Raw genomic sequence first — 72,089 nt, forward strand, 5'->3', positions numbered from 1 at the left:
AGGATTTGGTTATACTGAAGGATACTTTTTTGTGGATAAGAATAACACGTCACTGGCTTTTCAAATTATATGAAAGCATAATAGTTGCATTCTTCTCAGTCTCTTCTGAGTATCAGTTTCTCATTTTCTTCCAAATGAGTTCCTTGTAAAAATGTCACATCTCAAAGGCTACTTAATATTCTTCTTTTCTTAACAGAGCTATGGATTCCCGACATCTGAGGTTTCTTTAATCAGCTCTGATGATAGCCTGTCTCCCATACTGTTTTCCTTACTACATTAAAAGAAAATACACCAAAAGTGTATTGTCCAGCTATACCGAAAGAACAGGAGACATTTGATATGGTTTTAATCAGGCCACAACTTTATTATTAGATGTCTGGGACTACCCAGCAGATAAAACTGTACAGTACAGGAAACCCCATGTTTATTCCATAATTACCTGGGGGGCTTCCACCAGCTCCACCTCTTTTTCCATCCAGGTCCTTCCAGCAAATCCATTGTTGGGACCTTACCATCCACACACACCAATAGGAGGGTTAAGGTGAGCTATAATAATGGGAGGTTGGCTCCCTGGTGGACCAATGATAGAAGTCCCCAACTTTCCCCCGACCCCTTCGTTCCTTTAACCAACACCCTTTTAAGTCCTTTTCCAAGCTGTTTATCCAGTCACTGTATACCTTTCCTATGCAGTACCTGCACTGGACATCCACCCCACACTTATATGATAAGTTGCGACATATAGCCTGCCACCCTTCCTGCCACACATGAACAGAGCCCTTCCTGAACCCACTATGGGGAAGGAGAGAGAACCCCAACTGCACCAAGGCCAATGTGGTGGTAAAGGAAAAATTCCTTCCCAGCACCGCTAAAAATGGGGCAGCCAGTGCAATGCCCCCAGCTAGTCTTGAGCAAACCTGGTATTTCACCACCTAAAGGGGAGGGATCATGGGTGCTGCCTCAGCCTGCTCTGTGTAAAAGGGGGGCTTCACGCACAGGGCTGCCCCTTTTAAACCTTTCCTCCCATCCGGTTCCCAGGGGATAAGTCAGTGTCGCCATGCTGACCCCTTGTTCCCTTTTGCAACAGTATGACCGCTCCCCCACCAGCACCCCCAGCCATAAAGCACTGTTCTTTTATTCTGCTAGCCAGCCAAATTCCCACCTGGTTAAAGGTGCATTGCGGTCAATCTGTACATTTCTTATCTAAGTGAAACAACAAGGTTTAGTATGTAAAGTTTTTTTTCTGGAGTTTCTAAATACACACGCACACACAAGTTTCAGAGTGGTAGCCATGTTAGTCTGTATCAGCAAAAACAACGAAGAGTCCTTGTGGCACTTTAGAGACTAACAAATTTATTTGGGCATAAGCTTTCGTGGGCTAGAACCCACTTCATCAGATTCATGGAGTGGAAAATACAGGAGCAGGTATAAATACATGAAAAGATGTGAGTTGCCTTACCAAGTGTGAGGTCAGTCTAACGAGACAATTCAATTGACAGCAGGATACCAAGGGAGGAAAAATAACTTTTGAAGTGGTAATGAGAGTGGACCATTTCAGACAGTTGCTACTTACATGTGTAAACAATATTCACAGAACTAAGGGTTTTGCAGAATCAGGCCTGATGATGATAAAAACAGAGGTAAAAGAATGAGGATTGTCCAGATATCTTAAACAGTAATGCATTTTCTTACTTTGTCTCTCTTGTGACACTTCATAGTTTTGAGAGGAAAATAAAAGATAATGATTGTGATATTATTATTATTATTTAAACTAATTCAATATAGTGGAGCTAACAGAACAATAAGCAATTGATTATGGACTGTCTATTAGTCCTTCATCCCCCCGGCTTGAAATTAAATGTTAGTGATAGTCCCCAAAAAAGAAATAGAGCTGGTCAGAAAACTGGAATTTTATTTTTGAAAATTGTATTCATTCCAAACAGGAACAAAAATATCCAAATTTTTTAAACTTCCTGTGAATCAAAAATTCCTAAACATCTTGATTCAGAGCTGTTGAAACATTTTGCTAATTCAGAACTGTTAACTCAGGGTTGTTGAATCATGTTTTGATAATGTTGAACCAATATAAAAAATTGTTAATAAATATAATGTATGTTATATAACATATATTAAAGTTAATATTTTAATCTGATATAAACATTGAATCAAAATGCTAAATTAAATCAAAATATTTTGACATTGAAACAAGAAAGCAGAAATGGCTCATTTTGACATTTTTCTGCCTATATTTTGTCAAAATCAAAATGTTTAATCAAAATGTGATTTCGACAAAACTGCATTTTCAGAGAGAAAACTTCAGTCTAAACATTTTTGACCAGCTGTAAAGTAAAATGATCACTCATATATCAGCTCATCTATAAGTTTCAAAGTGCTAAGCTTGAAATCATGAATGGAAATGTCCATCATAAATTAATCTTCAATGGAATGGCCTTCATCCCTCTGAATGCATGTCTCAGGTTTATGAAAGGCAAAGTACTGCAATTTACAACATATCTGATATTCATTAGCACAGGGGTGGCCAGCCTGAGAAGGAGCCAGAATTTACCAATGTACATTTCCAAAGAGCCACAGTAATACAGCAGCCCCCACACCAGAACCCCCACTCCACTCCCAGAGCCTCCTACCTCTCCCAGCCCTGCTGATCAGCGCCTCTCCCTCCCTCCCTGCACCTCCCGCTCAGCTGTTTCATGGCATGCAGGAGGCCCCTGGGGGGGGAAGGAGCGAGGGCACGGCAGGCTCAGGGGAGGGGGTGGGAAGGGGTGGAGTGGGGGCAGGGCCTGTGGCAGAGTCAGGGGTTGAGCAGTGAGCACCCCAGAGCACATTGGAAAGTTGGCGCCTATAGCTCCAGCCCTGGAGTCGGTGCCTATACAAGGAGCCGCATATTAACTTTGGAGCCACAGATTGGCCACCCCTGCATTAGCAAAGGGAAAGGCAAGGGTACAGACTATATTTGACCCTGTTTTATGAAGCAATGTGAGCATTGCTGGAGCTGTCCTTTCTTCTAAGGATTTGTAGAGACAAGTCTAACCAAACAGTGCCAAGCTTTCTCTCTGTTCCACACAACTCACACACCTTCCATGGTTGTAAACAGCCTGGACTAGGACAATGAGTGATTGCTGGGCCTTCATACAGGATGCTTACATCCTCTAAGCATTGGGAGTTTGCTTTCAAGGGCAGCAGGATGAGTTCCTTTCTAATTGTTGAGTGAGATGGTTATTCTGAGGGAGGTTTTTAAAGGCATTTTCACATTACATAATATACCAAAAGTCATTTGAAGTCAGAGAGCGTGCTAGATTATTGTAACCCTTCTGCCATGGGCGGTCAGCATCAACAAGAGCCAGGTTCAATACCTAGGGGTTCCTCTTCACAATACAAAACAGAACTGGTCAATCCCCCACCAAGTAACTGGGGCAAACTAAACACCACCCCAGGCACCTCTATGAGGCAATACTTCCCCACTCACAAGCACTGAGTCTATTTATAACAAAAGAAAACTTTTTTATTAAAAAGTAAAGGAAACCCAGCATTAATTTGGGAAAACACTACAACCACATTCAAAAGCATGTAACCATAAAGGAAATGCCCACCCCACAGTAGGTTGGCAGTGTCCTGTGCCTCAGTTTCCCACCTTGCGGTGTGAAAGTCCGATGAAAGAATGTCTCTTTAACATACTACTCCCTTTTCCATCCATTATACCCCACTCACAGTTGCTTGTCCTTATCAAAGACCTAGAGTTCAAAGATGCATTCACATGGCCCCACCTCCCACACCTGAAAGGGGGCAGTGCCAAGCAATACCTCCACTGCTGCTGCCACCTCTGCAACCGGCTCATTGTTATCTCTGCCACTGCTCACCACTCCTGCCGTTATCTCTGCCTCTGCCCAATGCCACTTCTACAATACTACATTCTGAGATTTCCCTATGTAGCACACCTCTTAGTGATTTCACTGGGTAGCAGGGAACCTCCATATGGTTACCTCTTTGTTGTGTTTCACTACCATGCTGTCCCACTACCAGCTCTAAGGAGTAGGCCCCTAGACCTGCTCATCAGTGATTTCAGCTCTGGTAGTCACTGAACAGAAACAAGGATGCTCAAATGAATGCAATCAGCTCTGTCTTCAAACACTGAAGAGAGAAAAAGGTCAAATGGCCTCCAACGCCCTCTAAACAAATCCACACCAACAGGTAGGAACACCTGCCTCATCTTCAGTAGACATGGGCATCTTTACCCTCTGCTTAGCAAGTGAGGTTCAGTTTAGAATGACATCCTCATTCAGGGCGTGTTAAGTATAGTTCTGCTGCCCTTTACACATACAATAAGAATAACATCATTTCAATACCCCTGCAATCAAATTTAAAAATATTAAAGCTAATGTTAAAAAATTATATAGCACACGGGTTAAGAAAAGAGTGTCTGTACATCTGGGTATCGTGCTTAGATTATCCACAAATACAAAGTTTGTTTTTAAAGTCATAAGCGACATATAGTGCCTAATCAGCAATAACCCAAATTTAGGTGAATAAATTTAAAAATACAGTTTAGGTATTAGCATCCAAGTACATCACTCATGAAAAATTATAGAGAGAGTTGGTTGTGGAAAGCAAATATAGCAATGAGTGAAGAGCGTCCCTCAGTAATTGAGAATTTAGGGTAGGTTGTCCATTTAGAAAATACAATCCATGAGGAAAGTATTTCAGTTACTTTCCCGACTTCAGCTCATCCCTCCTGGTATTGCCGATGTCTGGTGATGTGATCTATGTAGATGTCCCTTGACCACCCGATGGCATCCGACAACATGAGTTGCCGCATCAGCCAAGCGTAGCGCTGACCGATTCCGCATTCTCTCAGTACTCGCTCATTACTGGGGTCCCATGCGCCCAGGGCTCCAATGATCAGCACGTGTGTCTGAACCTGGTAACTCTTAGCTCTCAAGGCTTTGGCCAGAGGGGTGTATTTCTCCACCTTTCGATCTCGGGCATTGTGGAAGGCCGGGGTCCTGTTCTTGAAGGGAATTGTAATCCAAAACCAGCCAAATTGATCACCTTGGCAAAGCAGGTCCGTCTGCCACACACCTAGGCAAAGTAGGTGTGTTTATGTAAATACAGTCTGCTCCTGAAGTCTTTTCCCCCCAGTGTGTCATTAAATGTCAGGGGAGAGCTCATTGAGACTCTGCTTACATCATATAGAAATAGATTATAGAACTAAACATAAACAGACTTCTTCCTTTTGTTGAAGAATCAAATCACATTGGGCTGAATTCTGGTTTATACTAAGGCTCCTTTACACCTCTCTGGCAATATAAAGGGCCTTAGTGTTATTTAAAATATGCCCACTACCTGTTTAAATGTGGCATGGTCAAAACAGTAACTGTAAAACATGGCAGTTACCTCATTTTCTACTCCTTACACCCTGTTTAATTATACAAACCAACTTATTCTTTTATCAGCACGGCAGAGACATTATAGCAATAAGACATAGTCTGCTTTATGTATGATCAGAATAATTGGAAAGCAAATTCTGGATTTAAGAGATTTTTATACAGTTTGATGGTAGTTGTTGATAGTACCTGATGAAGATGAGCTCATCTTGATTTTCAGATCCAAAGTTATGCTTGCAATGCTAGAATTAGACAACTCTTGTTTCGTTGTTTTGTCCTATAAAGTGAAAAAAATTGACACACAAATTCTGAAGGTTAAATATGAAACAGTAAGATGTCATTTTTACTGAGCAACTTTTGTAATTATAAACATACTTTGTCTGATTTTCATCAAATGTTGCATCCATATCGAATTTTTCATGGATGGGGAAAAGGCTCTTTGTTTTGAGCCTGGTATCTAAAATATTTAATTATCTTTTCTGTGCCAGTGCCAAACATTTGTAGTGTATTCATGTGACTCCATCTGGTGGCTAATTTAACAATTCCAAATATGGTGTCAGCATTTTTTTGTAATACTCTGTGTAGCTCAGTGGCTAGGCTACTAGACTATGTTCTGGCATGTTAGAGCTTGCTGAGGTGGTTGTTTGAGGTGGTTGTTTTCATTTTTTAAAATCTCATTTTCCTCTTTGATACCAAAGACTACATTTTGATAAACTACTTTACCTGAGTCAAATGAAACATAAGTGCTATCTAATCTGTTTTTCATTCAAAAGAACCCAACCGTGTCAGAAAATAATTCACTAAAGGTTCATTATCTACACAAAACCAAAGCCCTCTTATGTATCTATTTATGTGGACCTTAACACAGTCCTATATAAATGCCTCACAAACATTCCTAAATTAATCCTCCTAACACCCCTGTGAGGTAGCAAAGTGTTATTCCCATTTTAATGGTAGGGAACTGAAGCTTAGAGCTAGAACTGAGGGCTTGATTCTAATTTACCCTAAGCCCATTTTATACCATCTTGGTCATGTAAGGAGGTTAACTGAGTGAATTGAGACGAGTGCTTATGATTTTGCTTTACCTTCTAAGGACAGATTAACACATTTTTACCTCTTTTTTATAAATACAAGTACTATTTCATAAAGGAAGAACTGTCATTTTTTCAAAATATTGTACAGCTATGCTCATTATGCAGTTTCAAGGCCTTATTCATTTATAATAAGGTATATAATAAAGCATATACAAGTAGGACACCTTGGTTTCGATTTTTTTATACATGAATCATACCTATTGTCGATCCTATTAAATGCAGACATGCACACCCTGACTGGAATGGAGTCACAACAATGACGCAAATTGAACATAAGCATATTGTATACCCTGCTGTCTGGTATAGACAGTTCCAACTATATGTGCCCATAACACGCTCTGCTTTGTTGTTGTCTGACCTGTATTGGACCTGCTGTGTCTTCACATTGGAGGCCAGACTGAAAATGAAAGCTGCAAGCACAAAGAACAAGGATGCCTGTGTAGCTTCGCATACAGGATCGGAGTATTGAAACACCTTTCCACCCAACAGTGTTCCACGTAAGACTTGATCTATAGCAAAGAAAGTGTGCATGAAGTGTTGCCCTTAGACACAACCGAGTCATGTTGTGCCCATTCACAACTTCAAGCCAGGAACACCTGCACAGCTTTGGGGATGCACCTGATAGCCTGGTTTTCAAAAGCTGTGTGCCAACAATTTTAGGCTTAGTAACATCCACTCAAGGCTCACTGGCAGGTGACAACAGCTAGCAGGTCTTTGGGGGGAAGGTGGGGGGGGGGGGTGACCAGCTAATAATATTATTTGGCTAGATTCTTAGCAGGTGTAAATTGGTGTAGCTCCGTCAAAGCAGTAAATTCACAGATATACAACAGCTGAGAATCTTGCCCATTGGCTCCCACGATTCTGTGGAAAAATCCTGTGACTATAAATCCTAATGTAATAAGTGTATGGTAACAATGGGTACATCTACGCTGGAACTGGAGATGTAATTTCCAGCTCAGGTAGACATACCTGTGCTAGTGTTGATTGAGCAAGCATGCTAAAAATATAGTGTAGCTTTAGCAGCACGTATGAGGGGATGGGCTAGCTACCTGAGTACATACCTTGGGTCCTGAGGAGGATTGTACCTGAGTGGCTAGTCCATCTCACTGTTGGCACTGCCATAGCTGCACTTCTATTTTTCGCTCACTACTTTGATCAGCGTTAGCAGGGTATTACACATTCCAACTCCAGTGTGGACATGCCAAATAACTATGGGAGTGATAAGAACATAAGAATGGCCATGCTGGGTTAGTCCAATGGTCTATCTAGCCAGTATACTGTCTTCCAGCAGTGGCCAGTGCCTGATGCTTCGGGGGAATTAACAGAGCAATTATTGAGTGATCCATCCCCTGTCATCCAGTCCCAACACCTGGCAGTCAGAGGTTTAGGAATACCCAGAGCATGGGATTGCATCCTGACCATCTTGGCTAATAGCCTTTGATGGACCTATCCTCCATTTACTTATCTAATTCTTTTTTTGAATCCCGTTATATTTTTGGCCTTCATAACATCCCCTGGCAATGAATTCCACAGGTTGTATGTTGTGTGAAGAAGAACTTCCTTATGTTTGTTTGAAATCTGCTGACAATTCATTTCATTGGGTGACCCCTGGTTCTTGTGCTATGTGAATAGCTAAATAACACTTCCCTATTCACTTTCTCCATGCTATTCATGATTGAATAGACCTCTATTATATCTTCCCTTAGTCGTCTCTTTTCTAAGCTAAAGAGTTCCTGGCTTTTTAATCTCTCCTTGTATGGAACCTGTGCCATATGCCTCATCATTTTTGCTGCCACTCACTGTACTTTTTCCTAATTCTAATAGATATTTTTTGCAATAGGGTGACCAGAACAGCATGCAATCATAGAATGATAGAATCATAGAACTGGAAGGGATCTCGAGAGATCATCTACTCCAGTCCCCTGCACTCATGGCAGGACTAAGTATCTAGACCATCCCTGACAGGTGTTTGTCCAACCTGCTCTTAAAAATCTCCAATGATGGAGATTCCACAACCTCTAAAGGCAATTTATTCCAGTACTTAACCACCCTGACAGCTCAGAAGTTTTTCCTAATGTCCAACCTAAATTTCCCTTGCTGCAATTTAAGCCCATTGCTTCTTGTCCTAGCCTCAGAATATTAAAGGTTTGGGCATACCATGGATTTATATAGTGGGATTTATGATATTTTCTGTCTTATAGGGCCCTACCAAATTCATGGTCCATTTTGGTCAATTTCACAGTCCTAGGATTTTAAAAATAGCAAATTTCATGATTTCAGCTATTTAAATCTGAAATTTCATGGTGTTGTAATTGTAGGGGGCCTGACCCCAAAAGGAGTTGGGGGGGGGTCGCAAGGTTATTGTAGGGGGAGTTGCAATACTGCTACCCTTCTACAGACGGCGGCACTGCCTTCAGAGCTGGGCAGCTGGAGAGCGGCAGCTGCTGGCCAGGAGCCCATCTCTGAAGACAGAACCACTGCCAGCAGCAGCACAGAAGTAAGGATGGCAGGGTATGGTATTGCCACCCTGACTTCTGCACTGCTGCTGGCAGGGCATTGCCTTCAAAGTTGGGCGCATCCTGAGCAGATGTTTACAGAGAACTGTAGATTGGGTAGATACCGGTGCATGTCATGTATTGCTTCACGGATATTTGCCTTTGGAGGCTTGACTCAGTTCATGTGATTGGATTTACAAATAAAGCTTTTATTTCCTGATAGCGCTCCTATGTGTCAGATATTAGAGCAGTGACCTTACCCACTAGTAATACTGCATTAGAACCACTGCATCTGACTCCCAAGTCCCTTTCAGTTCTTCACAGGGGTGATGGAATGTTTGTTTGTTTTTCAAACCTATGCCTCTGGTTCACTTGTTCCTTAGTTATTTCTAGAAATCTGGTGTGTTGCCTAAATTGTGTAAAGGCACAATTCTCTCCAAGAGTGGTTAGAACATAGTTCATGCACATTCCCTTTGCAGGGTACCAGCATCTCATCGATCTCACCTTCACTCTATAGGTATATCTATTGACCAGAGGTGCCATTTCAGATTTTGGTAGGGAGAGCGGAAACTTTAACTGTGATTCCAAAGGCTACATGGGCACCTGAAAACTTGTTTTTTTGCAGATAATAACTTAGATACAGTGCTCCTGTCAGATAATAATTTATAATTCCTATATAAAGAAAGAAAATTAAATAAATATTAGACCCACTCCGCTCTAATACTTGTTCTGACAGCTTGTGTCAATTCACTTAAAGGATACTGATTAGGTTTAAAAAAATAATGTATATTCTTACTTTGTTACTAAGACTTGACTATAACAATTGAAACAATTGTGGAAAAACCTAGATTGCTTTCTATCACTTTTTTGCAGTTCATCAAGCTTGGAATAGATCATTTAACTTTTGGACACATCCTATTAGGGCAAGGCCCCGTGAGTTTATACTGCACCTGCCTGGAGCTCTAGGGGTGCTACAAATACTAGAGTAGAAAATGACTTTAAACAGGAGTGAAACTGACACTATCATGTCACTTTCATAGTATTGCCAACCCCAAATGTTCAAAAATCAAGAATCAGGCTCACCAAAAATCATGAGATTTGGTTTAAAATAATGAGATTATGTAAAAATATTATATTTCTTTTGTTTGTTTGTTTACATTCTGCTTTTTGAGCCTTTAAGGTGCACTGGGGTCACATTTTGAAGCTTTATCCACAGACACAAGGGATAGAAACTTCTTTTTTATTTTTTAAGAATGAAGAGTGAAATCATCACATATCACTTGACTCCAGGAGCTGGGACTTTAAGGAAAACAATCATTATCATGAGACTCATAACAAAATCATGAGAGTTGGCAACACTGCTTACACTTCAGTTTAATGGCTAGTTACTTTCCAGAAGGCTCTTAAATACAACACTACAGTGATTGAATTGCAGTTTTCACAGGAAAATATTTTTAAATCAAACACCAAGAACATTTTAAAGTTGGGGGGAAAATTGAGGTTTCTGAGGTATATCAGGGCCACTGCAGGCAGGAAAGGAAAATAAACAGGTACAGTTGCTCTGGGCAGCTCTTCCTCTTGAAAGAAAGTTGGAGGGTCAAATCTCCTAGTCCTTAATCAAGTAAAACTTCTATTGCTATCAGTTCCTCCACTCATAGATATAAGCATCACAGTGAACATGTGTTAACAGGTATAGTTATTGACCAGACACTTCATACTTAAATATCTAAGCCATTTTATCCAGAGTTACACATCTTATATGCACTGGCTCAGGGAATGGATCTTCTGGCATATTCTAAACAGTGCGAAGCACAAAGATCATGCCCAGTGAATAATACAAATCATGACAATAATGGTCGACTTTATGGACTCTGTGGATGCAATTTCTGTTCTTTGTTCTGGAATTGGTCTCAATACAGCTGAAACCCTAAGAATTTGATGTATAATCACATCTGGTACTGATATGACACTTTCTCATTCCTTCCTTTTCTCAAGCTCAGGACAAAAATGACAAAACAAAATGGTTTTCAGTTAAAATCTAAAATTACACAGCAGGCATTGCTGGACAACGCAGCCTGGGGCAGAACCTGCCACCACTGGCAGCTAAGTGCTCTCATCTCATCTGACTCTCATTCTCTTTCTTCATCTGCCTGACTTCTGTGCTGCTTTTCATACTGTCAGCCATGACATCGTTCCCAGTCATCTGGGACCAATTGCTGGAGTCTCAGCAAACCGGCCTTCTTGCTTTTGCTCCCATCCATCAGAAGCCTCTTTTTTGCAGCATGCAGCAGAGAGAAAGGCTGGTCCAGTGGATAGGGAGCTATCCCTGAGAGACCTGGGTTCTACTCCCTTCACTCCCCCGCCCCCCCCCCAGGGACTTCACCTCTCTTAGGGTGATCAGATGTCCCAATTTTTATAGGGACAGTCCCAATTTTTGAGTCTTTTTCTTATATAGGCTCCTATTACCCCTCACCCCCTCTCCCGATTTTTCACACTTGCTGTCTGGTCACCCTAACCTCTCTGCAGAACTCACACTCATGCTGAGCAGTTAAGAGCTCTGCCTGGGAGCACACCTCCTGTATGAAACTGGGGGGAGGGGCAGCAGGCTTCCCCCCCCCCCCCCCCCCCCCCCCCCCCCCCCCTAATTGGTGCCCTTGCTAGTGACCAGTTCAGCATTTATCCTTGTGGGTGAGGATACTAACTCCGATCCGTTGAATTCTCTGTGTGTTCTGTCTCAGGTCAATTTTTTTCTCACAGTCAACTGAAGGTGAACTGCACACCAATTGCAGCTAATCTGTATACTGTCCAATGATGACTAGCAGTGCACCACTAACTAGGGTACTCTGTATGCTGTACATTTTTGGTGCATTGCTATCTACTTAGCTGTGACCAGAATGCCCAGACTTAGGCACACTGAACCAGACATATATGGATCTGATGCGTGAACCTAGGTTTAATTTGGACGGGTGCACAACTGGATTTTATGTACACAATCCTCTGAAACTCTAGCCCTCTACATTCTTTTGGGTACAGACTTATTTGTTTGGTAAATTGCTCCACTTGTACACCATCATGTACATAAATAATAATAAGGGCACATAGCATATTGCTTGTATGGAATGGACACACTTTCATTTACCGGCATGGAATCGATATCATTAACAATAATTTATCCATCCATGTTCTTAGAGAACCCATGCCACATTTTAGCTTACAGATTATACAGAAGAAGGAGCCACAACAGCATGTCGAATCTAACTGACCAGAGCATCCTGAAAGAGAAGAATACCAGATACTCTGTTGCTGGAGAGCCTACTGCTGTACCTAAATAATATTGTAGGAACATAAGCCAAAAAAATGGCAGTGCGAAATATTCTTTGCTTTTACTGAAGTGAAACAAAATGCTGCATCAAATAAAAATAAACAGACAAATCAATAATTTAAAGACTAATTTAAATGAGCAAAGGATAAAAGAACCAGAGGGTGAAATAGAGCCTGTGTTATATTGTGCAGCTGTGCTGGTTATTGTGTGCTGTAGGGACTCAGCCCTGCAAAATGTGCAGTACTCTCATTTCCCTGGCAATGGAGGGTGCTTAGCAACCTACAGAATCAGCCCCTTGACTTGTGCACTGTGTTTTCATGAAGCCTTCTCCTCTTGGTCATGCAGAAAGCTAGTAACATCATGAGGGTTTAATTTTCTTTGTTTTTTGTACTGGTTTTCAACCCATCATTTCTAATCTTTTAAGTCAGATTCAGTCCTCATACATGCAGTTGCATTGGTGAAGGATGGGTACATACGTACACCCAAGAACAGAATCTGGCCTTTTCTCATTAATGACCATCTTTTCATGGGCACTTTTGTGGATGACAATTTATTCACACAGGTTTAGCTGTCATAAGGTTTGCAATTGTAGCAAAGAATTATAGCTACAGGCAATGTTTTCTTTGTTATGTGTTTGCTAATACAGGGATTCTCAACCTGGGGAGAGTATAGGGTTGCATTCACCCTTGCTTTCTTTATGGCTACTTAGGAAAGTGATTCACAACACTTTTTTTCTATCGTCACATGGAGTCATGGTGTGGGAAAGGTTAAAATTACTGTATTCCTATACTGGTGAATTCTGTGAATGGGCGTGGCTTGCAATCATGGTCAAGGAGGGACTTTAAAAAAAGGACGTTAAAGTGTTGTTGTTTTTAAATGCTTGGTTTAATAATGAAACCCCGTTCTTGTAGTATTACACAATGCAGTTATGCCTGGTAAAATCCTTAGCAATCAAACAGATTATGCAAAGGGAAGGTCAGGTGGTAACAACAACCCCCATTATATATATTTTTTTTATATAGCCAGTATGTTCCTGCGGCCTGCGCCACTTCCCGCAGCTCCCATTGGCTGGGAATGGAGAACCACAGCCACTGGGAGCTGTGGGTGGCTGTGCAAATGTAAACAAACTGTCTGGCAGCCTGCCAGCAGATTACCCTGATGGGCCACATGTGGTCCACAGGCCGCAAGTTGTCCACCACTGGTCTAGAAAGCCCCAGACTTGTACTGGGGGACTCTTATATGTGCTGGTGTAATGTCTTCCAGACAGAATTGCCAACCTGTAGGTTCATTCTGGGGAAACAGTCTCCAAATTGAACAGTACGGTTGTGATGCTGGTAAAGTAAAAACTGTGTATACCAGTAATAACAAGTATTGTGTGGCGGCTGAAGATGCCCACTTCTGGTATGGACCCAGGAAACTTTATTTTAATTGGCCTATGTTCTGTTTCACACCTAAATTTCCCATGGTAATAAATGAAAAGATTTTTATATTTTGTATCATTTTTTATAATGTAATAAAAACAAATTTAAAATAGCAGAAGGATGCTTTAAAGGCATAGCAGGCTTATAATGTGAAATTACACCCTGGTGGGCTATACAATAAGAGATCAGCTTATACGCCCTGGTTCATACTTTGAGTCTAGTATTAATGGTGGTTCAAATGATTACAGCTACTGTGGTCTTGGGAATGTATTGCTGGGTAGTGAATTTAAAAAAAGAAAGCACAGAAAAACAGGAATATAATGCAAATATAAAAAAGAAAAACAAAAGCAGTGGAATGTAGGCCTGTCTTGACATGAGTAAAATTGACATGGGTGAGGCCTCATTTCCTGGGAGACAGGATTAGGGAGGTAAATGGAGCTACAGGCTGGAAACAGAATGTTTGTACTAGCTAAGATAAGAGGGAACATCCAGGGAACCATTTACAATGGACAAGATAAAAATGGATAAAATAAGCCTGGAATGTAAAATGAGGTAAAGAGTAAATTGTGCACGGACAGTGCATGCTGTACAGGTATTGTTTCCTACAAAGTGACCAAGCCAATCCCAAAACATGTGATGCAAAGTATAGTGAATGCAATGTAATGTGTAAATGTATATCAAAGAAGAGGTTTGCTGTGTAACTTTGGTTGTGTGGTATGCCCTATTCCCACCCCATATGCTTGAGTCTGATCAACTCAGGGTAGCTTTGCTGAGTGATGAGAGTGGAGTCAAACTGAGCTCCTGGGGACCCAAGTAGAAGGAGTCTCGGGGAGCACCAACAATTCTGAACTGTTGGTCAGAGTAACATATAATTACGATGCCACATATGTGGGGGAAGATCCTGTTATTTCAGGTTGGAATCAGTCATACTGATCTAATTCCTAAACAGGAGTAGTTAATTCTGTTTGAAATATGATTTAATATTTGGAGAAATCACATTTGGACATAAAAACTAACATACACGTCATAAGATGTTTATAAGATGTGCTTTTCATTATCTCTCAGTGAAGAGAAACTGACAAACATTGTTTTGATGTGTTAAGCAGGGTGACATTAAAGGTGACTAATAGAGTATGGTGCCATTACAAAGTTTCTTACTGAAAGCAACAGACTATCCTTTTAAGAATACCCATCTGAAGAACACCCACCTACAGCAAAACTTCAAAGGAAGGGTAGAAAATATGTTTCAGGCCAGGATTTTGGAAATGAATCAAAGAAATATGGATTGCATGAAACCACTAAGAAGCTTAAGGAAAAACAAACAAGCAAACAAAATGGATTCAATATGTGCAAAAAAAAACATTGCAATGGATATAGATTAAAAACAAGCCATACTATCTGGGGAAAACAGTGAAACAAAGAAGGTTTTTGAAACACCCTAAGGAAAAAATTACATACAAGGGCAGAAAAAAATATATGGATGTACAACCGAACCATGAAACACTTTAACGTCCTCTTTAGCATTTTATCACTCCCACTATCCCTAGCTATCTAGGTCTTTCCGAGCTCTGAAGTGTTAATTTGTGCAAAAGTTCCTTTTAACTACACATACCTTTTATTTAAATTACTTCGATTCAGTTTTTAATTGTTTAAGACACTTCACAAGACCTCACTAGCTACTAAATTCTGAGACTGGAACTCTTCTATTTTATCTTCCAGAGTAACACATTTCTTTGTCTCCAAAGCTCTAATCTTATCTTTTATGGTTTTTGCACTTATTTCTGAACTTAGTATACTTGGACTGCAAAGCTGTACTCACTAAATACCATCCTTGAAGAATGGCTGCTTTTTACTTTGAATTTATGCAAATAGGTAATAGACACTCTGTTCTCCCCTGACCTTTCAGTATTTTTTTTTACTGACTTTGTTTTTTTTTTACAATTTTGATTTGCTCTTTATGCTGTTTTCCTTCTTCTCTCAAGGTGGCACATTTTATTTGTAAAGTTTTAGCCATGAGAAATAATTCTTGTAAACCTGCTGCTTTGATTTGGGCTTTCTTTCCCTTAGAATAAAAGACCCTAAATACTATTTTTTCTGGCTGCCAATGCATCCAATTTTTGATATTTCAATGACATTCAATAGGCCTTTGCTGTGCTGTGCCAATAATCTATTTATTTATATCATTCAACAGACCTTTGCCATGGTCTGACAAGTATTTTTTTTTCCACAGTGATATTTAATATCACTGTCTGAAGGGGGGGGAGGGTTCCACCCGGTCCCAGTCGTCCTCTGATACTTCTCAGGGGAGTCTAAGGTCCACCCTTAGATTTAACCCACTTTTCCAGCAGGGTACTAACTTCCTCATATTTAAACCCTTAAACTCTTTCAGTGCCCCTTCCCTTAATGCTAGGTTGTGGCTCTCACACTAAGGAGTGTATATGTTACCTGCCTGAGACATGGCACCACTATGTTGCAGTTCCCCTGAGACATCTTCCACTTGCTTCCCCAAGAACTCAGTTCAACTCCAGTCTTATCACTCAGGTTCCTTTATTTGGCATACAGCAAAGTTACCAAGTTGAACAGACTCAAGCATAGTGGGTGGACATAGGGCATACCACATAGCCAAAGTTACACAGCAAACCTCTTCCTTTATATGCATTTACACATCACATTCCATTTAGTGTACAATGCATCATTTTGGGATTGGCTTGGTCACTTTATAGGAACCAATTTCTGTACAGCATGCTCTGTCCACGCACTGTCCACATATGACTTACTCTTTACCTCAGTTTATGGTCCATGTTTATTTTACCCATTTTTATGTTGTCCGTTGTAGAGGTTCCCTGGGTGTTTCCCCTTATTTTAATTTATACAGACTGTGATGGGTTGGATCACAGAAACCCCCTTGGGAGCTGCCACCTGACGTACCAAGACTACCCCTGCTTCTGTTTTCCCTGCCAGCTCAGGACTCCAGCACCCTGTCTTGCTGAGCCAGACACTCCCGTCTGCTCCAACACAGACCAGGGTCTGAATAACTTGCCCCAAAGCTGCAAGTTTACCTGAAAACAGCTCACAGAAGTGTGCTTGTCTTTAGCACTCAGATGCCCAACTCCCAATGGGGTCTAAACCCAGATAAATCCGTTTTACCCTGCATAAAGCTTATGCAGGGCAAACTCATAAATTGTTCGCCCTCTATAACACTGATAGAGAGATATGCACAGTTGTTTGCTCCCCCAGGTATTAATACATACTCTGAGTAAATTACTAAATAAAAAGTGTTTATTAAATACAGAAAATAGGATTTAAGTGGTTCCGAGCAGTAACAGACAGAACAAAGTAAGTCACCAAGTAAAATAAAATAAAATGTGCAAATCTATGTCTAATCAAACTAAATACAGATAAGTTCCCCACCAGTTCCAGAATGCTCCCTTTTACAGGCTAATCCCCTTTTAGCCTGGGTCCAGCAATCACTCACACCCCCTGTAGCTACTGTCCTTTGTTCCAGTTCCCTTCAAGTATCCCGGGGGGGGGGAGTGAAGAGGCTCCTTCCTTAGCCAGCTGAAGACAAAATGGAGGGGTCTCCCACGGGTTTAAATAGACTCTCTCTTGTGGGTGGAGACCCCCCACATCCCTCCTATGCAAAGTCCAGCTCCAAGACGGAGTTCTGGAGTCACCTGGGCAAGTCACATGTCCCTGCATGACTCAGTCTTTACAGGCCGAAGCCATTGTCCACATGGTATCTTGCATGTCTCCAGGAAGACTTCTTATGTGGATTGGAGCATTCCAAGATGCATTGTTCCCCAAGTGTTTCCTGATCAGGTACTTAACCTGGAGAATTCCTTCCTAAAGAAGCTGACCAAATGCCTCACAAAGCTTACTTAGAAACCAAGCAAGCATACAGCCCATATTCTTAACCTCAAGTAGAAAATGATATATATGTACAAATAGGATGAATAGATATAGTAGACCATAACCTTTACGGAGATATATTACATGGCACAGGCAGCACAAAACATGTTCCAGTTATGTCATACATACATTTATAAGCACACACCCCCATAAAGCCTTATGGGGTACACTGTCACACAGACATTCTGTTTCCAGCCTGCTAATCCATTTACCTTTCTAATGCTGTATCCCAAGAATGAGGCTCCACTCACATCTAATTACTTGAATCAAACCAGGCCTACAATAGCATGCCATGGAAAGTGATCTTTCTGGTTCCTTGTTTGGTAATAACTTCATCTGGTGGTAATTTAGCTCTTCACTAGCCTAACATATGTTGGGTCCCAGTAGAGAAGAGCTGTCTTAATCAACATGGTTAGTAAAATTTACCTTTACAAGCACAATTCAAGCAGGTCTTTCTACTAATCATCATGTTGGGGTGGAGGTTTCCCTGAGTAGTCAGGACTCACTGATTTTAAAAAACAACGACGAGTCTTTGTGGCACCTTAGAGTCTAACATGGCTACCACTCTGAAACTGATTTTAAAGTATTTAAAATTATAATTTCACCAGGATGAGTAGGTGTCTTCATAGCATATGCAGTTCTCATTAGTCCAGAATCACTGTTACATTGTATCACAGTTCAGAGCAACTACACCATACTTCCCCTCAGTGATCCAGCAATGGCACCCACTCTGAGGTTACCAGATCCCCAGTCATTGCCTTTCTTGGGTGGAGAGCAACATGTCTCTCTCCCTCCTGACTGAAATATATCCAGGCTGCACAGTTCCCTGCCTTCACTCTGTTATTCCCAGCAGAGACAGGTGACCTAAGCACACCTGCTTGCTTTCTCTTCAGAGACTGATAACAGAGTGATTCTCAACAGTTATAAGTTATCACACAGCTCTTTTTACACAAGCCTATTTTATTTTTAAGGTAAAAGCTTTAAGGAAAACATATTAAAAACAATAAATCAACCTGCATGCATGCTAATAAGTTTATCAGAGTTAACCTGAATCCAGAATGCGGTCTCTGGCTGAAGCACTCCTTCCAATCCGTCACCTCCACCCCCAAGAGTTTTCCTTGTGGTTTCAAGTTCATCACAGCTTCAGCTCAGAACAAGCACACTCAGAAAATGGTTAGTCTCCCCTTTATACAGTTCAGGGGTCTTTGAACTGGGATTTCCAGGAGGAGATAATTAGCACACAATGAGTTTTCCTCCCCAGGGCATAGCTTCAAAAGGGTCAATTCAAAGTGGGTGATTTGCATTCCTCTTACCCTGAGGAACTTCTTAGGAATTCCACTTCACAGGTTTTGTTCCAAAAATCCCTTTGAATTTCCTAATACCTTCCAGACATTGCATTAGTCACGGTATGTCTACATTACAGTGACACTGCTGCAGCACTTACTACAGCAACAGATGGGGCTTTTCCATCACTGAGGGCTTGTCTACATTTAAAATGCTGCAGTGGTATCACTGCACCGGCACCATTGTAGTACTTCAGTGATGACACAACCTATGCCAATAGGAAGGGCTCTCCCATTGTCATAGGTATTCCACCTCCCTGAGAAGCAGTAGCTAGGTCAACGGAAAAATTCTCCTGTCGACCTAGCACTGTCAACATCAGGGATTAGGTTGGTTTAACTTTGTTGCTCAGGAGTGTGGATTTTTCACACCCCAGAGTGACGTAGTTATACCAATCTAATTTCCTAGTGAAGACCAGGCAGTAAATTCTCCTCTCATATTCAGAGGCTGTAGCCAAGTTGATGGAAGAACTCTTCTGTCAACCTAGCAGTGTCTACATCAGGGCTTAAATTGGCTTAATTGCATAGCCCAGAGTGTGAAATTTTTCACAGCTCTGAGCATGTAGTTAAGCCAATCTAACTTTGTTGTCTAGATACCCTCAGTGGCCTAGAGAAGTTAATGTACATACAATTCCACAGTAACACATACACAATGGCATTTTTAATACAATGGTCCCCAGAAGTATTACACCTAATTCAATAAACTTTAACTGAATTCAATAATGTTCATTCAGGATATTGCAGGAAATTGTCAGTCAGTCACACATTAGTCATGCTATTTCAGACCTGAAGTAGAATAATCTTTCCCACAGGCAAATATCTCCCAAGTGGAATAGTTCAACGTCCAGAGCCCACAGAAAAGGGCAGTGGTCAGAATGCTCCTTAAGGCTAATTTGTTGGACATTGTTTTGTCTGGCTCTATGCTGCAATGCAAATATCTTGTGAAATCAATATATACAACCATTTGCCAGAGTGTATGGTACAACTAAGACCAGTAAGAGATTTAGGAATTGATCCTGAATCATTTGGTGCACCAAAACGCTTACTGACTTAACGTAAGTATGGGGGAACGCAAGAAACGCAGGTCTTGGTCTCAGTTTGGTAGTCTGGACTTTTTTCTGTAAATGTACATTGAAATGGTAGCTCATGCAGCATTGCACATAACTGTCTGACATTTTCTGAGATGGTAGTGTATATTTTTTCTACATGCATTGCTTGGAATATGTTTATAGATAGTGATCATTTTAGAGCTGTTTGTAGTATTAGGTTTCATAAATGTGCACTGTTATAACTCAGATGTGCATTTCAAAATCCTAAAAGGGAAAGCAACAATATTTCTGTCTCTAATTTTAGCATGATCTGCTTTTCCTCTGGTTGCCTTTCCAAACACCTGAGGCCAGACACATGAGTAAATTAGATTATGCTAAAATGCATATTAATGAAGCTCAAGCAATGGTTCCCCAAAGGGACAGTAAAACTATATATAGCTCTTTTTTTTCCCTCTTGGTTAATATGCCTTTCAACACATTTAGATCTTGCTAAAATCCTTCAGTTCTAGAACAGTAAAGAAAATACTGGGAAATGATCAAATAAATGAGCTTCTGATTTTTTTAAAGCCTATAAATGATCCCCTTGTATGGTATTCTTATTTAATGTTGTGCTATTTCAAAAGAAATATGCTAAAAATGACCTCTTTTTCACCTGTGTCCTACATGAGAAACTCAATATCAATGCTCTAGGAGTGGGGGGAAAAGGACATGTTCTCCACTAGTTCCTTACCCTCATCTCTGTATTTCCACCAGTAAAAAATAATAGCTATTATTGTAATTAATAGGAGGGCAACAACCACCTAGCATACAGTACTCTGCACAACAGAGTGGAGAGAGAAAGTTCTGGTGAAGGGACACTGGGATAAAGCCCCATTCTTAAGAAAAGAAACGTGGAATCTTAAATATCCATGCAGTGCACACAGAACCTCCGATTTTTTAAGGTCTCATGTAAAAGACTCATATGCACTAAACAGGGAACTCAGTTTATCAACCACATATGAATAGGGAAGAGTCAGCCCTGCCAGTATTCAAACCAGCAGTATAGGAAACCAAGTTGTTTCAAACCTAATACACGGGCCACTAATTTTGTCGTTGATTGTGCCAGTTGGTCTAAGTAGCTATAGTAAATCAGATTATAAATGGTTGTGGGGTTGATCACCTTTTATTGGCACATACGTCTAACATCTGGCTTTGGGCTGAAACTTTTCATACTTGGCATTAGGGGAAGTAATGTGGCCTAGTTGATGGACCACTGGACTGGGACTTTGTGATCCAGTTTCTATTTCTGAAAAGCACTATATAAGAGCTAGGTTTTATTATTAGACAAAATATAAATGGGTTAGGCCATTTTTGAAGTGAATTTTTTAAAAAAGTATGTGTAGGTTCCAGTCTATGACTAGGGCTCCTAGGCTTATAGTAAAAATAATAATAATAATAATTAATAATAGACCTTCTCACTGTAAAAAAACAAAAACCGTGTACCTTTTTAGAATGAGGACTAGTGTCACTGGTAGGGCTGAAAAAGAATGGTTTGGAAATGTTGAAAGGAATGCTTATGTGAAAACAGCACACTGCATGTATACAGTAGAAATGTCCACTGTCCGTGGGGGCACTTGTAAATATGCAAACAGATTTCCAACCATGGCTACTGATTTGGGTGCCCAATTTAAGGCATCTCAAGATCAGCACACAATAACAGTGACATCCAAAATCAGGGTCTGCTCTTGAAATTGTTCGCTGAAGGGTGCTGGTGTGCACAGCTCAGAGCGGGGTGATAAGAATTCAATAAACAGCCACAACAGTATAAATACAAAATGTAAGATCTATCTCTATTTAATTAAATTGTTCCTTTCTCTGCTCTCCATTTCTTTCCCAACAGCTCATTGACACTGAACTCCTTAGCATTCCAAATTCTTGCGCCTCCCAGAATGCTTTGCAAATGACAGTTAATTGTGATTGTTTTTAAAGTTTCATTCTCAGTGTTTTGTTCTGTTATTTTTAATTATTTTCCCCCAATTAAACATGCTAAATTCCTTTCCCTGTCCTCCAGCCACTGTTCTTAGGTGTTATAATAATTCAACCAATAACTGTAGTCATGGACCAGGACCTAGGGTGACCAGATGTCCCGATTTTATAGGGACAGTCCCGATTTTTGGGTTTTTTCTTATATAGGCTCCTATTACCCCTCACCCCCGTCCCAATTTTTCACATTTGCTGTCTGGTCACCCAACCAGGACTCCATTGTGCTAGCGCTGCCTTCTCCACCCACACTGAGCCCAGCCCCCGTTCCGGAATCACTGTGCTCTCCTCCCCCACAAAACACATCCCCTTCCCAGGCACAAGTTTGCAGCCTGATGTTCTAGATTAGCACCAAGAGTTCATGGGTTGAGAAAGTGTGCTGAAGAGGATCTCCTGCTGTTTGCTTCAGGGATGTGGGAGGTTCAGTCCAACCTTCTTCCTCCCCCCAGTCCTTCCTTTCTCTCCTATTGCTACTGCATGTCTAAGAGCAACCAGAGTCTGTCTGTCTCTTGCAGGGGCTCAGGCTCCAATTCCTGGGGTGGGGAGGGAGAGACATAGAACTGTGGGGCTCCTGTCTAAGGCCTGGTCTACACTACGGGATTAATTCGGATTTAGCAGCGTTAATTCGAATTAACCCTTCACCCGTCCACACAACAGAGCCATTTAGTTCGAATTAAAGGGCGCTTTAAATCGATTTCTGTACTCCACCTCGACGAACGGAGTAGCGTCAAAATCGATTTTGTTAATTCGAATTAGGGTTAGTTTGGCCACAAATCGATGGTATTGGCCTCCGGGAGCTATCCCACAGTGCACCACTGACCGCTCTGGACAGCAATCTGACCTCGGATGCACTGCCCAGGTAGACAGGAAAAGACCCAGGAAAATTTGAATTTCATTTCCTGTTTGCTCAGCGTGGAGAGCACAGGTGACCACAGATACCTCAGCTCATCAGCACAGGTAACCATGCAGGCTGATAATCGAAAAAGAGCACCAGCATGGACCGCACGGGAGGTACTGGATCTGATCGCTGTATGGGGTGAGGATTCAGTGCTAGCAGAACTTCGTTCAAAGAGACGAAATGCCAAAACTTTTGAAAAAATCTCCAAGGGCATGATGGAGAGAGGCCACAATAGGGACTCAGATCAGTGCCGCGTGAAAGTGAAGGAGCTCAGACAAGCCTATCAAAAAACAAAGGAGGCAAACGGTCACTCCGGGTCAGAGCCGCGGACATGCCGCTTCTACGCAGAGCTGAATGCAATTCTGGGGGGGCCGCCACCACTACCCCACCTGTGATCGTGCAAACCGGGTCTGGGATAGTCTCTACACCTGAGGATTCTGAGGATGGGGAAGAGGAGGAGGAGGAGGAGGAGGATCTTGCAGAGAGCACCCAGCACTCCGTTCTCCCCAACAGCCAGGAGCTTTTTCTCAGCCTGACTGAAGTACCCTCCCAAGCCAGTAGCCAAGACCATGACCCTATGGAAGGGACCTCAGGTGAGTTTACCTTTTAAAATATAAAACATGGTTTAAAAGCAAGGTTTTTTAATGATTATTTTGCCCTGAGGACTTGGGATGCATTCGCAGCCAGTACAGCTACTGGAAAAGTCTGTTAACGTGTCTGGGGATGGAGCAGAAATCCTCCAGGGATATCTCCATGAAGCTCTCCTGGAGGTACTCCAAAAGCCTTGCCACACGGTTTCTGGGCAGTGCCGCTTTATTCTGTCCTCCATGGTAGGACACTTGTCCACGCCATGCTTGCAGCAAGTAATCTGGTATCATTGCCTGACAAAGCCTGGCAGCGTATGGTCCCGGTGTTTGCTGGCATTCAAGCAACATCCGTTCTTTATCTCGCTGTGTAATCCTCAGGAGAGTGATATCACTCATGGTAACCTGCTTGAAATACGGGAACTTAATTAAGGGGACAGAGGTGGCCGTTCCTACTGGGCTGTTTGCCTGTGGCTGATAAGAAATCCTTCCCTGCAGTTAGCCAAGCGCAGGGGCGGGGGGGGGGGAAATTGGCCCAGAGCTTTTCGCGTTTGGCTAGCAGGGATCTTCCCTGATACCAGCTGTGGGGGGAAGGGTAAAGCGATCATTCCAGGGAATTCATGGCGGGGGGGGGGCGGGGGGGTTAGTTTGGTTTCTGCAGGGATTTTCCCTGTTACCAGCCACGCGGTCGGGGAGGGGTACATTGATCATTCCAGGGAATTCATGGCGGGAGGGGGGGGGCGGGGGGGTTAGTTTGTTTTCTGCTGCTGAAGGTTAACAGGAAAACCTCAGCAGTCAACAGGCTTTGATTGGTATGTTGGAAAGGAGGGCGCAGAAGCCGAAAGACAATGGCTTACCATGGCTGCCTGCAAGCTGAATTCTGTTGCCCGGACCTGCGTCTGTGATCTCTAACACCAAAGCCACAGGCACTCAATATTAAGATGGAAAATGCGACCTTGTACTGAAATCACATGTGCTATGTAATGTGAATAGTGTTCACCATGAAAGAGTACAAGCATTGTTCTGTAAAATGTATCATTTTAAAAACTTCTCTACTTTTTTTCAACCCTCCCTCTAGCAGCTGCAAATGTTTCAAGCCTCCCTCCTGCGTCCAGAAGGCTATCTCAGATAAGGCGTCATAGAAAGATGACGCGAGACGACATGTTCAAAGAAATAATGAAATCCACCCACAATGAAAGAGCTCATTTGAATGAGTGGAAGGACACTGTATCTAAATTTAGGAAAGATGCCAGTGAACGTGAGGTCTTGAGGGATGCTCGAGATGAGAGGTGGCAGGCTGCAACGCTGGGGCTGCTGCGTGAGCAAACGGACATGCTCCGGCGTCTGGTGGAGCTTCAGGAACGGCAGCAGGATGACAGAGTGCCGCTGCAGCCGCTGTATAACCTACCTCCCCCCTCACCATGTTCCATATCCTCCTCACCCAGACGTGTAAGAACGCGGGGGGGGAGGCTCCGTGCACCCTCTCACTCCACCCCAGGGGACAGCCCAACCAAAAGGCTGTCATTATATTGAATTTGATCAGTGGCCTTAGACTTCCCTCTTATCCTCCTCCCAAACCTCACATAGATTACCTTCTTGGTTCTCTCCCTATGTTTATAATCACTTAATAAAGAATACATGATTTTTAAACGATAGTGACTTTATTACCTTTGAAAGAAAGCTGGGGGGAGGGTGGGTTGCTTACAGAGAATGAATGAGAATGAAGGGGGCTGGTTTTCATGAAGGGAGAAACAAACAGAAATTTCACACTGTAGCCTGGCCAGTCATGAAACTGGTTTTCAGAGCTTCTCTGATGCACAGCGCTTCCTGGTGTGTTCTTCTAATCACCCTGGTGTCTGGCTGCGCGTAATCAGCAGCCAGGCGATTTGCCTCAGCCTCCCACCCTGCCATAAAGGTCTCCCCTTTACTTTCACAGAGATTGTGGAGCACACAGCAAGCAGAAATAACAATGGGGAGATTTCTTTGGCTGAGGTCAGAGCGAGTTAGTAGCAATCGCCAGCGACCTTTTAAACGGCCAAATGCACATTCTACCACCATTCTGCACTTGCTCAGCCTGTAGTTAAACAGCTCCTGACTCCTGTCCAGGCTGCCTGTGTATGGCTTCATGAGCCATGGCATTAAGGGGTAGGCTGGGTCCCCAAGGATAACTATAGGCATTTCAACATCCCCAACGGTTATTTTCTGGTCCGGGAAGTAAGTCCCTTGCTGCAGCCGTTTAAACAGATTAGTGTTCCTGAAGACGCGTGCATCATGAACCCTTCCCGGCCACCCCACGTTGATGTCGGTGAAACGTCCCTTGTGATCCACCAGTGCTTGCAGCACCATTGAAAAGTACCCCTTGCGGTTTACATACTGGGTACCCTGGTGCTCCGGTGCCAAGATAGGGATGTGGGTTCCATCTATCGCCCCACCACAGTTAGGGAATCCCATTGCAGCAAAGCCATCCACTATGACCTGCACATCCCCCAGAGTCACTAGCTTGTGTAGCAGCACCTCAGTGATTGCTTTGGCTACTTGTATCACAGCAGCCCCCACAGTAGATTTGCCCACTCCAAATTGATTCCCCACTGACCAGTAGCTGTCTGGCGTTGCAAGCTTCCACAGGGCTATTGCCACTCGCTTCTCAACTGTGAGGGCTGCTCTCATCCTGGTATTCTGGCGCTTCAGGGCAGGGGAAAGCAAGTCACAAAGTTCCATGAAAGTGCCCTTACGCATGCGAAAGTTCCGCAGCCACTGGGAATCGTCCCACACCTGCAACACTATGCGGTCCCACCAGTCTGTGCTTGTTTCCCGGGCCCAGAATCGGCGTTCCATGCCTATAACCTGCCCCATTAACAGCATGATCTCCAAAGCACCGGGTCCCGCGGTTCGATAGAATTCCATGTCTATATCCTCATCACTGTCGTCACCGCGCGGCTGTTGCCTGCTCCTCTCCGCCTGGTTTTCCCAGTTCTTGTTCAGCATAAACTGCACGATAAGGCGCGAGGTATTTACAATGTTCATGACTGCTGTCTTGAGCTGAGCGGGCTCCATGCTTGCCGTGGTATGGAGTCTGCTGCGTTCACCCAGGAAAAAAGGCGCGAAATGGTTGTCTGCCGTCCGTTGCTTTCATGCAGGGAGGGGGGGAGGGAGGGAGGGGTGAGGCTGTACCCAGAACCACCTGGGACAATGTTTTGGTCCCATCAGGCACTGGGATCTCAACCCAGAATTCCAATGGGCAGGGGAGACTGCGGGAACTATGGGATAGCTATGGGATAGCTACCCACAGTGCAACGCTCCAGAAATCGACGCTAGCCCCGGTACATGGACGCACACCACCGAATTAATGTGCTTAGTGTGGCCGCGCACAATCGAATTTATACAATCTGTTTCCCAAATTCGAATTATCTAAATTCGGATTAATCTCGTAGTGTAGACGTACCCTAAGTAGCTCCAGGATGGGGATGGCTACTTGAGTTAAGTCACTCCCACTACTCACTCTGGGAGCCAAGGAGATTGGGAAAGCTTAACCCAGCCCCATAACTTCCATCTTCCAGCATTAACTCTGGCTCTATGCCGGCACACACACCCCAGGGAGTAAAGGCTTTGTACAGATATAGGCGACACTGGCAGCAAGCTATGCTGATAGTGAGGGATGAGGAGAGGCCAGTTGGCAGCCTGCCCATGGGGGTGGAGTTTCCATTCCATGAATCTATGGGGGTTGGAGGCTACAAAAGGAGGTTCTATGACTCAAACTCATTCCCACAAGAGGAATATTAGTTCATGGCTCTCACTTTAGTTGCCTGGGACCTCTGACCCTGTTCGCTATGATTTACTATGAGATGGTTCAATATGGCCCTGAAAAGTTAAAACGCCAAAAATTAAGTTGACACATCATCAAAGGTAAAAAGATAAACTAATGAATTAAGAGGTGAGAAAGTGAAAGATTCATAGAGCCATGTTATGTTGACTGCACTACACAAATAGTATTTTTGTTTCCATTTTCCTTATTAAATGTAATCCTTAAATAATACTCTACATTTTAAATGTTTAGCACAAAAAATACAAGATATCTAAGTGAAGGTTATTTGTAAAGCCTTTAAATTTTCATCTTTTTATATTTTAATTGTGTAGCATTTAATTGTGCAGTGTTACCATACTGATGTAATTTTTGTGGGTTTAATTTTATAACAGTTTCCAAAAGTCAAACATGATTTTAAAACCACACACCTTGCATAGCAAGCAATATTTCCAATAACACAGCAGAGGAAGTTGCCACCAAAAAAAAAACCCCTTATTAATTCTATTCTAAATTACTGATCTATAAGTATAGTTGTGATAACAAGTTATTGCAATGGCAAATGTAAAACTTGAGTTGTATGTTTACTTGCTAATCATATATAACATGCACCTCAGCTAACACATCTACCACAATGGGGTTGCTTAGGTTTAGTCAGATTTTCCCATTAATCATACCATGTTCAAATTAAGAGGAAAAAATCAATTTTGAACACTTTGGGGAATAAAAAAATGACTTTTGAAATAAACATATTCGTTATTAAGGTCTTCCCTACATAGCTGTCCAATGGAAAAATAAAATAAAGTGTCAAACCTGCACTTTCATTTAAGCCACATCACTTGCAGTATCTAGTTGTTTAAGATTTCCATTGTGGGAATAACCGAGTGCCCTCTCAGAGTATGTGTTTGACTGTGAGCTGAGCAGCACTCTTTTCCTAAAGCATGAAGGTGTAGAAAATCACCACGACTTGTGAGTTTTTGCTTCTCAGTCTATCTATTGGTGACAGCATGGTAATTGGTTTTTGAATGACATACGGCTCTGGCAGTTTGAGCCATTACACTATGGAGACCATTCACTCAGTAGCTCAGCCTGAGCATTTCCAATAGTAAGAAATATCTTACTTAACAGTATATCACTACTCATCTCAGGCTGGGCGAATTTAAAGTAGATGAACTACTGTGGCAAGTGTTAATAATTGAAAAGCCTCCATTTTGTTTCTTACGAAGACCTGCTCTGTTTTTGAGATCAACTTATCCCCTCTCTCTCAAGACTCTAGTTTTAAAAGTAAGCATATTTATTTGTCTTTTGTTTTGATCACTGTGGCTTATTATGGAATAACTTAGTTGTTCAACATCGCACCTTCAGCTAAACAGCAGAAAATATGTAAAAAGGTTATTGATTCCTTGGATTTCGTGTTGCATTGGGAATGACAGTAAAAAATGAAAAGGGATTTTTACAGTGAAAAAAAATCTGCAGTGATGGAAGGATTCAGTTTACGTATGGTAAAAGCTCACGTCTGCCGTGTCACTATGAAAAGGTGAGTTAACACAACTAGCTTAAGCAGAACCATCAAGATGTTACATATCTTGAGGTTAACACATGGTAACTGCATAGGTGCTGGAACTAGGGGTGCTGGTGGTGCTGCCGCACCTTCTGGCTTAAAGTGCTTTCCGTCATATACAGGATTTACAGTTTGGTTCAATGGCTCTCAGCACCCCTCATTATACAACTTGTTCCAGCACCCCAGGGAACTGTTCCCATTCTACTCAGCACTGGTAAGGCCTCAGATGGAGTAGTATATCCAGTTCTGTGCAACACACTATAAGAAAGATTTGGACAAATTGGAGAGAATCCAGAGGAGAACAACAAAAATGATAAAAGATTTCCTATGAAGAAAGGTTTACAAAACTGGGCATGTTTAGTCTTGAGAAAAGAATCATAGAATATCAGGGTTGGAAGGGACCTCAGGAGGTCATCTAGTCCAACCCCCTGCTCAAAGCAGGACCAATTCCCAACTAAGTCATCCCAGCCAGGGCTTTGTCAAGCCTGACCTTAAAACCTCTAAGGAAGGAGATTCCACCACCTCCCTAGGTAATCCATTCCAGTGCTTCACCACCCTCCTAGTGAAAAAGGTTTTTCCTAATATCCAACCTAAACCTCCCCCACTGCAACTTGAGACCAATACTCCTTGTTCTGTCATTACATACCACTGAGAACAGTCTAGATCCATCCTCTTTGGAACCCCCTTTCAGGTAGTTGAAAGCAGCTATCAAATCCCCCCTCATGCTTCTCTTCTGCAGACTAAACAATCCCAGTTCCCTCAGCCTCTCCTCATAAGTCATGTGCTCCAGCCCCCTAATCAGTTTTGTTGCCCTCCGCTGGACTCTTTCCAATTTTTCCACATCTTTCTTGTAGTGTGGGGCCCAAAACTGGACACAGTACTCCAGATGAGGCCTCACCAATGTCGAATAGAGGGGAACGATCACGTCCCTCGATCTGCTGGCAATGCCCCTACTTATACAGCCCAAAATGCCGTTAGCCTTCTTGGCAACAAGGGCACACTGTTGACTCATATCCAGCTTCTCGTTCACTGTAACCCCTAGGTCCTTTTCTGCAGAACTGCTTCCTAGCCATTCGGTCCCTAGTCTGTAACAGTGCATGGGATTCTTCTGTCCTAAGTGCAGGACTCTGCACTTGTCCTTGTTGAACCTCATCAGGTTTCTTTTGGCCCAATCCTCTAATTTGTCTAGGTCCCTCTGTATCCTGTCCCTACCCTCCAGCATATCTACCACTCCTCCCAGTTTAGTGTCATCTGCAAAAATTAATTACATACATAGAGATACACCTATCTCATAGAACTAGAAGGGATCCTGAAAGGTTGTTGAGTCCAGCCCCTGCCTTCACTAGCAGGACCAAGTAATGATTTTTGCCCCAGATCCCTACATGGCCCCCTCAAGGATTGAACTTATAACACTGGGTTTAGCAGGCCAATGCTCAAACCACTGAGCTATCCCTCCCCCAAGAAGAGTGAAGAGGGACCTGATAACAGTCTTCAAATATGTTTAACCTACATAAGTGATGAGTTAAGGCATAAAGTTAGTGGATATATTTTTGTAACTTTTAGCATAGATAAGTAAGGATGAGCAAGTTAGACCTTTGGCATAGATAGATGGCTACCTAAGTTCATGCCCTCTTTAAACTTAACAGGTACACCACAAAGAACATGGAAATAACTGGTTAGACCAGAAATAACAGATGTGAGAATCCATTAATCATAGAATCGTAGGACTGGAAGGAACCTCAAGAGGTCATCTAGTCCAGTCCCCTGCATTCAAGGCAAGACTAAGTATTATCTAGACCATCCCTGACAGGTGTTTGTCCAACCTGCTCTTAAAAATCCCCAATGATGGAGATTCCACCACGTTCCTAGGCAATTTATTTCAGTGCTTAACCACTCTGACAGGAAGTTTTTCCTAATGTCCAACTTAAACCGCCCTTGCTGCAATTTAAGACCATTGCTTCTTGTCCTTTCCTCTAGGTTAAGAACAACAATTTCTCTCCCTCCTCCTTGTAACAGCCTTTTATGTACTTGAAAACAGTTATGTCCCCTCTCAGTCGTCTCTTCTCCAGACTAAACAAACCCAGTTTTTTCAATCTTCCCCCATAGGTCGTATGAATACATACGAACATGCCAGCCTATAGAGTAAGCGTACCCTGATATTTTGTGGGTGAGGAAATTAAGTTTGGACATGGAAGGTGGGCACATCGCACAGAGGTTCAATAAGAGGGGCAACACACCATGTTAGTTAGTTTTAGTCAGGCTTTAAGTTAGCTTCTATAGCCTTTCTATAGTTTAGCTCTCTAGCTTCTCCTAAGTTCTGCACCTCCCACTTGCTCGAGTATTGAGAAACCTGGACCATCAGACTCTTTTGGCATGCCAGAGGCAAGGCTGGTCTGTTGTCTCTTACCACCAAGGAAGGGTGTATGTTAATCTAGAAAGTTTTATCATATATAATACCACATGTACCTCTAGAACAATATTATTTCCTTTGTAATTCTGATTGATTACTTTCCCATTTGATTATTATTCCATTTATCTCAATGAAAGTCTTTAAGGCTGTATTTTTGTTCTCAGTGTGAGTATCCTTGTCATACATCCTGAGAATCCTTGCAAACCTCTGTGAAGCCTGATTCTGAGACAAGAATATTATCTTCTGATCAGATTAATTCGTGAGTCTATAACCCATATTATGTAAACAATAATATTAATCCCCTAAAATCAGGCAACAGAGGGTTAAAAGAAAAGTTGTGGAATTCCCGTCATTGGAGGTTTTTAAGAACCAGTTAAACAAACATTTGTCTCAAAGTGGACACCCAGAGGTGCTCAAAACTGGCTGACACTTTGGAAAGTTTATCTCTAAGCTGTTTGGGGGAGGGACTGTGTCAGTTTCTGTGTAGCATCTAGTACACTTTTGGTGTTCAAAAATGGATCCTTGGCACCACTTGCAACAGCTTTGTGCTGACACAGCAGTGCAAAGAAGTCATAACTTTGTCCTAAGGGACAGTCAAGGATTCTCCCAGGAGAGGGGGATCTTTGGGTGGCTTACAGCCAGCATAGCTAGTTTCTATCCTATCCACTTAGCAAAATACTCTAGTTGGTGCTCAGATGTTCTGAAGATGGGCACTAGTATAAAACCTTAACATAAATAATTGCTGGCACATTCTGGTTTTGTAACAGGTTGTTTCCAAGAGGTTGCTGTAAATAAGGACTGGAAATATGGCATACTTTTTAACAGTGAGGGTAATTAAGCACTGGAACAACTTACCAAGGGTCATGGTGGACTCTCCATCACTGACCATTTTAAAATCATGACTGGATGTTTTTCTAAAAGATATACTCTAGGAATTAATTTGGGGAAGTGTATGACCTGTGTTATAAAGGAGGTCAGACTAAATAATCACAGTGGTCCTTTCTGGCCTTGAAATCTATACATCTAATGCAGATTTGATACATGGAAAGTAATGGATTCCCCACACACACCCCTCAGATCAATTATTCCATCTTTCCAGTTACTGCACTGGGAGTTTGTTTTTTGTTTAATAAGCTTATTCCTTTTTTTGTTTGTTTTTGAAAGGAATCCCTGTATTTCTACATATGCTTGAGCTTGAAGAACTAAAGATGTGTGCTTTAATACATTTAATTCAGCAGCTTCTAGTCTGTCCTTGTTTCGTCTAGTTTTAGGTGGGGAGTACAGGGGGGGAGGAAGGAAGTCAGTTAAGGAAAGACTTGGCTCCAGGAGATCAAAGAAGAGGATCTGTCAAGACTCCATGTTTTCCACATCTGATATTTTATTGCAAGCCACTCAGGGCTGGAGCAAAACCTTTAGTTTCAGAGCTCAGCCTTAAAAAGTTCCAGAATACTCAAAAATGGATGGGAACCAAGGAAGGAGTCTGTAAGCTGGAGATTCACAGGAATAATAGGAGAATTAGGAAATGCAACATATTACCCACAGCTGCACTCACTGGCATGGGAAAGTGGAAGATAATAAAATGATGTGTGGGGATAATTAGCTAACACTGTGTTGTAATCTTCAATAGAAAAATAGATCCTTTACAAAGAACTCCCACCAGAAATCATCCTGCAGTATTTATCACTACATGTTGTATTTTGACATTCCTTTATGTGTTCAGATACTTTATATACACTTAAGATGCAACTGATATTTAAATGTGCGAAAGAATCATCTTTTTTTCTTCAGCACTGTAAGAAGCTCTGAGGACAAAAGCAATTTAATCAGAAATATGGGATGATGAGAAGAGGCAGCAAGGGAGTGCCTCTTCATTGCTGCATGAAGAAATAATTAATACCCACAGAATGTCTATTAAATGAAACAGAATTTTTTATTGCTGAACAGTGCAGCCATATATACCGATTTCTGTACCATGCTGGTATTATTACTGTACCTTGTTAAGAAAGATGACACACAAGCTGAAATTCACTGACAGCGAGTAGGGGAGCAAGAGTTGCAAACACCTTTTTGCTCTGTTAGATCCCACACCAAACTGCTGTAAGTCAATACTTCACTCACATCAATGCTTTCTGATTTCTTTTTAATTTCTGAAAGTGTTTATGTCAACAAGGCAATTTATACAGCACTGGAGAGGGGATCCTCTTTCAGACCTGAAAAATAAAGAACAATTGTTAAGCGGTTATTATTAGTCAGGTGCAGAGTTCTTAGAAACTTAGTTTTTCTGATGGAATGAAATACACATTTTATCACAAAAGACCAAATAGTTAAATAACCGACACAGACACAAGCGCACTGCACTAAATACCATAGAGAGGGCAGTGACAGGATGAAAGAGGGACAAGCAAAGTGCAAAGTGACAGATTAGATACACATAGTAACAGAGACTTTATGGAAAGGAAGGTTTTCAAAAACTGGATATTCAATTACTTCCGGGTCGGCCTTAGGGAAAATGGTGCCCTGGGACAACTTGTATTTTGGTGCCCCAAGCCCCTGCTGCCCCCCTTCCCCCCGTATCTATCTCCCCATCACTGCTGGCCCCGGCTGCCTCCCCAGGCTTCCCACCCACCCTCCTGCCCCTGCTACCTCCCTGGGCTTCCCACCCATTCCTCCTGACCCCTGCTGCCTCCCCTGGCTCCCACTGCCTCTGCGGGCTCCCCACCCATCCTCCCTGGCCCCCGATGACTCTGCAGGCTTCCCACCCACCCACCCCACCCCTGCTACCTCCCCAGGCTTCCCACCCACCTCCTACCCCCTCTACCTCCCCAGTTCCCCACCCATTCCCCTGGCCCCTGCTGTCTCTCTGGGCTCTCCACCCCCCATGACCCCTGGACCCTGTTGCCTCCCTGGGTTCCCCCACCCATCCCCCCATCATTTCTGGCCCCCACTGCCTCCCCGGGCTACCCCTATTCCCCCTGGACCCTGCTGCCTCCCCAGGCTCCCCACTCATCCCCCCATCACTCCCAGGCCCCACTACCGCCCCCCTCCATTGCCTCAAGCTCCCTTCTGCAGCCTCACACCCCAGGCCCACCCCACTCCTTGCTTCTTAACCACAGCACCCCCTGAACACAGCACCCTGGGCAGTCGCCCATGTCACCCATCTGTAAGGCTGGTCCTGGAGGTCTGTGATACTTTATAGAGTTTTCTGTTTCTCTCCCTTTCCCGGAGCTGTGTGTGAGCTATGTGCATAATGTTTTTAAATCATTCTGGTTATGATGGTGAACCTTTATCAAAGATGTATTACTATCCAAAACAACAGAAATCCACAGCTGAAGGGGAATGGACTGTCAACGTTGTGGAATAATACAACCTCCAATTCATTTATAGTAAAAGATACTGCAACGGGAATCAAAAGATACATGGCATGAACTATGTAGTACAAAACCAAAGACAGTTCTAACACTGCAAGCAAAGGCACTAGTTTAACCTGAGAGTTTAATAGCTGACATAACAATGAAAGCCACCTGAAAGCAAGACAAGGGGTATAGGGAAGCAGATATCTGATGATTACCATGTAATGACAGCTCACAAAGAGCAGGGAGTGATTCCAAATGCAGATCCTATTGTACTGAAAGACACAACAAACAGTCTCAGCTCCGGCTGATAACGAGACATTGCAGAAAGTGGAAACTACATGCTGAGGTGATGATCTCCGACTGAATAGAATTGCTGAAACAGTTATGGGTTAAGGTAGGGTTACCATAATCCAGCAAGCAAAAAAGAGGATGGGAGGAGCCCCGCCCCTGTCCTGCCCTAGCCCCGCCCCATCCTGCCCTAGCCCCTCCCCTGCCCCTCCCACTTCCCCCCCTCAGAACCTCCAACCCTCCCTCCGCTCCTTGTCCCCTGACTGCCCCCTCCTGGGACCCCTGCCCCTAACTGCCCTCCAGGACTCCACCCCTTATTTATGTACAGGGTGACTACCTGCCCTTTCCTGGTTATTATACGCGGCCAGTCCGCATCCACATCCAGTAGTTATATAATAAATACTTATTAATGGATGAAATTCCAATTTAAATTATTAGTTTATTTATTTATTTTTTTAATTAAAACCATTCTATTGAAGGACAGATATTAAATAACACTAAATAAGTTAATGTTCAAAACAATATTAAAAATTTGAAAATTTAGAGCATGGAAACCAAAATAGCTAAAATTTAGTTTTGGCAAGATACACGGAATGGAAACTCCGGGATCTTTACCTGTCACTGAATATAGCCATCATACCAATAGTGGAATATAAAACAAGTCTACATATACTCTCCTTAAAATTTTTACTTCTGTCCATTCCCAATAATTGTAACAAATCATTATTACCTTCACTCCACTTGCCACGCGCCCCAAGCACAAAACCAAAGAAGTGAATATTTTTACCTCCCGTTAAGTTTTTAATTCTTTCCTCTAACTCAAGATAATAAGCCACCTTCTCACTGTGGGCTTGTTCCAAACTTCCGGCATTATCCTCCCATCGCACTGTAACATCAACCACCACTGCTGTATCTCCTTTTATAAATATAATATCCGGCTTTCTTAACTCACCCTTACTATTTCTCAAATGGGGCTCTATCATTGCCTTCCACCCTAATTTACCAACCTTATCTACAACTGCAGACACTACTCTATTATGCCTTTTTATCCTAGCATTCTTAGTCTTATAACATTGTCCTGAGATATGGGGAACAGTCTCCCGCACTTTACCGCACCATCTACAAAGAGCATTCACACCTCCTCTTCCTCTTGCTAATGTCTCCCTAGTAGGATAAATATTTGCCCTAAGCTGCAATGCTGCGATATACGCTGACGATTTAACTTTACTAGAGTTTCTAAAAATCGAATTACTAATTAAATCATTTTTAAAATATTTTATCCCTATTCCCTGACATCTCAGTTCCGACCATCTTAAAAATTCCTCTTCCCTCCATTTCTTGGGATGAGATGTTACTGCACTAAATGACAATATTTTATCCACAAGATTTTCTCCTGCATATAGATAAGATAGGTCCATCCAATCATCTCTCGAGACAATATGTCTCCTCCATTTACGAATTAACATATTTGGGATTTGCACACTAAACTTAGTGAGAGCTAAACCACCATCCCTACCTCTAGAATAAAATATCCCATCTGTGGTACACTGAGGTAAATGTAAAATCTCTTTAACTATTTTTCTAACTAACACATCAAGATCGTCTAAAAGATTAAAAGGGGGTTCTATTAAAAGAAGATTATAAAATAGCTTCGGTAAGATATATGTCTGTAAAATTAATATTTTTTGGGCCGGTTTTAATGGGGCCTTAATTAAATTCTCACTCCAATCTTTCAAATTTTTCTTTAAGTACCGGTCCCCCTACACCTATCCAGGGATCTATTCTAGCCCCTAAATATTTTTCAAAATCCCCTGGTTGAACATATTCAATCTCCTCTGACCCTATCTGCCAATTATCCTTAGGATTAACTACATAGGTTTTATGTTTAGTTAAAATATGAAAGCCTTTCGTTTTCTTCACATTAACAGAGAGATTAGTATTTTTACAAAACTCCTCTAAGATACCCAAATTTTTAATCATTCCTTTATATGAGCTACTTAAAATTGCCACATCATCGGCAAAAGCCAATGACGTGACACCATTACCCTTAACATAAAAACCACTTCCTTCTACTTCTAATCTAGTTAAAAGGGGATCCATAGCAATATTAAACAAAATTGGGGACAACGGGTCACCCTGCTTGACCCCCCTCCTAATTAAAATAGACTCAGTAGCTTCATCACCCACCCATACCCTAGTTGTGCAATTATCATAAAGGTCCCTAATAATATCTATAAAATGTTCATCTATACCAAATCTTCTCAACCCGGCTATTATATGTCCGTGTCCCACAGAATCAAATGCTTTAGCCAGATCTACGAACACTATTGCAATTTCATTCCCATTTCGTTTAGCCCCTTTAATCAAATTATCTAATATAGCAATATTTTCCTCACACCCAGGGGCGGATATAAACCCTTTTTGTCTACTACATATCTTAACTGTTTCCACCAGTCTTTTTGCTAATATTTTGGTATAGATTCTAATCCAAACTGACCCAATTGTCAATGGTCTCCAAGATGTTAACTTCTTCATTTCCTCCTCATCTTGTGTCTTTGGTATTAAAATCGTTCTATTTTTCTTAAATTCATCTGGTACCTGTCTATTTAGAAACCATATATTAAAAATTTTTGTAAGTATTAAGGAGTCTAAATTAAAAATATCCCACAAATTGCTCACTTTTACTTTATCTGGGCCAGGAGCACTATCTTTTCTTATTTCTCTTAAAGCTATTCTAATCTCATCCACAGAGATCGGACTCATTAATATATCATTATCCGCATTCTCTGTGGATGATGGCCACCCTATCATATTACCATGTCCAATTGTTCCCAAAATATTGACATAGTATTCCTCAATTTCTTTCATAGGGATAGCACACTTAGCATTATCTGGCTCTCCCATTATAATGCGAGTCAATCTTCTTCTATCCTTATCAAATAATTGTTGATAGAATTTATACTTAGCTTTCTTTGTAGCATATCTCCTAATTGCATTAAATTGCTTCCTTCTCCCCTCCTTTCTCATCTTCCCTTTTCCTTTATTCCTCAACTCTATTTGACTTTCATTTCTAGGGTCCTTTCCCTCTACTAATGAATAACATAATTTTTCCAACATTGCCCAACCGAGAGCTTTTGTTAAATCCTCCTTTAATAATCCTTCAATTTCCCCTAAACTATTTATTATTTCTCTTCCCTCCCTACTTTGTTTTCCCCGTTTACATATTTTCTCCACTAAATCCACTTCTGGGTGTCCTTTTAGTGGGAAAATCCTCTCTCTTGGGGGCGGAATTTCTAATATATTTACTCTAATGTCCTCTACCTCAGTCACTTCCTCCCTATCTCCTGTTACCACTAACTTCTTCTTTGCTAATTCTTGTCTTTTATCTGATATTTGTTTATTCGTTTTGGTCCTCATCTCGCTCTTAATACATTTATTTATATTCCTTTTCCCAATATATTTCCTTTCCAACTGTATAAGCTGCGCAACCTCATCTTTGGTCCATATACGAGATCTAGTCGATCCCTCTTTGATCTTACTTTTAGCAGCCATATCTTCTTTTCTTTGCTCATTCCTCACAGCAGGGTGTCTATGTCTACAGTGTTGGCTCAGTCCAGATCTAGTATGAAAACCAAGCCCACAGACCGAGCACGTATGGCTCTTCATTGGGGTATCCGCCTTCTTGGGTATGCACTTGGGGTAGTGGCAAGCTATATTATGATATTGAGAAGATTTTCCACATTTACTACATACAACTCGTATGGCTTTACTTTTATGAACCACATTAATGTGTTTGGCCCATTTACCAAATGTTGGTAATATCTGGGGACATATTGGACAATTAAAACTATCAACGGGATACTCTAAATAAAAAACCCCATCCTTCCACGAACTACTTTCTAATATATTTATATTACTACCAGTACTGTTAAGATCCTTATTACGATCCCTATTAAAATCAGTACTTGGTCTAAAACTATTTAATAAACTAGACCCATTAACTAAATGAGCATTAAGATATCCCGATTCGCTAACATATGGATCATCAAATGTACTTAAATACTTAAAATCTGGATTGAAACTTTCCATAGTTAAATCATTAAAAGTGTCCCTTGTAAAAACCATCGGTAAGATAGATAAAATCTCCTCACCATGATCATCACAAACATTCTCCTCTACCTCCTCTCCATGCTCCACTGGGAGGACTTGATTCTCACTCTCATGCTCATGAGACTTCATTATAGTCCACACCATTTTATCCATTGGTCCAGCGACCCTGATCACACCCCTAATATATTTAACACTGTCAGTCGGGGCATCAAAGCCAACAGCGGGGGCGTTATTAACCCGGTCCAGCGCCAATCCAGTATAAAAATATAAATTACTTTTTTCCATAGCTAAAAGATTTACCCTTCTCAGGGGGAAACTAACCCTTTCCAGGGGGAAACTAACCCTTTCCAGGGGGAAACTAACCCCTGACAGCCCCCCCCAGAACTCCCGACCCATCTAAACCCCTCTGCTCCCTATCCCCTGACTGCTCCGATCCCTCTCCCCACTCCTGCCCCCTGACAGCCCCCCCCAGAACTCCCAACCCCCCCCTTGTCCCCTGACTGCCCCCTCCTGGGACCCCTGCTCCTATCTGCCCTCCAGAACCCCAATCCCTACCGAAGCCTCCCTGTTCCTTGTCCCTTAACTGTCCCCTCCTAAGCCCCCCCCCCCCCCCCCCCCCCCCCCCCCCCCCCCCCCCCCCCCCCCACCCCCCCCACACCCCCAACACGCCCCCCCTGAACTCCCGACCCCCCCCGTCTCTTGACTGCCCCCTCCAAAACCTCCCTGCCCCTTCTCCGACCCCCTGCCCCCCTTGTTGTTGGCCTTTCTTCACCTAATGTCTCGGTGAACTTGCTCAGGAATTGCATGAGCCGCTCGTCCGGCACGCTGGGCAACAGTGGGGGAGGAGCTCCAGACTGCCGGAGCCGATCTGCGATGCAGGGAGGGAGGGAGAGAGGAGGACGTGCTCTCTCTGGCTGAGTGTCGGAGCCCCATGTAAGTGGCACCGTCCGTCCGGCACCACTGTTAGCCGCGCGGGCTCTGCATCAGGGGGAAGTCCGGACATTTGCAAATTCCCCCCAGACGCTATTTTTAGCTTAAAAAGCCGGACATGTCCGGGGGAATCCGGACGAATGGTAACCCTAGTTAAGGATAGGAAGTGTTGCAAAACGTCAGCAAGATCTTGAGTTTCTGTGTCTTACACATTTAAATTTCTGGGGATCTACTATCTAAAGAGGCATCTGCCATTCTGTGAATCAAAGCAGGCACCACATGTAAAAGAGACACACACTGTGCTCTCTCATGGAGATTAAGACTCACCACGGATGGCTCTTTGTATACAGAAAAAAATTAAGAGTTTTGACTACGAGGTTTATTCCTTTGTCAAAGAGAAATCAGCATCAGAATTGCAACACAGCATGCTCCTATACTTATGTTTTTGACATTCATTAACTTGATGTATAACATTCTTGGAACTTTACTTGATTTGCTGAAAAGTTTTCACAATAAAGGATGAATAGATACTGTTCAACAGGAAATGTGCATTAACGTTATCCTCTTAATACTCTTCAGTATTATGTATTGAGACAGAAAAACAACATTCATAAGGTCTTTCGAGGAGCAATAAGAGAGCTCTGATATATCTGTTCTGTGGTCAGGAGAAGTCTATATTGAATATTAGTTTCCAGTTGTGAATGTGAAACCCCAGACTGCACCATAAGCTGCATTGGCTATCGACAGTACTATTCATGCTGCTTACTTGCACAAAACATACCACATTTCTTGGGATCTGCATGCTATGAAAGCATATGTTTTATTTACCATAGAATAGCTTGATGTTTGACTTAGGCCTTGGCTACACTGGCGCTGTACAGCGCTGCAACTTGCTGCGCTCAGGGGTGTGAAAACGCCCCCCCCCCCAGCGCAGCGAGTGCAGCGCTGTAAAGCGCCAGTGTAATCAGAGCCTGCAGCGCTGCACGCTCTCTCGCAGCGCTGCAAGCTACTCCCCTCGGAGAAGTGGAGTACATACAGCGCTGCGAGAGAGCTCTCGCAGTGCTGGTGCGCGACTACATTCGCGCTTCACAGCGCTGCCGCGGCAGCGCTGTGAATTCCCGAGTGTAGCCAAGGCCTAAGTGTTTCTAGTAAGCACTTTCAATACCATGCAAGACATTGTTGCCTGCAGTATAGTTGACACCAAACATAAGCTACTAGCCTTCTTTTTCACAGCCTCTTCCCTCCCAACCTATCATTTCTCATTCAGTATCAAGATGTCGACTCCCAGCTCTGATCAGCCCAGAATGTCAGCCTCCATCCCCTACTTGTTACATTTTTATGTACACCTTAATGCTGTTTCCAATACTGCCCCTCTCAGAGAAAAAAAAACACCAAAAAATGTGGCAGCAAGTTTCAGAGCCCAGGTCAACTCGCACCACAGGGTTAAGAATAGTTATGTAGGCTCAGGTTGGGCCTAGGCTCTAAGACTTGACAAAGGGGGAGGTTCTCATCTACTTGGCTATTAGCCCCATAGCATGAGCCGGTGTCAGCTGACCCAGGCTCTGAGACTCACTGCCACGGGGTTTTTTTGCTGTGTAGACGTACCTTAAGTTGGGATAAGCTTCCTGTAAACATCCTCAAAACTAACACATTATTCTCCTTTTCCATTAATTTTACAAAAAACTTGACAATGATTAGGCTGCTGGTGTGCTAAGACCATCACTGATCACGCTGATTAGTATTGTTTCATTGTTTGCTTGTGCTCCCCCATCTGTTGTCTCTTGTCTTATATGTAGATTGTAAGCTCTTTGGGTCAGGAACTGTCTTTTTGTTCTGTACAGCGCCTAGCACAATGGGGTCCTACTCCATGACAGTGCTCCGAGGAACTACAGTAATACATTATAATAATGAAGCATGGGTACTTGAATAGTCCTTTTCTAAGTAGCACATGACTGATTAGTTCAATGATTCTTTAACTTTCAAAAAACTTGTAGTAGTTATAGGTAAGGCTGCACATTATACAATACTCCATAGAATGTTCTGATTAATAACTAGCTACATTTAAAGCACACTCTATATATGGGAAGTAAATTTTAAGTGATATGTCTGAATGCACTTTGGAACCAGTATGTATTTTTCATGTGCTTAGTCAAATCTGAATACAATTTATATTTGGCCTATTCCAAATTGCTTTTTGCCTCAGAAAGACAATTCATCTTAATTTTGTATCACTTTATTTCAAAATTCCTCCCAAAAAGCCACGATCTCCTGAGTGGGTTTCTTATTTTGAAGGAGGGGAGAAGAGAATGAGTAGTGTTCCTCTAATGAAGTCACAGGAGAAACTGAATTAGGGCCTGATTCTGTTCACATTGAATTAAATTGCAAAACTTTCAAGAGATGAATTCTTGTTGGCTCTAAAGTTATTTTAGTTCACAAGCTAAGGGAGAAAGTCAAACGTAAAATGAATCATTACATTCTCTTCAATCAACCATTGTTTTATTAAGGCATATTAAGGCATGTGTTATGCCCTAGCCAATTTTCAGCCTATTAGTAATTTAGTTGATATGCCCTAGCCAATTTTCAGCCTAACACAATAAAGACCCAATTAAGACAAAAAAGCAGATTGAGTTTGTTGAATATTCTATAAGAATTAATAACAAATTTAAAAAGTCCCAACACTAAAAATAGTTTTCTGTTTTTCAGCACATGACCTCATAAAGGAACAAATATAATGCTACCATCAGTTTTGAGCTGTGATTCACATTCACTCATTTTTGAAAGAGTGCATATATCAAGAACAGTCTGAGTATGTTTATGTATGAAAAGTAGCTTGTTTGTACTAAAGGTAGAAAAGTTGGCATTCTTAAAGGGACTTAGAAAACCCAAGAAGCCTGCAGTTGAAATTTATTCTCTCATGGAATGAATTTTTCTCCTTTATTTTATACTGCTTTGCTATTTTAAGGTTGCTTCTGTAGCCTAGGTTTTTTTTTTTTTTCTTTGCTTGTTTTCAGAAACATTTGTTCTGAAACTACCACCAACAAATTACATGAAAATGAAAACAGATATGAGTGGTTACATTTTGGGCCAGCAGCTTCAACAAATCTCTTTAATCATATGCTAAAAAGACTATTAGATGATACCACAATAAGTCTGATATACATAAAAGACTGGTTATCCATATTGAATCACTTTGGAAGAAGAAATTAGGGGCTTGACTACACATACAGTGCTGCAACAATGCAGCTGTACTTAGTGAAGATGCTACTTACACCAACGGGAGAGCTCCTCCCGTCGATGTAAGTACTCCATCTCCTCAAGAGGTGGTAGCTAGGTTGACAGGAGAAGCCCTCCAATTGACATAGTGCAGTCTATGAAAGCAGTTAGGTCAGTAAAACTGCGTCACTCAGGGGTGTGGGTTTTCCAATATCCAATTTATGACATGAAATACCTATTTGTATCAGTTTTCTTCTATAAGAAGATATGAAAACCATAGCAATATTATATAGTTTTATTATTACTACTGAAATATTACATTATTTACTATACAAAGAGAATTTAGGGACTTATTGTTAAAGGTATTTAGGTGCCTGAGTTGCCGAGAGGCACCTAGTGTAATTTTCAAACACACCTGGACCCCTGACTGCCATTGAAATCAATGGCAACCACTGCTTTTGAAAATCCCACCAGACATTTATCTGCATCTTTAGGCACCTGAGTACTTTTAACAATCTGGCCTAAAGACAACTTGGAGAATGTATTATATATCCAAATGAAGTCCAATGTCATTGCATTCAGTTTTTTATCTTATAGTTTATCTACTTTTCTTTATATGTGCTTGCATGGTTGAAAAGAAATGCTGACCAATAACAGACAAAAGAATATGCTCAGTCTTTTTCCTCTGAAGTTATGAAAATAGATTCCAAGAATATAGGGCAATAAAGAAGACTATTAAGGATGATACTGAAAGTGCCCAGAAAATGAATGAATTGATATAAAGATTACAAATGAGTAAGAGGCATGTGTCTTTACACATTAGTACAAATCAGACTAGGCCTATACAAAAGAACAAGATTAAGGAATAGAGAGCTAAAACAGAGACTGTTTTTTTTTTTTTTTCATCTAATTAAAGGAAAAGGAAAAGGAAAAGGAACTTGGGGGGAGGGATAGCTCAGTGGTTTGAGCATTAGCCTTCTAAACCCAGGGTTGTGAGTTCAATCCTTGAGAGGGCCACCTAGGGATCTGGGGCAAAATCAGTACTTGGTCCTGCTAGTGAAGGCAGTGGGCTGGACTCAACTCAGTGACCTTTCAAGGTCCCTTCCAGCTCTAGGAGATAGGATATCTCCACTAATTTATTTATTATAGCACTCTATATTTTAGTAGAGGATTCTAGATTACAATTTTACTTAATGTCCACTTTTAATGTTGGACAGAAGCAGCAGAAAGAGTAGAGGCACTACAGTTGTCCATTTCATTTCCAATAGGGCTCATTTTTCCACCATGCAAAGAAATTACCAGAACCATTTGCTTCTTCATAAAGAAGAATTTTATGCAATTAATTTAATCTGTTTCTGTTTGCAAATTGCCTGAGAACAGCGATTTTCTTTAATGTGTTACTCAAATTAGTCAGGGATTAATTTCAGCTAATAATTCACACCCTGAACTTCATTAGTGAGTAGTTTATTGCCAGTAGTTGATATTAAAAAAAAATTAGCTGTTTTGATTGAAGATATGTCACATGGTGTTTTTCGCCGTGATTGCATTAATGTAAATCTCACAATAAATTTACCCATGTGCAGATGAAAAAAAAAAAATCAGCATTTACTTTCCACTAATATTTTGCAATATTCAATTAATTCTCCATTTTGGTAAACATTCCTGCACATAAACTCATTTGCTAGCTTTGCAGAAAGTGGACACCAAAGTGCACCTGTGTAAACTGAGTGCAGGCTGGGTGGAAGGCAGTACCAAATCAGAATTCTTGCTGCCAATGGTGATAGCGTTTTTACACCTCCTCTTGCACACCTTTTATAACCTCCTTATTGCACAAGAATAAATTACCACATACAGAGCAAGCTAATGGAGAAGCATGCTCCTAGTGTCTACATTTGCAATCCACAAAATAATTATCTAAAGCTGAGCACAGCTATGTTAGTAGGACCTCAAGGGCAATGCAGGTAGCTCTGCAGTAATAGTAACTCCTCAATGGCAACATATTCTATGAAATCACTTTTAGTTTACAGAAACTATATATATAAGAATGTAGAGGGGCAAGTTGTGCCTGGTCCTTCTGCACGTATACAAAAGAGGCAGGAGTTAGAGTACTGCTCTCCACCCCATTGCTGATCCAAAGGAACAAGGAAGAAGGGTCATGCTGTGTCTTGATGGCATGAAGAGACATGGAATATTTAGGAGGACACATCATCATGGACCTACAAATAGATTCTGGATCAGGGAACCAGAACCTGCAATATGTGGAATTTATTAACAGAAATAGAATGCTGTAGCTTCTATTATATATGGACATTTTGCTCATCAGAAAGTCACGGCTTGGATTAATACATATTGAAACACACCTGACTTTTCTGATGGAATGTAGGTCTTAGTACCAATCTGTGGGCTTCACAAATTATAAAACCACAAAAAAAATGAGGCTAAGTGAAGATTTTGATCATAGAGGTTGTTTATGTAACTAATGACAGAAGCGCATCACACATACGCTGTGGTATGAACATTCAGTTATTTTCCTACCTGTCAACTGGCCACATGTCATACAATTCAGAGATAAAGTCTTACAAGCTTTAGTGATCATACCTAACACAGTGGTTACTTTACCTTCTCATAAAGGAGCTAAAAGAACAAACAAAGGAAGGAGATTAATATGATCTTGCTTAAAGATTACCATGAACATCTAGCAGTCTGTAATAGGGCAGAGGTTTAGATTTCAAGGCTAACAACAGATGAGAGTGTTGCCAAATTCTTAGCAAAAGAGCAGTAAGGTTCTTTGTGTATCTGCAGATTAGGCAAGGGCCTGAACCAAAGGATCAAATTCTAGCATTCCTGAATTACTGGAATGTAGAGAAAAGGTGCCAGCCTGGCTTCAGATCCCGATGTTGCAGCTCAGCCACATCTCTATTTATTAAAGATAAGCTGCAAAAACATTGTTTTGGTCCCTTAGTGACCATCTTGCTTCCATCCCTATTTTGGTGGAAGATACCGACAAGAGCTCTGGAGGACCTAAATACTGATGTCATCCCAAGGTGAAACTTGAGTTACAGCTTCTCCTCCCCACAAGAGAGGCTGTCCCCCTCAGGGGGGAGGGAGGGAGAGCCACAGTCCAGGTTACAAGAATATCATTTTTAAATTAAATGGAGATGTCCTATCTCCTAGAACTGGAAGGGACTTTGAAAGGTCATGGAGTCCAGCCCCCTGCCTTCACTAGCTGTGGGGTACAAACATTATTGGGGTCCCAGCCAAATCACGTCAGGGTCACCATTTGTGGGGTCCCATGCGGAGCGGATAAAGCACACGACCAATGTGGTTGCAAGCTGAATCTAATCCTGTTTATTACAAGCTTTCTTTTATAGTCTCTCAACATTACATAACACAATTAGGCTATAATCACACATCTACGGTTGGACAAGAAGGAGAATCATGTGTTTATCACATGTATAGCCCCACACCGATTGGTTCAACCGTTCCTTTCATAAGGCCATGATTTATTACCTTGTTTACCTCATCTTATATAATCCCTAGACCACCAGGGGGCCTTACATAAGGCCATGAGCCATTGCCAGGCAAGTGTCCCATCGTGACCCTTACCTTCTCATGGAACTTTCCATTAGGTTGGCGTAAGGATGATACATCCCCACAACTAGCAGGACCAAGTACTGATTTCTGCCCCAGATCCCTAAGTGGCCCCCTCAAGGATTGAACTCACAATCCAAGTTTAGCAGGCTAATGCTCAAACCACTGAGCTATCCCTCTCACTTTACTAGAGGGCTGGAGTAGTGAAGCAAGTATCTGACCTTTCTAATGTAAAAACAGAATTTCCTTTGATGCAGGAAGGGTCTGAAATTTGAGGCAGGAGAGCCCCGCACTTGTTTGCCTGCCAATTATGCATGCAGGTAGAGTCTGCTGGCGACTACACATCACGTACCCTTCAAAGTGATCTCTTAAATTACTAGCATCAAGGCCTTAATTAGTAACAACCCCTTTCTGCCTCCCCCAGAGGATTAGAACAATTCAATTAGTCTCAGGTAAATCAGTGAGATATGTGCATCCTAATCCAGCACTTTTTATGCAGGCAAAACTCCCAGGAAGGTTAGAGGAGTTTGATGAGTGCAGGATTGGGCCCACTTGATTGAAGTCATAAAACTATCATCCTCTTCCCCTGGGCAGGCTACCAACACACAACGCCTTGTCTCTTGGGTCTTGTCTATACAAGAAAAGAGCACCTATTTAACTAAATAGATTTAAAAATAAAATTAATTCATCTGGTCAAAACTCCTAATGTAGACACCCTTGAACCAGTTTAATGCTTGCCTATATTGATTTTGTTTAAGTCAGTAACTTACTGATACAAGCAAAACTGATTGGTTCTATATTAAGGGTCTGCACATATAACCAGATTGACTTTTAAATCTATTTGATTAGAACAGGTGCACATTTCTAGTACAGACAAGGCCAAGGACTGGCTGACTCCTCCAGACATTTAACAGGTTCCCTCTCAACAGCTGCACTATTTCACATACCATGACTAATTACTTTCCAGGACTGTCATGGTTATAGTGCAAGCTGCACTGCAGACACTTTTCAGTCCCTCTCAAGTGCTCCCCTTTGGGGACAATGTTTCACTATTGTCACCCCTCTCTGCTGCAGGGCCGGTGTAACCACTGGGTGAACTAGGCGGCCGCCTAGGGCGCCGAGATTTGGGGGCGCCAAAAAGCGGTGCCCGGCGTCACGGGAGTCAGCTGAGTAGGGCAAGGTGGAGAGCGAGGCCTCCATAACAAACCCACCCCCGCAGCGAGGGGCGCCGCACAGGATGGTCAGTGGGAGCCTGCGATGGAGCAAGGAGGAGACAGCTGACCAGACATGGCAACCAGCGCGGCCGAGGGACGGAGTTGTTGGGGGAGGCAGGACACGGTCCTGAGCTCAGGTGAGCTTCGCCCTACAACGCGCCACACCTGGGGTCGGGCGCAGCCGCCTCCTGGGGTAAGGGAAAGTGAAACTAAACCCCGGACGGAGGGGAAAGGGCTGGCGCAGGTGCCGCTTCCAAACACACACACACACAGTCGCACTGTGCCAATGCGAGGAGCCAGCCCTGATCCCCAGGGAGATCGTCACCTGCTCCCTGGGAGAGCCCGACTCTGCCTTCCTTGCCCCTGGGTCCCCCCGGAGGGCAAAGTACTCAGAGCCTGGGAATGTTTAGAGACCCTGTGAGCTGGGGACATTCTCAGCCTCCTCCTTGCTCATAGGTTCCCCCAGGCCAGAAGGGACCATTGTGATCATCTCCTCTGACCCGCTTGTATTAATTCTAATGAACAATGCTACATTATGCAGTATTCATTTTTGAAAGTTTATAATAAGTGATGCTCCGGGGGGAGAGAAGGGGGGCGCAAGGTGGAAGTTTCGCCTAGGGCGCAAAATATCCTTCCACCAGCCCTGCTCTGCTGAGAGCTACACCAGTGCTTAATTTGTAATGAAAGAGGTGCCCAGGCTCAAGCAATTTTTTACAAATCATAAACACTGGAATAAACTGCCTAGGGAGGTTGTGGAATCTCCATCTCTGGAGATATTTAAGAGTAGGTTCAATAAATGTCTATCAGGGATGGTCTAGACAGTATTTGGTCCTGCCATGAGGGCAGGGGCCTGGACTCGATGACCTCTCGAGGTCCCTTCCAGCCCTAGAATCTATGAATAACTGATACAGCAAGCCCAGAGGTGCCAGGGCTATGAACCTAGAGGTGCCGGGGCTCAGCCCTGGCAAGCCCTGGCACAAATTAAGCACTGAACTACATGGTCCTTCCATTCAGACTGGAACTCTGAGCTGCAGTCCCCCTGATTCCCAACCATGCTAAGCTGACTGACTCAACTGGGTAAGTCCTTTTTCTCTGGGAGCCTGTGACTAGCAACTGATTATGTTGACTCAAAAACATCTTCAAAACAAAGCATTATTTATTCACCCAGTGGTGCATAGCAGAGATAAGGGATACAACACAAAAGGCCTATATGCATATTTCTCCTTACTTAAACCTTAATCTTTCCTTGCAAATTGTAGTAAGTTCCATTCAGTCCAGATACATCCAGCTCTGGCTTGGGAGAAGCAGACTGACAAGAAGCAGCATGCTCTCCGTGTGTCTCCCTGCTCCCTGTCAGCACTGCCTAACAGTCCCTGGGCTCACCCTACCAACTCACTCAGTGTCCCTTCTTTTGCTAGGCCCGGTGTCCTTTAGTGGTTTAATATCCCTTTTGTAGCGCCCCTATACACCCTGTTGCCTCCTTTAATGCTAATCTCCTTACAAGTTTCAATGGGCAGGCCTGGGTTCATCTGGATCCCGCTTCCAGCTCAGCAAGACATACTTTCTGATTCTCCTCACAGATAAATTTACTTGGTGGTGCTTCCACCCCACTTGCTCCTTCCTGGCAAGGTCACCAGGGCAGCTTGGAGGGACAATTGTAACCTTGAGTTACTTGCCAGGTAGTTGGAGACTCTGAAGGAATAACACACACACACACACACACTATAATCAACACAGGAACTATATTAAACAGGAAGTAAATATGACATCATTGAGTAAATCAATACTTTCAGGGTCATCAGTGCCCGCCCCACACCGGTAATACCTATGAATTTCCCCACACATGATCTGATACGCTGGAGGGTAGGGATAGGATACAGAGGGACCTAGACAAATTAGAGGATTGGGCCAAAAGAAATCTGGTGAGGTTCAACAAAGACAAGTGCAGAGTCCTGCACTTAAGATGGAAGAATCCCATGCACTGCTACAGACTAGGGACCGAATGGCTAGGCAGCAGTTCTGCAGAAAAGGACCTAGGGGTTACAGTGGATGAGAAGCTGGATATGAGTGACCTATGAGCAACAGTGTGACTTTGTTGCCAAGAAGGCCAATGGCATTTTGGGCTATATAAGTAGGGGCATTGCCAGCAGATCGAGGGACGTGATCATTCCCCTCTATTCGACATTGGTGAGGCCTCATCTGGAGTACTGTGTCCAGTTTTGGGCCCCACACTACAAGAAGGATGTGGAAAAATTGGAAAGAGTCCAGCGGAGGGCAACAAAACTGATTAGGGGGCTGGAGCACATGACTTATGAGGAGAGGCTGAGGGAACTGGGATTATTTAAGTCTTCAGAAGAGACGAATGAGGGGGGATTTGATAGCTGCTTTCAGCTACCTGAAAGGGGGTTCCAAAGAGGATGGATCTAGACTGTTCTCAGTGGTACCAGATGACAGAATAAGGAGTAATGGTCTCAAGTTGCAGTGGGGGAGGTTTAGGTTGGATATTAGGAAAAACTTTTTCACTAGGAGGGTGGTGAAGCACTGGAATGGGTTACCTAGAGAGGTGGTGGAATCTCCTTCCTTAGAGGTTTTAAAGGTCAGGCTTGACAAATCCCTGGCTGGGATGATTTAGTTGGGGATTGGTCCAGCAGAGGGTTGGACTAGATGACCTCCTGAGGTCCCGTCCAACCCTGATATTCTATGATTGAGCAAGAGTAAAATTTACAGTTCTGTTGGTATGCTTACTTTGCAGGGGCCCTTGATGACCTATGACAATGATATCTTCTGTAATAGCAATAGGCTGACAGTACAGCTCAAAAGATTGACGTGGGATAAGGGGGTAAGTTCCTCCACAGGTTTAATAGACAGTAGGTAACGAAAGCCCTTACCCAACAGCTTGAGGGCAAAGTTCAGGGAATTGGAGGTCTCCAAACAATTTCCCTGACTATCTGACCAAAGTGTGGTGCTTTCCCAGCTCCACGAATGATCCTCAGGTTCAGAGCTGAATCAGGACTCCCCAGCAACTGCAGAGGGGCTGACATTCGCAGTTGGCAGGTATCCTCTTCATGCAGGAAGCGGGCTGCTTCTAAAACAGAGATTTCCCCTCCCCATAAAGGGATGCAGGGATCTGGCAACATTTTATACTACTTTGCATGAGTGTAAATGATTATGCATGGTGCACAGCAGTGAAGACTCAAGCCCAGTTACTTTAGTTGGAGTTAGAAGTACAAACAGGGTGATAAAATACATTTCTCACCAGGTCACATGTAGAAGCCGGAATAATCTTACATCTGTGGTTGCATAGACTGAAGAGAGCCAAGTCAGGTACTAGTGAAGCAGCAGAGCATGAAAATGTGAGGGCTCAATCTTCAGCTGTGCCAAGTTCATATTCAGCCGAGAGAGGAGAACAGTAAAGAAATATGGTTCTAAGCCACTGTCCACTCTCCTGGGCCATCCAGGGGCCAGAATTATCTCCGGCATAATTTAGAGCAACTTTAGGGACCACTGTGCGAACCAAGGAGTAGCAGTTTGCTTCTCCTCGTATACTGAGGCAGAGCGGAACCTGGTGATATAAAACCAGCTCTCTATCATCTCTTCTTTGCTACTGAGACATTGACCCCCACCTGGGCTTTGCCATGGATTCCAGACTTAATTACACATTTGTCACATTTTCAAACAAACACCTTCACTGTGACATTGCAGTCAGTCCTATGCTGCCCTTTCTCTCTTGAAACCCTTCATGCATAGGAGGAGCTCCACATAAACAACTGTAAAGCCACATCATTGTTCTCCTTCAAATACCTCCCAAAACTCTTTTCTGCTGTGAGGGTTCCAAAATACCTTGACAATGTTTAGACAGCCGGTACGCTGAGACCACTTCCTATCATGCTAACTAGCATTTTCTCATTGGTAGCTTGAGCTCCCGCAGTCTTTTTCTTATATACACCTATTTAATCTTGTCTCATACATAGATTATAAACCCTTTCGAGCAGGAATGTATTTTTGTTATATGTTTGTATAGCACTAAGCAGAGCAGAGCTCTGGTATGGCTAGTGCAATACAAATAAATAAAAATACACCAGCTCTGTACTACCCAAGGATTCCCCTATGTAAATAGGAATACTCAGCTGCTCCTTTAGTATCAGAGTCAGGCCTGAGGAATGAATCTTTACAGTCTAAGAACAGCAGCAGCTGTTCACACAGCTGTTCACAGGAGAACTGTTTGCCAAGTAAGAAGTCACTAAGTATCAGTGCTTATATATCCACAGTAACATCACTCTGTGACCTTGACACACAAAATATTAACTACAGGATATTGGTAAGTTCAAATTTGCCTGTATGTTTCATCAAGGTTCCTCCCCAGGAGACAGGCTCATTGCTTCCATTTTGAATTAATCATTATTGTATGGTAAGGCAATTGACTATATTTGTAGTTGTATTTCTGATCACTGCCCTCCCCAAACAGCCCCCCCAATAAAGTTGAAGTTGACCACACAACATATATATTGGAAGGTCAAAGACACTGAAACTCACCATGAGATTTCACACAGCAAAATATATTTGGTAAATCGCAAACAGTGAACTTAATCTAAACCTTACTAGTCATAGATAGCCCTGCCACAAAGCTGTTCAGATCCCTGAATTCATCACAATGATATGTTGCCCTTGCCAAGCTGGCCATCTCACCACAACTCAGACCCCAATGTTACATATATATCTAACTTAGCTACTGATTTCCAGTGCTCTGATAAAGATCAGGAAGAGTTTTCTAATATGATCCAAGAGAAACCTTTTGTGTTGTGACTAAATATGGTAGATGATGGATCAAAATCTGCCCTGACATACACTCCTAGCAACTCAAAAGACTTCAACAGGACTGCAAAAGGTGTAAATCAGGGCAGAACTTAATTATATATGCTTTACAAATGTGGAACTAAGAGCTAAGTATTATAATTAGAAAAGAAGACATCCAGACCTGACCTTGAAGAGAGAAGGTAAAAGATGATTAAGAAAGGGAACAGATGTAAGGGAAGGCAGAGTTGTTTTTCAAAGAGAGAGCATAAAAATAAGAACATGGTGTTCAAATGAGAAAATGAAATTTGGGGAAAAAAAAAGAAAGAAGGCAAAAATTGTTTTACAGAGGTCTACTCTGAATCATCAAGGTCAGTTCTGTCTAATAACTCCTCACCCCCATTCCTAAAAATACTTTTAAAGTTATTTTAACTAACCTAATATGGGTCTAGCCCATACTAAATACACCCAAAGAAAACACCCCTTAAAACTCATATAGGACTGTGATCTGACCTGAAACACTAGCCCTAAACACTAGTTAGTTTCGACCTAGTACAAATTCAGCCCATAACAATTTTTCTCTTCTTTGCTTACTACCTGACCTGCACCATGAGAATCTCTATTTTTACTCTTTATTCTGAGCAGTCCTTTAAACACAGTTTACTTGGTAAGATATCTCTATTAGCAATTGCCTTAATAGCTTAATTGTGCTGAACTCTCAGATATACCAGGTTAATATTTGATGCTAATGCTCTATAAGGAAGAAATTTATCATTTTTAAAACAGTTGCTATGAGGTTAATTTAGAAATTGGAGTTGTCCTCCCAATATTATTGATGAGGTTAACATTTTCCACGGCTCCTCTTGTTACCCACTTACTGAATGTGGACTAATGATTGTGACATGCCATAGATTTCTTGTCCTACTTTCTACTCTATGTAGTAATTCATTTCTTCCCCTAGTGACAAAGTTATCTTAGAAAATTACTGATCTATACAGTACATTGCACATAAGTCAAAACAATTTTCAGTTTAGGTTGCAGGCCCCATAGGATCCTGCTAGCATCTGCTGATTGCACCCAATATACATGAATACATAAAATATACATTGCAGCTATCGATATAGTGCACTGGGTTTTTACAGCTTATTAATTGTTTATAGAGTACAGTACTCCAAATATGCACAGTGCTTAACATGTGAAGTGACTCAGTCCCTGCCTTCTTAGAGGATATAATCTAATTTAGACAGGATAACTTCTCCAGAAAAAAAGGTGTGGATATGCTGTTTGCAAAGAGATAAACAAAGGAAAGCTTCAAAAAGACAGGTTTAAGATATATGCTTAAGATGTGGACATTAGTGAGCCAGCAGTGAGTGTAGCTATATCAGTGCAGACCCCCAAGTGTAGAAAAAGGAAAGTCACAATTTACACCATTTGAGCTTACTCACCAGGCTAAATGAAGGTGCAGTTAAATGTCCCTTTGCATAGCTGAAACAACAGAAGCCACCACCCAAAGCTTGGGCAGTACGGCCTTAGCAGAAGCTAAGGTCTTATGGGCTGAGGGATTTCCCTGGAAACTGATTGCAAATGCAGGGCTGGGGAATTGATTGGTTGCAGCTGTGTGTCTGAAGCACAAAGGAAACAGAAAGCCAGAAGAGAGTGCGCAGCCAGAGAGAAGCAGTGTAGAGCATGGCTCTCACAGGGAGCAGAAACAGAGGTCCTGGGGGCAAAGGACTCACTGGAAAGGCAGGCTTGGCTTTCTAGTTAAGGAAACTGCCTGCTGTTGTGTGTTCCTACTGAGTTCTGGGAACAGGACTGTGTGTACATTTTTTTGTAAATGAACAGGATTGCACCAAGGAAATACCTGGCTCCTAATCAATTTCTCCTCCTACTGGGAATAACCTGACAAGGCCCCAAATATTGACTAACTGCTCAGGCTAAGCAACATTAATATGTTGTTATTAAGCTGGTCCCCAGAAAGTATACACATGTGAGGGCATTAAATCAAAGAAGCAGAATGGTGTGGGCCCTGATACTGAACATAATGGGCCTCCCAAGCACACAAGGCCCCGAGAACCCTCTCTCCCAATCTGAACGAAATAAACTTCCCTGGGGCTTGGGCCAGCCCTTGTGGGGAATAAAGTGCTCCACCAGCAGCCATAGCTATTCTGCTGTATTCAGATTCTTATACCATGCCCAACACCGCAGTATGAATGCCTTCTAGCTATGCCTCAAACAATAAGGGGTGTGGGGAGGAGTTGTGTATGTATTCATTGTCAGAGAAGGCAAGATCAGAGTGCTTTCTGCTCTTGGAACAGAAAGTAGTGAGATTAGAGTTGGTTTGTAGTTCCTTTGGGAGGCAAATAGCATGGACTGAGACCAGCCTCCAAGAAAGCTTTTTCTCCTGCACAGACTTTACTCTTTTGATGATAGCCAGATTCATTGTGCCAGAGCTGATAAATCACCTCAGATAAATGTAGTGATTTTTGTAGTCTCTAGGCCAACATCTTTAAGAGCCTTGAAGATGAGAGCTGAGATCTTGAATTTGACATGATATTTAGTCTGTGAGGAGCAAGTGTAATGAAGGAAGGACAGGTTCAATGTGCTCCCAGTAACTTGCATTCCTGAGGATTCCAGCAGAAGCTCTCCCTTTGTCTTTGCCACCTCTGGACAAATATCACATCACTGGAACTTGACAGTTTACAGTTTTGCTCCTGGGTACTCTCCCTGTATGTGCGTTGGGGGAGGGGAGGATGGTATAAGAGAGCAGAAGGATCAAGAGGCAGCATGCATGATGCATCTGACATTTAATATTGTTTCTCTTTTTGCCAATTAAAAACATTTTATATTCTTCCTACTACTGAGCTGTTTTCCTCTTGCTAGCCTCTATTACGCTAGCAAAAATCCAGTAAACTGAATTGTTAGAAGTTGCCTCCTGAAATTTCATTCCAATGTGAAAGGTGCTGAGTGCTGCTTTTCTATGGTCTGGTCTACACTCCCAAATTAGGCTGGCATAAGACACCTTGTGTCAATCTAGTTGTGCATGTGTCTATATTAAAGTTTGTCTCCTACAGAAGTAAGCATCCTATTGCAGCGACACAGCGATCCCCTCCCTGAGCAACATTAAGCCATGGTTGATGTACTGAGGTCGATGCAGTGTGAGTATAGACACCATGTTATGTATGTCAATCCTAACACTCCTCCAGCTGCTGTCCCACAATGCCCAACCGTGACTGCTCAACTCACAACTGTGCACTCTACTGGCCAGGGATCATGCAGACCGCAAGACCCTTCCGCACCCCTTTTAAAGCCCTGCAAATTTTTGAAGTGCCTTTTCTTGATTGTCCAGCTTGGCAAGCACACCTAGCAGTTCTCCTTTGTTGTGTGTAACTGCCCAGCTGACCATGCCAGCCACATGCTCCAGATACGCTCCAGCTACGAGTAGACAAAAGATATTGGATCTCCTGGGCCTGTGGGGAAACAAGAGGCTCTGCAAGTACAGCTACAGACCAGCCGTAGAAATGTGGACATCTATGAGCAGTTTGCATGGAGGCTGCAGGAGAACGGGTACTACAGGGACCAGCAGCATTGCCACATGAAAGCAAAGGAACTGCAGCAGTCTATTAGAAGGCCAGGGAAGCAAACAGTCGATCCAGTACTGAGCCTTAGACTGGCTGTTTTTACAAAGTGCTGCGTGCCTACTTGGCAGAGAACCCACCACCACACAACAGATCACTGTGGATGCCTCTAATGAGCGTGAGTCACACTCGCCTGGTGTGAGCAGCGAGGTTGATGAGGACGAGAAAGAGGAGGAGGATGCGGGATATATAACCCAGAGGGTGGGGATCCAGCTATGCCAGGACCTGTTTGTGACTCCACCCCAGTCCAGTCAGTCCCAACAGTCAAGCACAGGTGAGTCTGACGCAGGGGAAAGAACCTCAGGTAACTGCAAATGTATTTCCCATTACAGTGATGTACAACTTAACAGCTATTGACTTTTCATTAATTTACTCATACCAGAAGAGTTAGCAGTACAGAGAGAGACAGAGGAGTTGTCTGCTTTTCATTCCCCTGTACTGTTAGGTAGTGAGGTGCAATTTGTTTATTTACACAGGGATCCTCCTGAGAGATCTCAATGAAGCTTTGACTGAGTTCCTTTGCAATCCTCTCTCAAAGGGTTTGAGAGATAGCAGCCTTATTTCTTCCTCCCACACCAGTGAGCGATAACTTCAGCAGGCACTACTGTGGGATGCAGGCTAGCACAATACAGGCCTGAGCGGCTTCACGATGGCAGCAGCAGCTGTGCTCTGTGCTTTGTCACCCTTGGGAGTGACAGATCAGCTAAAATCACCACAGCCTATGGAAAATGGTGCAAGTATTCAGTGTCATTGCCCTGTATTCATAGTGTCATGCAACTGAGAAATTCTCTCCTCATTTCCCTCTAGGGTGACCAGATGTCCTGATTTTATAAGGACAGTCCCAATTTTTGGAGCTTTTTCTTACATAGGCATCTATTACCCACCACCCCCTGTCCTGATTTTTCACACTTGCTGTCTGGTCACCCCATTTCCCTCACCCCAGCAGGCTGTGCTCCCTCTTGTTGGTGCTGTGAATGGTACTGTACACAAGCACTCCAGAGCAGAAGTGTCAGGAAACAGGTCTTGTTTACAACATTCTAGGGGAGCAAGGGAAGGGAGTCCTGAATCTTAAGTTTCACTTTTTGTTGTGGCTATACTGACAGTGGTACCTCTCTGTGTTTATTCTGCAGCTGCTGCCTTTGCAGCCTTGAGGGGTTACCCCTCTACACCCATGGAAGGCCTAAGCCAGATACAGAGGACGACTCAGGATGACATGCTCAGCAAGATCATGCAAGCCAGTGCTGCATCAGACCAGGCGCAGAGGGCCTCAAGGGTGAATACTGAATGACAAAGAGCAGGCAGAAGAAAGCACAGGAAAAGGAGAGGTAAATGCACCAGGACATAATGGGGCTTCTCTGGAAGCAAACAATGATGCTGCAGACTCCTGTGGCCCTACAGGTTCAACAATCGTGGACTCGCCTCCCTTTGTAGTTGTGATGGAATCCCCAGGATACAGCCTGTAACTGGGTACTGCTTTGCCCCCTTAAGTGTCTCTCACAATGCTTTGCTAGTAACAAGCAGCAAACCCCTCTAGGTGATTATCACTTAGCACAACAGCATGTGGAGCCCTACACCCAGCTAAGTTGTGTGAATGCTCCCTGAGCTACTCACAAATCACAGAGAAAGGAACCAACAAGTGTCCCAAGCCCCCAGCCTTTTGCACCCCAGAACTATACCATCTTGCCCTGCTCAGAAGCCTGACTAGTGTAGGTTTATTACCCAGTCCACCCTCCCTTGATGTAGAGAGGACACACACTAGCCTCTGTAAGCTGAGCTGAGATTTCCCAACCACTTCAACCAAAACACATACCTTTAGGTAAGAAAACAGATTTTTTAATTACAGAAAGATAGATTTTGAGATAAGTAGTAGGCACAAAAGGTCAGAGAAAGTTACTAAAGAAAATAAAAAGGTAAGCATGCAGTCTAAATCTTAAACCAGGGGTAGGCAACCTATGGCACGTGTGCCTAAGGCGGCACGCGAGCTGAGTTTCAGTGGCACTCACACGATCCTGGCCACTGGTCCGGGGGGCTCTGCATTTTAATTTAATTTTAAATGAAGCTTCTTAAATCTTTTAAAAAGGTTATTTACTTTACATACAACAAGAGTTGAGTTATCTATTATAGACTTATAGAAAGAGACCTTCTAAAAACGTTAAAATGTATTACTGGCACACAAAACCTTAACTTAGAGTGAATAAATGAAGACTCGGCACACCACTTCTAAAAGGTTGCTGACCCTTGTCTTAAACCTTACTAGGCTAGGCAGTATTTGGATCAAGCAGTTTCTCACCCCACTGGATGTTGCAGGTAGGTTACAGTTCTTAATACATAGGCTTCCCCTTGAAGCCTGGAACTAGTCTCCTCAGTTCAAGTCTGTCTTCCCAGCATTCTTGTTGCTTCCAGCCTAGGTGAGGGAGGAGAAAGGTAAAAGCAGGATGCCTCAGTCCAGGTGCCAGGAAAACACAAGGCCAGACATGTCCCGGTGGGCTTTGCTGAGTCAGAGTTGAGCAATCCCCCATTGTGTGATGCTTGTGCAGCTCTTACAGCATTGTAAATCCCTTGTTTACAACTACCCTGCTGATTAATGGTCGTTTAACAACCTCCTGGAAGTGGATCCCCTACTTTGTGGTCACTGGAGAACTGGCAGTGGACAACTCTCAAACTTACAACATATTTCAGTAACAGCCAGACAGCAAAATCTCAACTTCATACACACTAACGATAAATCTACTTGGACAGAACAATGGGTTTCAGCAGATCATGACCTTTCATAAAGGCATGCCATGTAAGATATGTCAATTATATGACAAGGTTAATATGGGGGTTCCAGGGTGCTGCTTTGAAGTACAGAGTGCCAGAGTTGTCCATGGAGAACTCCATTACAGCACATCCCTACACCCACCCCCCACAACATTCTATGTGGCATCAAGGGCTGCATCACTACCACCCCATCCCAGGGGGCATTAAGGACAACCACAGCTTCACATGTATTGACCTGAGCCCCGATGATTGTATGTGTAACTAAAATTGACATGGAATGCAACGTAAGGGGAAAGAACATTCATTAATTTCTTAAGTTAATGTTTTTGCTTTTAAGTTGCACAGGTTTCTTTGCAGTGAGTTTGTTACTCAAAATTGTATTATTTAGCAAATAATTCATCTTTATTTGTTCACAACATATGCTACAGAGTACATACCAGTATTGAAAGCAACCAGTTACTTGTTATACAGTGTGACAACTCAGAGGATCCGTGACACGGTGTAACAAACAAATGTACAGCAAGCACCACAACATTAATAGGTGTATTGACAGTGTTCTCTTCATAGATGTTTACCGAGCACCATACAATTCCTAACAAGCCCCAAAACAGCATAGCCAGGTAGAGCACAGGTCACTACAATGCATTACTATGGCTCACTGTTAAAATGGTCTTTCAAAGCCTCCCTGAGACCAATAGCCCTAGTTTCTGCCTGTTCAAACTCAGTAGACAGCTGCTCCACCTCCACAGCAACTCTCCCCAACCCCCATTCCTTGACAAATATTATGCAGAACCCAGCAGGCAGCTATAACCATTGGGATGTTTTTTCATTGAGATCAAATCTTGTGAGTAAAGAACGTCTACCAAAAGTACATTCAACAGTTATTCTGCACCTGCTGAGCCAGTAGTTGAATCTTTCCTTGGCGTTATTGAGGTGGCTGGTGTACAGCTTCATGAGCCAGGGGAGCAAGGGGTAGGCTGGGTCTGCCAGGATCACTACTGGCCTTTCAAACATTGCCAATGGCAATCTGTCAGTCAGGAAACAAAGTGCCTGCTTGTAGCTTTCTGAATAGTCCTGTGTTCTTAAAGAGGAGAGTCATGCACCTTCCATGACCAACCAACACTGATGTTGGTGAATCCCTGGCAATCCACCAATGCTTGCATAACCATAAAAGACAGCCCTTTCATTTGATGGACTCGGTAGCAAGGTGGTCTGGTGCCAAAATAGGGACACTCATGCCTTCTATTGCTCCACTGCAGTTTGGGAACCCCACAGCTGCAAATCCATCCATTATGTCCTGTACATAGCTGAGAGTCACAGTCCTATGTAGTAGGAAACAATTAACAATCCTGCATACTTGCATGACAACAGGCCCCACAGTGGATTTTCCAACTCCAAAATGATTTCCACTGACCAGTAGCAATCTGGTGCTGCGAGTTTCCACGGTGTTATCACCAATTGCTTCTCCACTGTCAACGCAGCTTTCATTCTGACTTTCCTGTGCAGGAGGGCTGGGACAAGCTCGGCACACAGATCCAGCAATGTGGCCTTGTGCATCCAAAAGTTCTGCAGCCACTGCTTGTTATCCCAAGCCTGCATTATAATGAGATCCCACTAGTCAGTGCCCATTTTTTGGGCATAGAAGCAGTGTTCCACCATTTAAAGTGGCTTCGTGAATGCCACCAGCAATCTGTCCTCTAGCAAATTGTCATTTTCCCTGCAGCTCTTCTTGCAGCTTTGCAAATAATGCAGGATTGTGAGTCCTGTGCTTGAAATGCTTATGACAATAGTAAAGACCTCCGCAGGCTCCATGCGTCTGTCAGAGATGAAGGACAGTGAAGAGGGATGTATGGGTTCATGAGATTTTTTTTTAAAAAAAGGGAGCAAAAATTATGGGATATAGACAGTTGTGTGCCAGTATGTTGGGGTGACTGGAAGGAAGGGGTTATCTGACTGGTTTCTGCCCATCATTGCCAAAACTTCCCAAAAAGAGTGCACTGGACAGCGGTAGGTTGCACATTGGGATACCTACCCATTGTTCACGTCACTGTGTATCCACACAAGCACTCCCAGTCAGAGGCGATTAAGATTTATTGGGGCCCTCAGCACAAAGAACATTTGGCTCACCCCACCTCCTCCCATAGGGCCCCTCCCACAGCCACAGGACTCCACCCCGTTCCTCCCCTTCCTCCATGGCCCCGCCTCCTGGCCTGGCCAGAAGCTGGGTGGTGGTAAGAGCTGCCCCCTGGGGGAGCCCTGGATCCTCCACCTGCCCTGGGCACCATGTACCAGGGGCAGGGACACAGGCAGGTGGAGGGTCTGGGGCTCCCCAGAGTTGCCCGGGCAGCTCTTACTGCAGCCTAGGATGGCTATACATCCCATTTTGGCTGGGATAATCCCCTTTTTAAGCTCTGCCCCAGATGTCCTGACTTTTTTGGCAAACTGGGCGCTTGGGAGAGGGGGTCAGGCCAGTCCACACTGGAGGTAGGGATAAGGGCAGGACTGGCATTATGGGTGGATCACCTGGGAAACCTCCCAGGGGTCTCATGCAGCAGTGCAGAGGTGTAGAGTCAGAAACTGCTCCCAGCTGGCAGGAAAGTGCTGTGTGAGGGTGGCACCCAGATTTCTCTGTGCTTCCTCCCAGTAGAGGAACATGGTGGGAGCGACCAGTGACCGATACTGCTTACCTCCTCCCAACATTCTTCTGCACCCCCCCAGGGGGCTGGAGCGAGGAGCAACACCAAGTGCTCCGTGCATCCAGGTCACTTTCCCCACCTGGGCTGTGCTATGAGGTGAGCATCAGGAGCTGCTGCTCTCTTCTCTCCCCTTATGCAGCCCAGGTGGGGAAAGTGACCTGGATGCAGGGAGCCCTGATGTCGCTCCTTGCTCTCCCCCTCACAGCCTCTTAGGGATGCATGAGCAGCAGCAGCATCTGAGGGGGAGTGAGCAGCAGTGCCAGCTGCTCTATGCATCTAAATCCATTTCCCCACATGCATGCAGGAGGGGGGTGCAAGGGTTAGAGACGAAGGGGGGCACAATGCAGGGGTTAGGGATGTAAGGGGGACAGGGGTTACAGGTGTAAGGGTGAACAGTGAAGGGCTTAGATGCACAGGAGGGTGCAGGGATTAGGGGCACAGTGCAGGGTGGATGGGGAGCCCATGGGGGCCCCTAATGGGAGGGAGCTCCCTGCTCACAGGGTGTTATTTTCCCTAAGGCTAGCCCATGGTGGGGGTGATGGGCTTGGGACCGAACAGGGCAGCAGAGAGGGGCTCGGGCCAGGTCCACGCATGGGGGAGGGCCACGAGGGGTTAGGTGAGCGGGTCAGCCAGCTCCGCAATCGTGGGCAGGGGGAATATCCTCACCCTACTACAGCCCGGCTCCAGCTTCTGACCTGGCCAGGAGGTGGGGCCTCAGAGGAAGGAGGAGGAGCAGGGCCCCAGACAGCAAGGCTGAGGTGCGGGGGCAGAGTCTGCCACTGCTCCCAGTGAGCATATGCAGCGCCGATGCAAGGACCAAGTATGCATGTGCACAAGCAATATACTAACTGCAGAAGCTTTATGCTGACGTAGCTTGCATCAGCACAAGTTTGTAGTGTACACATGCCCTAATACAGAGAGACCTTATACAAGCATATTTTTACCAATTCCAACACTAAGGCTTGGCCTACACCTAAAACTTATACTGGGATAAGTATGTTTGTCAGTGGTGTGACAAAACCACAACCTCTAGCCGACATAGGTATGCTAACAAAACTCCCAGTGGAGATGCAGCTACGTCGATGGAAGAGTGATTCAGGCCATGTCTACGCTAGCGAGCTTACAGAGGCACAGCTGTACCAATGCTTTCCTGTCAACAGAATAAAACCACCTCAGTGAGCGACAGAGTGCGGTAGACACTACCACTTATACCAGCAAAAGTTATGTCACTCGAGGGGAGTTAACACCCCTGAGAGACACCAGTTTTGTCAACATAAGTGGTAGTGTAGATGTGGCCTCTGTCAGCCTAGCTAGTGCTGTTCAAAGCGGTCGTGTTCCTACTCTGGCAGGAAGAGTCCTTCTGTCAGTGTATGCTGTGCCTATATTAAGGGCTATGCCAACATAGGCTCTGCTTAGGCCATGTCTACTTATGTTGTCAAAACTTTTGTCACTCAGGAGTGTGAAAAAACACCCCCAAACAACTAACTTTTGCCAGCATAAGTGCTCATGTGCACAGCGCTATGTCGGTGGGAGAATGTCTAAGGGAGAGCTCTCTCCCATCAGCATAACATGGCTATATGAGTGATCTTACACTGTAAGCGTGTAAGTGTAGACATGGCCTAAGCAGCTATCAAATTATGATGCTCTGTCAGCCCGGGCTGGATTTGAACTGGTGACCTAAAAGCAAAAAGCTTTATTTTCTAATACCAGGTCTTTCAGCTATTTTGCTCTCATGGTGTGGGACAAAAGTCTATTTGTTTTTAGCCTTCAGTTTAACCAGTTCTGAAGTGTCCCCAAGTAGAAATTCAGTAAGATTTGTTTTGCAATGGCTATGTGGCTGCCACCTGTACTATAATGCATTGACATTCTGAAACATACCTGCTGTGATGCTCTGAAGTACCATTAATTTCAGTGGAACACCTGTTAAAGTTGGTAACATTAGATTAGATGGGTCCAGCAACTTAAGTTTTTACATTTCCTAAATTAATAGCTAAGTATTTAGGCAAACTTAGAAAATACAAACCTTTGTAAATTAAAGTAGTTTTATTTCCAGTTTCCACCAAAGAAAACATTTACTAGTTGGGATTTTTTATGATATACACACTAAAAATACCCTAAACTGGGCCACTTCTGAAGGGCTGAAGTTTGTTTGTAGTGGGGTGTGAGAGCTCAAAACTCACCACCATGGTACCTCCTGCTGGCCATTCTAGAATTAGCTCAAGTCCTTCTGCAGGGCACCTTCCTCTGGTGGTGTCTTGCTCACCATTATTCCTGCATTGTTGTCTCCACCACTCTGGGACCCACATCACCCCATGGTGTCCTCTTCTGGGTACAGCCCTCCAGCTGTGCCCAGCTCTGCTGTCTCCCGCACCTTTCAGGGGAATTGGCAGTCTATAGTCCAACCACTTGCCTCAGTAGCCTGTTGCAGTCACTAGCATAGGCGTGCGCAGCACATTTCATTAGGGTGTGCACCCAGGGAATTTTAATTTATTTTTTTTAAAGGCAAACATCATAAAGGTTGGGGTGCAGGAGGGAGTGTAGGAGAGGGTTGGGGTGCAGCAGGGGGCTGGGGTGCAGGAGGGGTGTGGCAGGGGGCTCAGGGCAGGGGGTTGGGGTGCAGGAGGGGTTCGGACTCTGGCCCAGCGCCGCTTACCTGTAGCAGCGCGTTCCCTGCCTGCCTGCCCTGGCCCCACACCGCGCACCATGTCCCTGCGCAGCCCTAGGGGTGCCCCCCCCCCAGGGCTCCGCGCGCTGCCCTTACCACGCCTCCAGGTACCTCCCCCAATGCTCCCATTAGCCACAGATCCCCATTCCTGGCCAATGGGAGCTGCGGGGGGTAGTGCCTGGAGCAACGCATGGAACCCTCTGCTTCCCCCGAGGCCCCAGGGACATGGTGCCATGCTGGCTGCTTCTGAGAGCAGCACAGGGGGCAAAACCCGCAGGCCAGACCCAAAGCCCTGAGGGGCCAGATCCAGCCCACGGGCATTAGTGTGTGCCTGGGCACACCCAGTGCGTACACCTATAGTCACTAGTCTATTGCTCCAGGTGCAAACTGTAGTCTGTGTTGGCCACTTCCTCCAGGACAAGTGCAGACAGCCCTAGTACCTTATCTGCCCTTCCTTCAGGGCCTCAGTCTGGCAGCAGTCAACCAGAAGCTCCTTCTGGTCTACTATCCTACCCAGCACTGCTTTAGCCATGATACTCCTAGGCAGCCACTCCTTCTCCCTTATAGGCCAGGGAGAAACTACCCTCTGTACTATTGAGCAGCCCTTTATATATGGCTCCTGCTGGCCCTGATTGGCTGCTGCAACAAGCCACCTCCCAATTGGCTCACTTAGTGAGCCCTCCTCTGATTGGAGGGTTCTGCACAGGCTCCCTCTGGCATGCTTTAAACCTTCCTTTTCCTAGCATGGGGCAACTGCCCCATTATATGGGGGCTGATGGATCCTAAAGACTGCCCATTCTCTGGGAGCCCATTTAGCCAACTTCCCTACGTATCATCTAAAACCAGGGGAGCAGCTTATCTAGCTGCTTTTGAAAGCCTTCTATTGTTGCTAGCTCAGTGTATGGCTACGCAGAATTTTTAACTCAAGTTAATTGCCGGTTAACTCAAATTAGTTAATATGTTTGTATGTGCTGGTCTGGACAATACAAACCTTTGTTCCTGGACACAAATGTTTAGGTAAACCACAAATGTTTGTGTCCTGGATTCCCAAACATGTTACCTTACTTGAGTTAATTGGGAACCAATTAACATGACTTAAAAAACTTCTAGTATAGATAATACCTCAGGGTGCATCTTCACTTGAAAAAAAAAGTGTGTTCATAATTTGTGTTTGCTAACAGATATTAACTAACATGAGGTAAAATCCTAGACAAGGCAGTTGGTAGTTTCAACATGAGTTAAACAGGTGGATGTAGACTATGGGGAAGCCTAGGGTGTACCTCAACCTGCTCATGCATCTGACAACCACAAATCTTTTCTCCTAGTGAAGATGAGGCCTCATTGACCTGTCGTGGCAAGTCCGGCCTTTTCTGAAATGGAGCAAACAACCAACCAAAACATATTTAAAGTTGGGTATTAGGAAAAGTATTTTGATTTCAGGGCATTTCCCCTAAGTTTATTACCAGTAACCATCTTCAATACCTGAAGTATCGTGTGAGGGAGAAGAAGTACTTAGACAATCACAGCTTCATCTTTGTAATCTTTTCTCTGCACTATGCATTTTAGATTCCTTTATTCTCCCTTCCTTAATCTTATCCTCTGATAGTTTATCATCATTGTCACCTTCCTTTGAATTCCATCCAGTTTATCAGTATCCTCATAATGGGAGACCAAATGTGTATACAGTACTCCCAAGTGTAATTTAAACAAAGCTGTATTAAGCAGAATTACCTTTCTTGTCCATATATGTAAGAGCCTATTTAGTGATCACAGTTAAACCCTTGCTTTTTGCAACCTCATCACATTGTGAGCTCCTGTCTAATTTGCTGTCCATCACCTGCAGGTCCTTGCCTGTATTACTGAATTTTAAAACTGGGCCTTAAATAAAAAGAACTGACCTGAATTAGCCCTTTCCCAAGATTTTTAAATTAAGACAAGTTGCCTCCCAGTCAAACAGCATGTACCTCTCTCCCCTCCATCTTTTCTACTAACTCCAGCTGGATCCACAAAGGGATATTATATAGGCACCTAGAAAGTCACTGGAACAACAATGGGATCCACAAAGCCTGAACTAGGCACCTAGGCTCCCTATACAATGTATGGGGAGAGAGAGGTGCCTTAGAATGTGAGCCACAAAAGCCAGCACACTAGCGGGGAACTGCCTAAGCTAGCCAGTAGGAGATGCCAAGAGGAGTGGTGCGTCCTAAACCCAGTTCCTCTCACAGAATTCGGCACCTAAGTTTGGGCTGTAGGGAGGTGCCTATCGCTGCTTGTGATCCACAGCCAAGAAACCCTCTCCTGGAGCTGAACAGCTTAGACACCAATTCTTGCAAAAATTGGCAGAGAAGAAGCCTCCCTTTCAAACCAGTGGTTAAAGCATGCACCCAGAATGGGCAAGACCAAAGTTCAATTTCCTCTCTGCCTGATGGGGAGAAAGGATTTGAACAGAAGTCTCCCACCCCTCAGGAGAGCACCCTAACCACTGAGCTATAGAAAAGTCTGAACCTGTAATCTTTCCTGTTGAAGTGGTTCCACTTTTTATAAATACTGAAATAGTTACTGTGCCAAAGAACAATTAAGAGTGATTCTCTAGCCTGGTGTTTAGGGTACCCACCTGGGAGATATTGCAGGCCTGGCTTGGTATGAGTTATGAAACATGAGAAAGGCCTTTTTTATTTTATTTTTTATTTTTTTTTGGAAGACAGGATTAAGGAGGAAAATAGATGAGCAGGCTGAAAACAGAAAGTGTGTGCTAACTAAGCTAGGTCAGGGAGCTAAGAAACAGAATGTCTGAACTAGCTAAAATAAAGGGATGGAATTCCCATGGAACCATTTACAAAGAACAATATAACAATGGGCAAGGTATGTGGGGAATGTAAGGATGAGGTAAAGAGTAGGTTGAACATGGACAGTGCATGGACAGAGCATGCTGTAAAGGGATTGGTTCCTAGAACGTAATCAAGCCAATACCAAACTGTGTAATGCAATGTATAGAAAATGCAATAAAATGGGTAAATGTATATGAAGGGAGAAGGTTTCTGTGTATCTTTGAATCTGATGTACACTGCACCCATCCTCTGCATTTGAGTCTGATCAACTCAGCCTAGCATTCCTGTGTGCCAAATAAAGACACATACCTTAGTGACAAAGCCTGAAGTTGAACTGAGTTCTTGGGAAAACAAGTAAAAACAGGTCTATTGGGTCTAAAAGGAATCCCAATAGATATGAGACCCAGCATCCAGTGGCTTCATCTTCATCCAGTGGCTATTTATCCAAAATGGAATAGCTTCAATAGGAGAGCCCAGTGGTTAGGGCTCTCTTCTGAGATATGGGAATCAGGCAGAGGGGGGAATTGAGCCTGGGTCTCCCACATCTTGGCTGAGTGCTCTAACCACTGAGCTAAAAGTTGTAAGGGAGACACTGCCCCACCCAGCCAGATTTTGAATGAGGCCCCAGGTCAGGCCACACAGGGAAGTTAGGTGGACGAACACCTGTCTTCTCCTAGTTTGAGAATCACGCTGGGGCTTAGACATGAGATAGGCGCTCAAATGCCTAAAGGGGGGCAGCAGTGTGCATCTTCCAAAACAGAAACTTAGGTGCTTAGGAACTTTTACAGCAAAAATTTAGGTGCCAAGTGAGTTTATGCACCTACAGGGTTTGGGCAAGTGTGTGTGGGGCGGGGCGGGGCGGGGCGGGGCGGGAGAGGGTAGTGGACCGCAGCGGTGCTTAAAACTAGGACTTAGGCACCTAAGTCCCTTTGTGGATCTGTGCCTCCCTCCCTACACTCTTGATAATCCCACTGTGACTACCTCTCAAAGATGCTGTGCTGTTGATTGAGCAGAGAAGATGAGGGGGGATATTCCAGCATTGTTTCCTCTCTGCCAGGGCTCCTGAAGCACTATGGAGAAGGAACAAAGTTATTATCCCTCAAAAGTTCATGTACAAGTCCACCAGTTCTTCAGGCTGTCTGCTGGAACCATGGCTTGATTCTTCTTCCAAATCACACCCATTACAGCGTTTCTCTATCAGAGGCCAACAGTACTCATGGGGGCATTTCCTCACCCTCTCTCCTTCCCTTCAGAAACTCACATTCTCCCACATAGCTTGTAAACTGCACTCGCTAATGGCTAGTGGGAAGCTTTTCTGGACTAGAATGGGTCCCTAAGCTATTAATTTCTGTGGAATGTAAGATTTCATTGAAAAACAATTAAGTTTGTAGCCATTATAATATTGCCAATCCCAAGCATAAAACTATTCTGTTAAGCCCCCCTGTAGGGAGGTGGTGTGGTTCCCCGGGGCTCCGGAGAGGGACGAGCTCCGCCAGACACCAGAGTGGGCGGAGCCAGAGCACTCCAAGCCCACCCCCAAGAGGGTCAGAGGCCGGACAGGAAGTATAAGAGCCCAACCCCAGAGCTTACTTGAAAGGCAGTTGCTGGAGAGGCCAGATGTCTTTGGCCCAGCTCCTGCTGGGGAGACTCCAGCAACCAGTGGTGGACCTGGAGACTGGCTGATTCTTGACGTGGATCAGCGTGTGGGAGAGTTGCTGAGCCTACCCCTCACTAGCTACCCAGAAGAATCGGTGAGCTTACCCCTCGCCAGCTACCCCAAGGATCCAATGGTGATCAACCCCCCTAAGGACACCATCTTGACCCAGGTACCTGCAGAGGGGGAGTTGGGAAGTAGCTCGGGGGCGGCTGACCTGAGTCTGGCTGCAACACAGCTGGAACCTATGTTGTCAGTGTGTTGCGGCCAGGATCCCCACTGACACAGCAGTGGGCCTTTGGCCACTGCTAGGGCCGTGGGCTGGGACACAGTGGAGTAGAAGGGCCTGCATCCCCTGCTGCCACCCAATGTGTGGGTGGCAGTCTCCCCCTCTCCCAGGCTGCTTGGAGCCTGAAGCCTGGGTGTGCTAGTTACCTGTGTTTGCTCAGCCCTTGCCTAAGGGACTGAGCCTTGAATTCATTGCTGCCCTGCCCTGACCCAGGGGCTGGGCTTATCTGCTAATTGTTCCCTGTGTGTGCTCAGCCCCCTTTCGGATGGCTTGAGCCAGGACTTCTGCAGCCTGACCGATTTCCCCAAGGGGCTGTGCAAGGACTAAGGGAGGTGGTGTGGTTCTCCCCGCTGCCCCGGAGAGGGATGAACCCTCACTACACCACCCCACCCCCAAATCCTAAAATTGGCTTAAACATTTAGTGGGGAGGCTATTTGCCCTTTCCTTTTTGAACCTTCAGAATACATTCAAGTCACAGTTTAAAGCATTTCTCCACAACCATGAGGGCCAGAAACTTTTTTTTCATCAGTGAAAGCCAAGGTTCTCATATTCACATGAATCCAGGGGCTGAAGCTTTAAGAAAACCACCAAATATACTAAGTTGGCAACATTGGCAGATTATTTATTTCACATCTGGAATCTTAATTGATGCAATATTGTCTTCCTGAGGACAGATGACTCCAGTCTATCTATTGCTGCTCCTACCTTTTCAAAGCAGCAGCCAGTGAAACCAACAAGACACAGGTCTGTTGTTCAGAACCATGCAGGCAGCTGTGAAACTGTCAGGAAAGTCAGTTTTATCTTGTTGCTGCTTGGGGAAACAGGCACTGGAGTTCTTCACAAGGAAGGAGAACCAAAAGAAATAAAAGTCTGGGGGATGGGAAAAGTAGAAGAGCCCTCTTTCCTCCCTACCTCTAACAGCAGCCACAAAAATCAGAAGCAGACAGAAAGCAGTTCACTCCCTCCCTTTCAGCAGCATGGAGTGGGTGAGTGACAATGTAGTTACTGGATACTGATCCATGTGCCAAGTACATTTGCTAAATAGGCCAGGTGTATTTGACTTTAGGGCCCTGATCCTGGCCATGTTACTGTGGACAAGAAATAGTTTCAGTTTCTTTCCTGCAACCCTGTGTGTACGACAGGGTGCACGAGGGAGATGACTGGAGCTGCAAGTTTGTAATACACTGATTTTTCATCTGGAGGGGAAAAAAAAAAGTTGATAGAAATCCCATCACCCCCACCCTTCCCAAAAGTGTGGGTTGACTAGAGTGTGTGACCATACTATCTCACAGAGCACCTCCCTCTCATTTGCCTATATATATATATATATATATATATATCTACTTCCAGTTAGTACGTTTTGGGTACATATCCTTCCATCTCTCATCAATCAGTCAAGTTCAAGACTCCAAAATGTAAGTTGCAATAGTGATATTAGTTCACAAATAAAAAATAAACATTAAAAAAGCAGAGCTATCATAAAGTATACAGAAAACAGAACCTGAGATGGTTCTGATATAACCTTTGTTGCTATCATTAGCCATGCTATGGTTTCATGTAACCTTTAAGGCACTGATGGCATGCTTTATTTACCCTGTATGCCACTGTACATACTTATGGTACTGTGTATATATAACTAGAAATGCTGCTCATACGCTTTCAGACTGATGGGAAGGTGAAGTCTTTCAGGAAGGACTGTTCTTGTGAAACTTCCAGCTGTGTCTTGTAGATCCCAAGAGTTTTGGATAATCACCCACATGTGGTATTACATTTATAATGGGTAACATGGAAGGTCCAAAAAAGTTAAAATTACAGTTAATTTGACCTGCAGCCATGGATAATAAGCAGATGAGATGGTTCAGATATCTCCATTTTACACATTTGCTTCTCTATTTAAATGGATTTTTTTTCATATCTCTTGTACCTAAAGGCAATGAGTATTCTGGCTGTAACATCAGCTGCAGAAGCAGCTGTGACTCCAACTGATTTTCTTCCCTGGGGTAAGTATAGCAGCAAGATATTTAGATTTGGTTTTTGTTTCACCATAAGCACTTACAAATTCAATTACTGACTTTTAAATGAGTTCTATTTCTCAGGACACAAAATTTGAGTAGTATCCTTAAGATACTAGCTTGCTTAAAGAACAAGATGTCTGATTTTTTTCCAGTATCTCTCGTACCTGGTGTCGTTATTTATGCCTGTACAAATCAGAATGGTAGCATTTTACACCCACTTTGCATAAATGTAAATGAGGACATACAGCTCAAAACCATGAGGAATCAGTCCTGTTGCATCTGTTCCTGTATCACTAAAGTCTGAGGGAGTTTTACTATTAACTTCAGCAGGAGAAAGGTTGGGGCAGTTGTTCATTTAATAGTAAATTTAGGACTTGTGGATGGTGATAGGTTCATAAAACACTGGAAACAGACCTTTTCTACTTTGCTACATTGATGCAATTACACCAATGCAACTGTGCTACTATAGCGTGTCTGGTGAAGACATGCATGCCGATGGGAGAGAGCTCTCCCATCAGTGTAATTATTTCACTTCCACAAGAGAGAGATGCTATGTCGGCGGGAGTGTGGTGTGGACAGCACTTAAGTCAATGTAACTTACGTCACTTGGGGGTGTGAAAAAGACATCCTCCGAGTGCTGTAAGTTACATCGACTTAACCAGTAGTGTAGACCAAACCTAATCAGATGATAATAGGGACAATAGAGGCAGTGACAGTCCATGTTCCCCCACATTTCACTGTCTGTGCCTCAAGTGTTCTA

Source organism: Terrapene carolina, unplaced genomic scaffold, assembly GCF_002925995.2.
Source record: "Terrapene carolina triunguis isolate 2854851 unplaced genomic scaffold, T_m_triunguis-2.0 Scaffold68, whole genome shotgun sequence".
NCBI lineage: Eukaryota > Metazoa > Chordata > Testudines > Emydidae > Terrapene > Terrapene triunguis.